Source organism: Punica granatum, chromosome 5 (assembly GCF_007655135.1).
Source record: "Punica granatum isolate Tunisia-2019 chromosome 5, ASM765513v2, whole genome shotgun sequence".
Taxonomy (NCBI): Eukaryota; Viridiplantae; Streptophyta; class Magnoliopsida; order Myrtales; family Lythraceae; genus Punica; species Punica granatum.
This window is the reverse complement of record NC_045131.1, coordinates 29,891,860-29,962,915: the sequence shown is the minus strand read 5'-3', so window position 1 is coordinate 29,962,915 and position 71,056 is coordinate 29,891,860. Positions and strand designations below refer to the sequence as shown.

Below are 71,056 nucleotides of genomic sequence, written 5' to 3'. Positions count from 1 at the left end.
ATATAATTTTCCGTTAGTGAGATTATCTATACCATATATCTCTATATTAGATTTTTTTTCCTATTCAAGAGGATCATTCATTGATATCCAAATAGATACATCGGTCACTGTAAAAGCGAGTAAAAAGAAAAATACCTAAGCACTATAAAGAAATTACACGAGCATGATATAAAGGAAAATTTTGACTTATAAAAGTCACAATAAGTAAGAACATTACAATTGCAGTAAGCCATCCTGAAACCAAGAATTTTGGTCGATTACCTTCCGTAACAATTCACCATGGACCCAAATTAAAATCGGGAAGGGGATCTTCAATCTAATCTATTAATCCATGATAAATTTTTATTTTCGTTGCGGGGAAATTAAGCAAGCGCAAATTCCCATTATAGATCACAATATCTAGATATAGTGTAATTAACCTAATCATAAACGGCCAAATCCCAAGATTGTCAAACCGAACGAACTAACGCAGCCATGCTACAAAGATTTCTTTCGTCGGTTTAAACTAGCGACCCTCACCCGGGACCAAACCTATCCAAATCAACAATAAAAAGGCAACCCAAAAAAGTTGATTTGAACCGGCGATTGCCATAACTGGAGATATTTTGTTTGGACTAATTCGAGATATTTTAATATTTGTGGATTTATTACTCTTTATATCTATGGAAAGAGGATTGGGAAAAAGCATGGTATACCGGGACCACGTAATCCCGAGCATTTAAGACGGGTCCCACCCACCCACATCAAGGACAAGCCTCATGTGGACCCGGCGCTGGGGATGGGACGCGGTTCCTCCGGGGAAGTTAGCCGTTACAAATCCACGTGGCGCATCGTGCCGACATGTCCGGCGGGTGAAGCTACGCGCGCACACGGTTCGTCCGTGTCCGCAGATAAAATACTGCGGGAAACCACTCTAATTAAGGAAGTTAATTGGACTGTGTATCCTCAGCCCGACCATCAATGGAAACGTAAACTTCAAACCTTCCGATATCGGACCCAGCGAAGAAGTGAAGAAGAAAGAACAATCCACACTCTTCTCTTCACTACCCTCTCTCTCTCTCTCTGGCTTGGCTTCCATATTTCTAGGCTCCATCGAAAGGTCTGCTGCTGTGCTGGCAGGGGATCGTGCGTTGCTTTTCCTGGGGAAGAAGGAAGCAGAAGATGGATGGAGGAGGAATATTTTCCATCTGTGGGTTTTGATTGATTGAAGCTCGAAGCTATCCGAACTCCCCCTGTTCCATCTTTCGGATCCGTAAACCCAGCTCTTGCTCTCTGTGGAAGGCATTTCCTCGGACTGCGCCGGCAAAAAGGTGAGAGCTTGGTTTTGTGTCTCGCCGGAATCGGAGGATGCCTAGTGTCTTTGGGCTTTCTATATCTTTGTGGGAAGCTTTTGTTTCAAAATTGACTGTTCATTGATTGATTTTGACTCGAGAAGTCTTGTTTCCGTATCTGGTACGTCCGTTTTTTTTTTTTTCTAAGAAGGGATCTTTTTGTTCCGGCGGATTCGCTTCTGTAGGATCAGCTAAAAATTGAAGCTTTTGACCTTCCAGGGTGAAGTGTGGTGGCCCTTTCTGTGGGATTAGATGGCGACCCTCGGAGATATCGGGCTCTCCGCGGCCTTCAACATTGGCAGTGCGTTCGCCTTTCTCATAGCGTTTGCCATCTTGAGGCTCCAGCCCTTCAACGACAGGGTTTATTTCCCGAAATGGTACCTCAAGGGCTTGCGCCCGACTCATGGAGGAGCCTTTGTGAAAAAGTTTGTCAACTTGGACCTTCGAGCGTATCTCAAGTTCTTGCAGTGGATGCCTGATGCGCTTAAAATGCCCGAGCCCGAGCTTATTGACCACGCAGGATTGGATTCTGCTGTCTATCTCCGCATCTACTTGATGGGGTCCGTAGGATTCTTGGACCTCTCTTACATCTTTTAAGTTACAGTTACTACTATATGCGTCGGTGATGATGAGTAGGGTTATTTTTGAATAGAAGATCTCTCTGAATTGAATTGGTTCATTAATCTAAGAAATAGTGATAATTCTTGATCTCTCTCAATATCTCCGTGCTTGTAATTAGGTGGAAAAATGCTTTTACTTAGTGGTGTCAAGATGGACATCACATGTTGACGAGAGGCAGAATCATATTAATGCTTGCCTCAAGATTGTTTGGTGGAGTCATTTCTTAAACTGGTTCTTGTTAGAGTAGGTTGTCCTTGCTAACTATCCCTTAAATAGATTATTCTTTTTCTTGTAGAACACACGCACACATACACACACACCAAAAGAGGTGGCAAGCTGCTTTCTTTTCTTGGAAATTATTGCAGTGAGGAGTGATTTAGATGCATTTTTTATGTATTAATAGCAAATTGGATACTGTTATTCGTAAATAAGAACTGTTATTTAAGTATTTATCATCACTTCTGTCATATTGTCGATGCAGACTTAAAATCTTTGTTCCGATAGCTTTCCTTGCATGGACGATTCTGGTACCGGTTAATTGGACAAATGGTACTCTTGCTGCAGCTGCCAAGATCGCAAATATAACTGCCAGTGATATTGACAAGCTTTCCATCTCAAACATACCATTGGGGTCGCAGAGGTTCCAAACTCTAATCATTGTTCTCATGAACTTTTTCATGTCCACAATTACGGTTTGCCCATTTCACGGCTTTATATGTTTCATTTGGTTCTGATGTGATCTCATTCTTTAGGTTTTGGGCACATATTGTGATGGCTTATGGGTTTACCTTTTGGACATGCTATGTGTTGCAAAAGGAGTATGAGAAAGTTGCCAATATGAGGTTTCACTTTCTTCAAGCAGAAAGAAGACGTCCTGATCAATTTACGGTAATGCTACCTTTAATTTATAACCATCATTAAACTTGGTCAGTTTTGGATTAAGTTGAGCAGGTTAAGTTGAGTAAGATTCAGTAGGCATCCGTGTTTCGGTTGTTCAATGAGATTAGAATTTTGTGAACAGGTCCTTGTGAGAAATGTCCCACCAGACCCAGATGAATCGGTTGGTGAGCTTGTGGAGCATTTTTTCCTGGTCAATCACCCCGATCACTATCTCACTAATCAGGTTAGATTCTCAGAAGTATCTCTTTGGTATATTAGCACCAGCGGCTTTTGTTTTAAAAGAGGAAAGTATTGCTTCTTGTACGACAACGGATTTGATCACTCTAAAGCTGCCTAGGAAGCTTCATCAGAAATGCACATTCTTCTCTGTGGCTTCAAATGTTAGAGATCATATCTTAGTAAATATTTGCACCAGCAGATCTTGTTTTAAAATAAGAAAGTATCGGCTCTTAAAGAACTGCGGATTTGAGCACTCTATAGCTGCCTAGGAAGCTTCATCGGAAATGCACATTCTTCTCTGTGGCTCACTTTAGAGATCGCATACTCTTACGAATTCGCCCTGCTTACATTTCCGAACAGGTGGTTTATAATGCAAACAAGCTTGCGAGTTTGGTCAAGAAGAAGAAGAAACTGCAGAACTGGCGTGACTATTACCAGCTCAAATTTTCTAGAAAGCGCACGGATAGGCCCTTAATGAAGGTAATTAGAGGCACTCAAATCTCTGCAACTCTTGTCATACGGCCTCCTCTTTTATCATTTCTAGTCACTCTGTTTTTCACTTGTGTGCTCTGTATGCAGACGGGTTTTCTCGGGCTTTGGGGTACGAAAGTGGATGCAATTGATCATTATACTTCTGAAATTGAGAAAGTATCCAGAGAAGTGAGTATTCTCTCCCATGTCTTGTATTTAGACACTTTTATATGTAACCGTAATGCTTAAAGTGATTTTTCAACTCTGTATTTAGATAGTCGAAGAGAGAGAGAAAGTGGCGAACGACCCCAAGTCTATCATGCCTGCATCGTTTGTGTCCTTTAAGACTCGATGGGCAGCAGCAGTTTGTGCACAAACTCAACAGTCCAGAAACCCGACTTTGTGGCTCACTGATTGGGCTCCGGAGCCACGAGATGTTTATTGGCCAAATCTCGCGATTCCTTATGTCTCACTTACTGTTAGGAGGCTGATTATAGGGGTGGCGTTCTTCTTCCTTACTTTCTTCTTCATGATTCCCATTACGCTCGTTCAGTCTCTTGCGAGCATCGAGGGTATCGAGAAAGTGGTTCCATTTCTCAAACCGGTCATTGAAGTGTGAGTTTTGATTCTTTTCCTGATCTCTTGAGTTCCTGATTTATACAGTAGTTATACCACCAAAGTGGACCCCCCATTTTCAGACTTTGGACCTGAAGAGGACTCATAGGGCAGATAAGCTAGTAAACCCATTGAACTGCAGAACTCTTGCTTCCAAATTGCGCCCTTTTCTTGTTATTTTTTTAAAAACTCTTTTTCATTATGTTAATTTAGAAACTGGGAAGAACTCGTCAGAGGTTAAACCATAAACACAAACGTCGTCTGGTTTATTGTTTGTTCGAGTTCTGTGAACCATGTCCTCTACTTCATTCAGTTCTCTCGAAACTGACTGTATCTTTGTGGTATTCATGCAGCAAATTTATTAAGGCATTCATTGCTGGTGTTCTCCCGGGGCTTGCCTTGAAGCTCTTTCTCGTATTCCTACCCACAATATTGATGATAATGTCTAAATTTGAAGGCTTCATATCTCTTTCATCTCTGGAGAGGAGAGGGGCTGCTCGTTATTATCTTTTCAATCTTGTGAACACTTTCCTCTGCAGTGTCATTGTGGGTTCGGCGCTGACACAACTGAAATCCTTCATCCATCAGTCTCCAAACCAGTATGTGAAGTCCTTTCCAGCTTCTTTTATTATTTTTCTTGAAGAATTTAGACTTAACACGACGTTGAGAACTATGAACCTTATGTGAAAGTGCTATAACAAATACTTATTTTTCATACTCGCTTCGACTTCCGAGAATAGACACAAAGAAATTTGGGACAGTGTTTTTTCCATTTATATTTGTTCAATTTGTATGCTGCAGGATTCCGAGGACTATTGGGGTGGCTATCCCACAGAGGGCAACTTTCTTCATAACTTACATCATGGTTGATGGTTGGGCGGGAGTAGCTATGGAGATCTTACGAATAAAGCCTCTGATAATCTTCCACTTGAAGAACTTCTTCCTTGTGAAAACCGAGAAGGACCGCGAGGAGGCTATGGACCCAGGAAGCATCGGCTTCAATACTGGAGAGCCTCAGATCCAGCTCTATTTCCTCTTGGGCCTTGTGTATGCTGCCGTGACCCCTGTTTTGCTCCCTTTCATACTGGTCTTCTTTGCCCTCGCTTATGTGGTGTTCCGTCATCAGGTAATGTGGATATAATCAGTTCACAATATTCGGTGAATTTGCTCCGCACAAAGAAAATGCAGATTTTTATATATGAGGTTGTCTTTTTCTCCCTCAAAATAAACGTCTTCAGAGTATGCTTTTCTTTTTTTGGATGAAAATCCAGGTCATAAATGTCTACAATCAGGAGTATGAAAGTGGTGCGGCATTTTGGCCTGATGTGCACGGACGTATTATTACGGCACTGGTCATATCTCAGTTGCTTCTGATGGGATTGTTGGCAACGAAGGAAGCTGCTCAGTCGACTCCATTCCTCATAGCTCTACCTGTCCTCACACTCTACTTCCACCAATACTGCAAAGGCCGTTATGAACCTGCCTTCATTCGGTACCCCTTAGAGGTATGTCATGTCCCCCCCTTGCAGTCCTTTCTGCTGAGCCGGTCCTTGTCTTCTTATTTATATATATCGTGGGAACCACAAAGATTTCTGACCACATCACCCATGCTAAGAGCGCCCTCCCTTGTCATGCTTGTACGAAACATATCAGGCCCAATGTTTGGTCTGGTATGAATTTATCGGCCGTGCTCTTAGCAGGGTTCAATGAGCCCATGATGGCCCTGCCCAGTTGTAATAATTGTCTGAGACCGCCGCATCAACCTCATGTGGGTTTCTGTTTATAATCCTTCAGGAGGCTATGATGAAGGATACCCTGGAGCGGGCGAGGGAGCCAAACCTGAACCTGAAGAGTTATCTTCAGAGCGCATACCTCCACCCAGTCTTCAAAGCCGAAGATGATGACGAGAGCATGGAGATGGACGAGACTGAGAAGTGGGAGAACGAAAGCGTCCTTGTTCCCACGAAACGGTCCTCCCGGCTGAACACTCCTCTGGCCAGCAAGATGGGGTCCTCACCGCCCTCACAGTATGAGAATGATAGAGCCTCGAACTTGTAGTTTCAAGTAGCTGTACGCTAGGCCCGCGAAGGGGGAAGAATTCGTCCCCGCGAAGGACAATCTGGGTGTAAATTAAGCATGAAAGTTGTGGAAGCATGAACATAAACATATAGTCATTGTAAAGCGAGTGTGTAAGAGGGAAAATTAGACACTTCTGGGGTTTATTGTTATTTTTACCTGCATAGGGATATCTGGTTTTGGTTAGTTCTGATAAATCTTTTGATGTTATTTTTTCTTTCGATTATAAAAGAATTTATGGATCCAATACAAAGAAATAAAGAGTATTAATAAAGGTACGAATGACTTTGTCATGAAAATTAAATATAAAATATTTAGGTGTGTCACTATATTATATTCCTTTTTCGATGTTATTTTTTTTTATCGGATTACGGCCGTGCTTCGGTGCTTGAAATGGCCAGGAGATGGACGTGGCTATGGGGCGCACATCTTTTGGGAATTCGAAATGCGGTAGGTGGCCAAATGGGTTTTCAAAAAATAATCATCATTTTTCTTTGTCCAACCAGTTGGTTGCCAAAAGTTGTGTACTTAATTAAAGAACTCTTTCTTTGTTAGGAATTAATAGCTACTTTATCGGCGGATATGGTAATTGCCTTTAGGGTTAGGAATTATAGCTACGTACTTTTGCAGGTCATCTAAACCATTTAAGCGATGCCATCCGCTCGCGAGTTCGAGGAGAATTCCACTCGATTTTTCTGTGCATCATTATTTACGGCGTTTATGAGAATTGATATAAGAGACTGTGATCCCATCGAAACCTAGCGGGCCATCGGGAGCTAAAAGTTTATCTTTCAAACTAGAGTGATAATAAAAAATCACATCGAAACCTGGATCGGAGTTCTCTTGTAGAATTTAGTTAGAAAATGGTCAATTTTCTTTGGCTAAATTTCAAGTTTTCCATCCAGAGATTACAAATTTGATATTTAATGTAGGTCTTATCTTTATCGGTAATTGGAGCAGTTTTGAGGACGGCTGGCTAGTTGTGTGCGCAAGGAGATTTTGGGTCAATTTTTCACATCAGTAGAGGTCTAGTGTTCGCTAAATCGAATTTAAACCCTTTTAGAACTCGTTAGTTTTTATCGGAGGGTGGGTAAGGAAAGAATTAGGAAGGTAATGGTGGAGATATGGCAAGGTGCTGAGATATTTTTAAATTTTTCAATTACTTTTATGAAAATAAAAACTTTTCTTTTTCAATGAGATGGCGAAATTTATTTAATATTTTGGTGAGACTGATTCCTGTTTGGACATTGGTTTGCCAGTTGTAAGGTTCTTCTAGTGGTTATTGAACCATAGTATGTATTGCGGGTAAAGTTAGCCATTAAAAACTCAATTTATTGTTGAAGAACATTTTGATAATTAAAATAAAATATTTTGAAATAGTTTCTGTAGTTAGCAATAATAAAATTTTAGTAGAAGTAATGGTGCTTACCGATGAAGGGTTCTCTTCTATTAAAGACAGACTAGTTGACACCTGCACGTTGCGTGTTGAATTTTCATATTGAATATTTAACATATATGATGTACAAATGGATATAGATATTAAAAATATATAATAAAACTTATATTTTATCGAGTAGACATAATAAATACTACAAATTATGGAAGAAATAAATTCATGATGACAAACAAATATGTAATCAAGCTGTATGATTATTTTTTTGTTGAGTCACTGTATGCGAAGATCATATGTATAGAGAGTCAATAATCACATAGTATTAACCCAATGATTGCCATGCATGACTGGAGGACTTGTCCCATGGGTTTACTGGAAATTTATTGTGTGGTTGCAAAAGATTAGTTAGGCGAAATCCGAATACTTCTTGTTATAGAAAAAATATACTATAAAATTATAATTTCCATTTGATGCAACAAAAAATGGGGGATTTAGAGTATAAGAAAATTATCGTGTATAAAAAGATGATGCAAGAAGAAGAATTTTCATTTGGTATTTATAGGGCATTTGGTACATTGAACTTGAAAAAATGTCACTTGTATCTATAAGGGCATGTTTGGTTGATCGGAAATGCCAATCCCTTATGAACCTAACTCCGCAAGGAATAACATTTCCCGCGTTTGTTTGCATCCAGAATAGGAATAACAATTCCGAATAGGACCTCTCATCCATCATAGAGAGAGAATAGTTATGCCCTACTCACCCCTATTCCATGGCAATTTCCATTGGGAATAGATCATAATCACTATCTTTCCCCTCAGCCATTCCGCTACCACCAGCACCACCACCGCCACCGCCACTGCCGCTCCGCCCCTCTATCACTACTGTCGCTATTGCTTCCCTACCAGGAGGTCAGATCTCCATTGCTATTGCCCCTCCCATCGCCATCGAACTCCTCCATTCGAATCGATCCAAGAGGTCGGATCTAGGGCGGCTTGTGACCTCTTGAGCCACACAAGAGGTCGACCTTGACCCCGCAACCCCCTTGCTAGGTTCGTGAACCCATGCTGAGGGTGCGAGCCTAGTTCTCGACGAATCTAGGCTCAGGGGGTCTGGGTTCATAGAGAGAAACAATTCTTCTTTCTACAAACCCTGGCCCCCTGAGCATGGGTTCGTCGAGACCTTGGCTTGAGACCCTTGGCCTGGGTTTGCTAGTCCAGTGCGAAACCAACCGTGGGGGTCGTAGGGTCAAGGTTGAGTCGCTGGGTCAAGTTGGGGCTGGGTTTGTAAGAAGTCATTACTATTCATCTTCTTCAAGTTGAAGAAGATGAACATTGAATTTTTTTTTAAATTCCATTTAGTATAACATCTTAATATTTTAAAGGTGGGTATTTATGTCTTTTTATCTTGTTTTCAGTTTATTCTTGGTTTTTGCCATTTTTCTATTCTGTCAAACTAAACAAAATAAAATTTTATCAAAATGTCTATTATATTTTCTGTCTGTTCTAATCCATGTCCATTTTATTCCATATCAATTTCAATCCAGTGAACCAAACGTAGCGTAAGTTATTTCAAAATATCGAGAAATCTTTTAATTTTTCCAAGAAAATAATTATATATTATTACATACAAATAATATGGACAAATAATTGAATATGTCGAATATGACTAAAAAAAATATAGTAAATTCAATGAATTGAAATTGAAATGTCAATTCAACGTGGAGTTGATGGTTATTAAATGGATTGATTCGAGAAAGTAACGAAATTTTATCAGGAGTTAAGGGTTTTTAATTGGAGCTCTCACATACCGTGTTTTGACTTTTATATATTATATATAGATATGTGTAGTTTTGGTGATTCTAGAATGGTAAGTAAAAAGATATACATTGCAGTAGTACACAACTATAAAACCTTGGAGCCGACATGGTTTGGTTTCAGTGATTCGTTGCTTGTTTTGTAACACCCTAGGCAAATCCTACATTGGTAAAACATGGAAGAGATGCTGGGTATATGAGTGAAATATTGAATTTTTTGTAAAATTATGTGTTTTTAAGGATGCTAGAAAACTTTCCCGAATTTTTTTTACACCTCGTTTCTTTCGATATAATGCTGCCTTTTCATACAAAATGTACTTGTCCAAGTACAGGTTTCACTACAAATTTTTTTTTTGATGTGAATCATGGTATGTGACACCTAAGGGATCCCGTTTAATCCAGTCGAATAGGATATGCCCACTAAAGGGTAAAACTCTCATAGTGTGAATTTTTTCCACCCACAATACTTGAATTATAGACCTTACTTAAGATGAACAAGCATTGAACTGCTTGAACTAACTTACATTGATAAATTTTTGAAACAATTATATATATATTGGAAATTACTTTCCAAGTGTCAAATGGTTTTATATGTGTAATTTACTCCTCAATCCATGCCTTCATGTGCCACTAATCTCCCTCAAACCCACCGCTTTCCCCTCAACTGCTTCCCTTATCTTAAATACTTATAAAGTTGTCTGATTTTGAGTAACAAGAGAGAGCGTAAGGAAACATTTCATACTCTTGCAATTTTTTAATTCTTCATTATTCTAATAATTTATTTTATTATATTATTTAATTTATTTAATATTTACTGAATAAAATAAGAAAAAGAAAGTGCCTGTCTGTATTCTTATTTTGTTTTATTAGGTAATTTAAAATTTAAAATAAATATATTATTTAATTAATTAAAAAATGAAATAATTAGTCTATTACTTTCTTTGCTCGATCTCCTTCATTACTTTTCTCATCAAAAATGAAAATTTAATAATAATATATGACATATTCGAGATGAGATTAAAAGTTAATATTTTTAAGTAATTTTCCATAATATTTATTTTTTCTGTCCTATTCTATAAAATTGATAAATATTTCTTCCAATTTTGAATATTACAACAAAAACTTCATTTGTGAATTATTGAGATAAAAAATAGAGAATATATGGTCCATATGTGAAGTGAAAAAATAATGTTGTACATATTATTTTGCTTTATATTTAATACTTTAATTTAATATATGATATACTTTATTCTTTTTGAATTAATAGAAAAATAAATTTTGTCATATACTCATATTATTTTGTTGGGCATAAATTAAAAAAATAAAAATAAAAGAACTATTTCATGTAGAGATAAGGAAAATGAATGGGCCTTTATATTTTCGTAAATATTCTTTCATTCCATCTTTGATTAATTCATTGATATCATAATCATTACTTTTTATGTCTATTATTTCCGATCTTTAGAGAAAATTTCTTTTTCTTTTACTTTTAGTTTTATTTTATCATTACTTTGGTTATTGTTAATATTTCATAATATTTTGTTAATATTTTAAAATATTGGGATGTCTCTTAAAATTAACTTTTATAATCAATTAAAGCAACTCGTGGCCATCTGCACCTCTTAAGAGTAAGCTCTTGACATTAAATTTTGCATAACTAATTGCATCAAACGATGTAATGGAAATTAATGTACTAAAATGTGGATATAGGAGTACCATAAATACAATGCTTATCAATGGTAATATCACTCGTTCTCAAATAAGTCGAATGGTGAAGCCTATGAACTCTTGGAGCAAATGACCATGAATACAGAACAATGGCCTTTTGAGCAAGCGAATCTGAGAAGGGCGGACAGTGTATATGAACTTGACACGGTAAAAAATCTACATGCTTAGATTCCAACCCTCCATAAGAAGATTGATGCCATGAGTGTTCATTCTAGTCAAGGTCCCCTTCCTACTTGCGAGAATTGTGGTGGTGCGTACCATTCAAACCAATGTGCTATTGTTGTGGAGTCGACGAATTTCATCGTCAACAAACTGAGAAACCACCCTCTCTCAAACACCTATAATCCCAGTTGAAGAAATCATCCCAACTTCTCCTGGAACAACAATCAAGGTGTAGCATCCTCAAGCAAAGTCACTCATCCACCGATCTTCCCGTTACAAATTCGAGCTCCCGCTCCCGAGAAGAAACTGAATGTGGAGGAATTATTGATGTAATATATAGCACAAAATGAAGCTATCATCAAAGATCATCGGAATTAACTCCAAAGTCAAGCGGCATCGTTGAAGGTCTTAGAGACACAAGTGGGCCCAATCGCAAGTGTGATAAATAATTGGCCTCAAGGAGCTCTCCCAAGTGATACGGAGGTTAATCCAAAGAGAGGTAATCAACAACAATGCAATGCGATCACTTTGAGGAGTGGTCGAGATATCAAGGGAGCATTCCAAAAGATGCGAGACGAAAAACAAAAACGCAAGGAGCCAGGAAGGCAAGTGAAGGAGAAAGCAGTAGGCTCATAGTTGCAACGTAGTAAAACTGAGATTGCAAATTCGGAGGACCAACCGAGTTCAGTAGGCTTAGAGTTACAACACCCGCATCTGGAGGTTGTAACGCCCAACGTTGCTAATAAGGGAAAACAATATCGACCTTCTTCGAATGTTGTGACACAAACGATTTTGTCTTCTTTATCCTTTCCTCAACGTTTTCGTAAAAAAGATGATGCTCATCAATTCTAATAGTTGCTTGACGTGTTTAAGAAATTATATTAATATCCCATTTTCTAAGCTTTGGAACATATTCCAAGATACATGAAATTCATGAAGGACATCCTTAAGAAGAAACGACAAATCGATGAGTTCGAAACAATAGTTTTAACCGAGGAGTGTAGCGCTATCTTGCAAAAAAAGCTACCTTCGAAGTTAAAGGATTTAGGTAAATTCACTACCCCTTGTGCTATAAGAACTTGATTTACTGGACAAGCATGTGCGATTTAGGAGCAAGTATCAACTTGATGCCTTTGTCTGTATCTGAGAAACTAGGATTAGGGGAAGTGAAACCGGTTTCTGCAACTCTGCAATTTGCTGATAGATCACATGCTTATCCTAGAGGAGCCGTAGAGGATGTTTTGGTCAAGGTAGAAACCGGTTTTTGTGACTCTGCAATTTGCTGATAGATCATATACTTATCCTGGAGGAGTCATGGAGGATGTCTTGGTCAAGGTAAATAAATTTATATTTCTGATTGATTTTGGTGTTCTTGATTTTGAGGAGGATCGAGATATCCCCATCATTCTAAGGAGACCTTTCCTTGTAACCGGTAAAACCCTAATCGATGTTTAGAAATGTGAGGTAACCATGAGTGTTCAAGACCAAGAAGTAAAATTTGAGGTTTTTATGGTAATTCCACTACCTAATAGCTCTGATGAATGTTTTTTCATTGATGCGATTGATAGGTTGCCTGTAAGTATTGTGCAAATTAGGAGCAAAGTATCAACTTGATGCCTTTGTCTGTATATCAGAAACTATGATTAGGGGAAGTGAAATCGATTTCTGTGACTCTACAATTTGCTGATAGATCATGTGCTTATCCTAGAGGAGTCATAGAGGATGTTTTGGTCAATGTAGATAAATTTATATTTCTGATTGATTTTGTTGTCCTTGATTTTGAGGAGGATCGAGATATCCCCATTATTCTAAGGAGACCTTTCCTTGTAACAGGTAAAACCCTAATCGATGTTTAGAAATGTGAGTTAACCATGAGGATTCAAGACCAGGAGGGAAAATTTAAGGTTTTTAAGGCAATGTCACTATCTAATAGCTCCGATGAATGTTCTTTCGTTGATGTGATTGACAGGTTACTTGTAGAGCATTCTCAAGAAATGCACTGAGTCGATTCACTTGATGCTTCAAAAGGGGCAATATCAAAAAATAAGGATGATGAATTTGAAGAAGTGGCAAAGCGCTCGATGTAGCCCGACAATACATCAAGTCAATTTCTCGTTTTAAACCAGCGGAGAGACTTGTCTCCTCTACGAAACCCTCCAAGCAAATTCTGGAAAGGAATTTTGAGCCAAGACAATCTGTGTTACTCTTAAATTCAAGATTGAAGTCTTCTAGGAAATTACAGTTAAGGTGGTCCCGTCCCTTTCGGGTTTCGGAAGTTCTCCCCATGAAACGGTGGAAATCGAAGATCTCAAATCGATGGACTAGTTCAAAGTGAATGGTCAGAGCCTCAAGCACTATTAGGGAGGTGAAGTCGATTGGCAAAAGTCATCAACTCTCTGTAAGATTAATATTTAATCTAATAGCATAAATTATGTAGCGGAATAAACTGACCTCCAGCCATTACTTTGATGACGTTGATGTTTTTTCACGTGTCACACGATGAACTTGTAAAACAGATAAAACTGAAAGTGTCTTCTAACTCCTAATCTCTCCATATGGGACGTCTAGATGGAGACACAGGCAAAAGGCAGAGCTAGGGACTCCTCAGAATATTATTTCCTTATATATCCTCCCATTAAAAGGATATTAACTGTAATCCACAAGATATGGAATATCTCACTCAAATTACGAAATATATTGTATGACATGAGGGCCACCTAATTGAGATATTATCTTCTTAATTATGTAAATACATAATATCTCTTACATTCTCCCACTTGACCCCATGACATAAATATTTATGAGTGATAAACTTTATTTGGCCAAACTTGATATTCCCTGAACTATGGAAACCGCCCACTTACCTGAGAATGCTACACACGAACCATGGCGGTGATACCTGGTAAGAGAGTACTTCCCATCCATGTGTCTCGACGTACAACACTCCCACAATAAGTACTTTAAGGAAACTTGTAACTTAAAATATGTTATATGGGTCCTACTTTATATCCTAATGAATTCAATACTTTATTTGCGCAATTGATGAGAAATAGAATTCAACTTTATTCTCTAAAATAACAAAAGTAATACATAATTGTTCAAAGTATATCAAGAAAAACTACATTGCGTATAGGCCCATACTTCTAACATGACCAATGAACTGTTTTACTGGTAAACCTTTGGTCATTGGATCCACAATCATAGCATCTATACTGGTGTGTTCAATAATCACCACATCTTTCTTGAAATACTCCCTCACACTGAGGTACTTGATATCGATATGCTTACTTCTGCTGCCACTTTTGCTATTCTTAGAGAAGAACACTGCAGTTATGTTATCACAATAGATCTGGATTGGTCTCTGTATGGTATCGACAACTTGAAGACCACTTATGAAATTCTTCAACCATAGTGCCTGTGTCGTGGCTTCATAGCACGCAATAAACTCTGCCTCCATAATAGATGTAACCACCATAGATTGCTTGATACTCCTTCAGGAAATGGCTCCTCCAGGAAATGGCTCCTCCAGCAAGAAGAAACACATATCCTGAAATAGATTTGTTGGAATCTACACATCCAGCAAAGTCAGAATCCGAATAACCAATCACTCTCAAATGGTCGGTATGCCTGTAGGTCAATCGGTAGTCCTTGGCTCCCTGAAGATACCTCATCACTTTCTTTGCAGCAACCCAATGTTAGATCCCATGATTACTTTGGTAACGTCCCAGCAATCCAACTGCCAGACATATGTCAGGTCTCGTGCAGACCTGAGCATACATTAAACTCCCAACTGCGGATGCATATGGGATGTTCTTCACCTACTCAAGTTCCAACTCATCCTTAGGTAACTGGTCATTATTGAATTTATCCCCTTTGATTACAGGGGCTGGAGAAGGCCGACAGTCTGTCATGCCGAATCTCTGCAATATCTTATCAATGTAGGCTTTCTGAGACAGTCCTAAAGTTCTTTATTTCCTGTCTCTGTGAATCTCTATGCCAATGACATAAGAGACTTCACCCATATCCTTCATTTCAAAATTAACATAGAGAAATTGCTTAATCTCTTCCAGCAGACCTAAGTCACTACTTGCAAGGAGTATGTCATCTACATATAGGACTAAGAAAATAAACTTACTCCCATTGACCTTAAGGTATATACATTGATCAACAAGGTTCTCAGAAAATCCGAACGAAGTGATGACATTGTGAAACTTTAGATACCATTGGCGGGATGCTTGTTTTAGTCCATATATAGATTTCTTTAACATGCACACTTTATGACTATCATCATTAAATCCTTTAGGTTGCTTCATGTACACCTCCTCATCAAGATCCCCATTAAGAAAAGCCGTTTTCACATCCATCTGGTGTAACTCTAAGTCCATATGAGCCACCAATGCCATAATTATCCTGAGCGAGTCCTTCTTAGAAACCGGAGAGAAGGTCTCGTGGTAATCTATACCTTCCTTTTGAGTAAAACCCTCGGCGACAAGTCTAGCCTTATATCGTTCGACATTACTAGAAGCATCTCTTTTGGTTTTATATACCCATTTGCAACCAATTGCTACTGCCCCTTCTGGTAATTTGACGAGATCCCAGACTCCATTCTTAGTCATGAAATCTAACTCATCCTTCATGGCATCTAACCAAAATGAGGAGTTATCTTCACTCATGGCCTGTGAAAACGTTGTGGGGTCTTCCTTAGGCCCAACATCGAAGTCGGACTCCACAAGGTATACAAGATAGTCATCAGAAATAGCAGGTCTCCTAGTTCTTAAGGATCTCCTTAAATCAACTTGTTAAGTGCCCTGAGTAGTACAAGTTGGCTCTTATGGTTGAACCATAACTTTAGCAGGAGCAGTTTATTCCTGATTTGGTTGCTCTCTATGATCGACCGATCGATCATGCCTTAATGCAACTAAAGGTATTGTAGGTACCGAAACACCTTCTCGAGTTTCTTCAAATTCAATAGTTCGAGTACCATTACTCCCACTAGGTTCAACATCCTCAAGAAACCTTGCATTATTCGATTCGACAATTCGGGGACTGTGTGAAGGGTAATAGAACCTGAAACCCTTGGAATTTACGGAGTAGCCAATGAAAAAAATCGTTAATGGTCCTTGTATCCAATTTCTTTATGTAAGGATTATACACCCTTACTTCAGTAAGACAACCCCATACGTGTAAATGATTCAGACTAGGTTTCCAACTGCACCAGATCTCAAACAGTGTTTTAGGCACTGCCTTGGTAGGAACCCTATTTAATATATACACAGCGGTCTTTAAAGCTTCACTCCATAATGACAGTGGCAACTCAGAATGGGCAATCATGCTTCTTACCATATCCATAAGCGTTCTATTACTCCTTCAGCAACACCATTTTGTTGTGGTCTGCCAGGCATTGTGTATTGAGAAACTATACCTTCACTTTCGAGGAATTTCACAAATGGACCATTCATTTGTCCATTCTCTATGTACCGTCCGTAGTACTCCCCACTTCTATCAGATCTAACGATCTTGATTTTCTTGTCTTTCTGTTTCTCTACTTCTGCTTTAAATGATTTGAAAGCATCAAGAGCTTCCGCCTTTTCATTTAGAAGATAGAGATACATATATCTGGAATAATCATCAATGAAGGAGATAAAATATCTCTGACCATTAAAACAAGGAGTAGGAAATGGACCACATATATTAGTATGTATGATTTCGAGAAGCTCAAAACTCCTTCGAGAACCCTTGGATGTCTTGTTGGTCTGCTTTCCCTTTATACAGTCCACACAAGTCTTAAAATCGGTGTCGTCCAGAGTTTTTAGGACTCCTTCTTTTACCAATCTCTTAATCCTCTCTAAAGAGATATGTCCCAAATCCAATTACTTGAGAGTGTCTCTTATTCTCTGAATAGACGAACCTCTCACTTTCCGTTGGTTTACTTAGGTTGAGAAAGCCTTGCATGGTATTCATAATATGGATTGAAGAATTGGAGTCAATCCACCATGTATTCTTAGGAGCTTCAAAAAAAAAAAAGATTCATGACATACTAAAGAAATTGAGATACCTCTCTTTTCCAGCCACTTCTTATATTTGGGGCAATCTTTCTTTACATGCCCATCATTCCTGTAGAAGAAGCACTTCACCTTACTGCCATCTATCTTGGGTGGCACCTTATACTGCCTCTTCCCATGATCTTTCTTGCCCTTACCCTTTGGACGGGTAGTAAGATGGGCAACTTCAGGCTTGTCATGCTTCATCATCTCCTCCTCTTGAACACACATGGTCAAGAGTTCTGAAATGGACCACTCCTCTTTATGTGTGTTGTAGGAGATCTTGAAAGGTCCATACTCAACTGGCAAATATTCAACTGGCAAGGAGTTGAGAATGAAGTGAACCAAGAATGACTCCGAGATATCAATCTTCAGTGTCTTGAGTTGAGCTGCCAAGTCTCTCATTTCCGTAATGTGTGCACGCACACTTTTTGAACTGTCGAAGGTCTTGCTAGTCAGTCTCTTCATCAGGGTACTTGCCAAGGCCTTATCTGATTTGCCAAATTGTTCCTTAATTGCCTTCAGAAAATCCTTAGTTCTAGTCACCTCACTAACAGCTCCCTGTATGCTTTTACTTACACGGGACTTCATGAGCATGAGGCTTAAGCGGTTGGATTTCTCTCATCACTCATACTTCTCCTTGACCTCAGGCGCATCTGTATCCGTAGGAGCAAGTGGCTCATCCTCATGGAGCGCATAGTCCAGGTCCATGTACCCCAAAGTGAAAAGAACTGACTCCTCCCAGTCAGAAAAATTTTGTCCATCAAGTATAGGAACATAAACAATATTTTCAAGAACAAATTGAGGAAGTGCTGTTAAAATCAAGGACATCAACTATGTGCTATGAAAAATAAGAAATAACCATATATAGTAAATTCCTCCTCCCTTTGGGGATAGGCCGCAAAAATGCATGAATTTACTACTGAGACAAGCAAATTTGATAATTACGATGAAACTATTCCTTAATTCTTTGGGCATAGAACAATCCCACCATAATACCAAAATTTACCTTCTCAGACTAATCTAAGTCCCAAGACTAATAACTATCCTTTGGGGCAAAGCGATTAATCTCACGACTCGATTACAATTTGATGCTAATAACTATATTGTAGTTTAACTATACGTGATTTGCCTTATATCGGGTGCTTTAGCTACTCCTATATCCTTAAAAACACACTACATAGCATCAGAACCGGACAGAAAATAGCTGAACCAGTCAGAACCGTTCAGAGTTACCCGAACCGGTCAAACCAGGATCTGAACCAGTCAAACTGGTCACAAGGCCGGTCAAACTGAGTCAACTGGGCTGAGTTTAACTTAATGGGCTTGAGCCCAAGCCCAGCCCAGAAGGACTGAAGTGGGTCGGACGCTCAGTTGGGCCGAAACCCTAACACTAACTCGGGCTGGACTAAAATTGGAGCGGGCCGAGATTGGATCGGGCGAAACCGAAATCGACCCGGGCCGGGTCAACTTCACCTTCTCCGCCCGACTCCTCACGCCAAGCCAGCAAACCCTAGCGCCGCCACCTCCCATAGAACCTGAGAGCCACCATGCCCGCCAATCACGGCTAGCTTGACAACGACGACGCATGCCCGCCGCTGGCCACAATTTTCATAGGCTAGGCTTGGGCTCGGGAGAGAGATAGTGATCGAAAAGAAGGACGGGATCGAGGAGCACCCGGATGGCTCGGGATTGAGCTGGAGCCGAGAACGGTAACCACGAACTGGGGAAGCCGTATCCCAGAATCGTGATCTCGACTCGGACGGACTGGAACCGAAAGCTAGAGGCCACGGTTTCGACGACCCATGACCGCTTATACAGCCCCACGACCCTCGGCTATCCACAATCGCGCCGCCATGGCTGGGACTCGATGGCAGACCAAATAATCGAGGTTCCAGGACCACGATCGGTCTGATCTGAGTTGCTGGCGGCCGGTATTGGGCTTACGACCGCAGGCCAGCGTTCGTGGTCCCACAGGAGCGACCCTCTCTTGCTATAGGCGAGGCGGAAGTGCTCTGCGGCAGCTTCCTTCGGCCACCCAAGGGCTGATCGCGACCACAGACGCCCATTGAAACCCTAATCCGACCCAATTAACTTTAATTAACCCTAATCTGGCCCGATTAAGGCTAATTCACATTAACCACATAACACAAACAATAATTGCAATGATCGAAACCCTAATTGCAAGAATAAAATTCAATCAACCTTAATTGACAGGTAAATCGCAAACCATAATCGCATGATACTATAAAACCATCAAACACAATTATAGCATCAAAGCATAGCATGAAGGTTGGCTCTGATACCAACTGTTAGATTAATATTTAATCTAATAGCATAAATTATGTAGCGGAATAAACTGATCTCTAGCCATTACTTTAATGACATTGATGATTTTCCACGATGAACTTGTAAAACAGATAAAACTGAAAGTGTCTTCTAACTCCTAACCTCTCCGTATGAGACGTCTACATGGAGACACATGCCCTTTTAATAAGGCGGAGCTAGGGATCTCTAAGAATATTATTTCGTTATATATCTTCCCATCAAAATGATATTAACTGTAATCCACAAGATATGGAATATCTCACTCAAATTACGGAATATATTGTATGACATGAGGGCCACCTAATTGAGATATTATCTCCTTAATTATGTAAATACATAATATCTCTTACACTCTCATGAAGGACCCATGATCGAAAAGCGGTAAGGTCGAACGACGACTTTAAATCCAGCGCTTCTTGGAAGCCAACTCAAGCTTTTTTTTGTTTTTTTTTTGTTTTTCTGGTCTCGATGTCTCCTGCTATCTCAAGCTCCCACCCAACGAGGAGGAAAAGAAAGAAGAAGAGGAAGAACTACTCAAGGAGGATTGAGCTTTACTAACGTTCACCCAAAACTTTGGGAGTCGCTCATCCTTTCTTTTTGTCTTTTATTTTCCAGTCTTGAATTTTTACTTTCCTTGCAGTAATGACAATGTTTTGTCCTAATTTTTGGGAGTTCAGTAGTAGATATTTTGTCTGACTTGTGGTTAAATCATTGATCCTTTGGAAGCACTTGCTGATTTTGTGAAGGTGATTTGATTGAATCATGTATGGTGAAATTGTCTAGTTGGAGTTTGACTTGTCGTGTTGCTTAGTTATAGTTTTATGATCTCTCATTGAGCTAATATAACTATGCTTGCCTAGGATAAGAGTAGATCAAATTGGAAGGGAGTATGAGTTGATTAGATACATGAAACCACCACTTATGCTATCGGATCATAGATATTTGATTTGAGAATTAGAGTATGCTAATACGATAAATCAATTTCCCTTATGAGATTTGGGGCTTTAATTGCTATGATTGGTGCATCTTTTATCAATCCCATTCTTTCTTGAGGGTCACCATTTCATGTTATATCACCCTAGAACTTGCTCTAAATAATCATCAGGAACACGCAAAAAAATGAGCATAAATACGATGAAGGTAATTAGGCAATTACACTGGTTTTGAAGGTAGTAGGTTGGTCTTGTATTTCCATTTATAAATTTATTTTCTTGTACTTATTTCGAAAAGAGGAAGTGACCCATACCATTGTTTCCCCTTAGCGAGCCAAGTCGAACCTTATTGTCTATACCTCATCTTTATTCTCTAAATTGTGGGTAGGGGATTGAGTACTTGGCATTGGTCTTCTCTTTTCTTGGGATTGAAGTGGTGAATACTAACGTGTGAAAGGGGATCGGGGGAATTTGGGATCAATATTTAGCATTGGGATTCAGGAAGTATGTTTATATTAAGAATGTCCTCAATGGAAAAAAGGAGAGGGTGCACTCATCATTCATATTCTATTAGGCTCTCTTCCTTTTGGAGTCCCAAATCAATTTGTCCATTTCTTCTTTCGGTTTTTGGTGCTAAGTCTTCCTAGAAGTTTCTAGCTTAAAAGTTTCATACTTACTTGACCTTGCCCATTACCTTTTGATTTGTGGTTGTTTTTCTCTTGAGTGGTGGAGATAAGATGGCTAAGCAAGCTTATGGTGATGCATATACAGAGAATGTGTTTTGAGTGAAAACACTGAGTCTAAGACACTTGAGAGTGAGTGCAAAACACATGACTTGGCAACGGTGCCACAACCTTGATGCGGATATTCTCGATATCCCAAACCGGCAAGTATGTCAAGTTATATAGAAAGTGAGTAAAATATCATTCCCACAGAGAATTGTTCTAAAATTATCACTAAGTACTAAAATTACACACCCAATAAAAGTCAAGCCAATCGGTAATTGTTGGAAATGTATCTAAAGAAACAACACTGACTAGCAAGATTACTAAAGAAATTACTTCTAAAATATCTATGATTAGACGAACTAGGGTCTCGATTCCCTTGATGTTCATTAAGTCCTTTTATACTCTCCTTCTCTTTTCCTTAAATGATCTGTGTATATTACCCCGAAATTCGATTTTCTTTCCTAAGTATCTTTCGAGTTGTCTAGGCAAGATATCTCCTTCAACCAACCTCTGATATTTCCATGGAACTTGCCATTCAATGAGACTCATTAAGCAACAATCTCGACTTAGGGTACCCGAGGCATGCAAGTATATTTCTATCTATACATGTGAAATAACTCGACTTATTCGAATAGCCGAGGTCAAACAAAGGCTATTCCATTCCTTGTCTAAATCTCTACTTACTCCATCGAGTTGGTATAGATTACAACATCTATGTAGTTGGTGATCAAGCAACCACAAGCATTAAATACATATATAAAATAAATACCACGATTCATTGATTAAAAAGATCAAGAGAGTATCAAAGATTAACTACACATCAACTTCCTCGAAATTCTAGAAATAAGTTTAGTTCATAGCCAATATACACATCATTTCAAGCATTCATCATGTTCAACAGAATGTAAAGAAAGTAGAGAAGTTAAAAAAAAAGAGGCTGGTTGTTATTGATTCCTCGACTTGTTGCTCGATTCCTCTTCTTCTCCACGGAGAGCCGCTGCACTTTTCTCCCGTTCAGCTCTGTTGTTGCAGCCCTCTTCCTCCCCTTTGCTTCTCATGAACAAGAAGAGAGGAAGAGATGTGAGGACGTGAGTGATCCATCCCCTTCCTTCCGCTCTAAGCTTCGGTTATGTAGATCATCCATAGGTGGCTTCTTTGTCTTCACTCTCATTAATAAGGCCTTATTAAGTGTGCAACTTGTCCATTTGATCACCAAAACGAGGCCTACAATAGTTGAATTTCAAAAAGTAAGTTGGAATTCGGAACAAAAGGGCAAAACCTCCAGTGTTGCAACTTCAAAAGTGGGCGTTGCAACTCTGAGTCTATTGTTCATCCTGCTTCTTCTGTAGCGGCTCCGGTGTTGCAACTCTGAGCAATCTGTCCCTTGCTCCTTTCCACACCTATCACGAGCAAAACAAACTTAAATGGGTGTCAAGATTATTGAAAATACAAACTTAAGGCTTAGACATCACAAGACATCATTCTTGACCTAAAAACCATCTAAAAACACAAACTTCATGTATGAATTATCCGGAACTCATGCACAATGGGAATAACAAACTTATATTATCAATATTCGTGCACGAACAGGCGCAATGCTAGTATATTATATGTTCCGTTCATCCTTTCGATCAAAACAATTAAACGAAACATAAAGATAGGTTGATTTGAGAGGAAAATTCGAGGAGAAATAGAGAATGATCGATTTTTGATATTTTGGGGTTCAGTACCTTATTAAGGTGAGTAATCAATTTCTAAACTCGTATTTTTATCATAATAATGTTAGTATTTTCAAAACTGTACTGTCATGACCATATTGATGTTACAGATCATACATGTATTTTATATGATCGATTATGGTATTATCGAACCTGTATGAGATTTGATTAGTTTAAGTTGTGGTTATTCACTATGCGTCAAGCTCACTAACAAACATACTATTGCAGATATTTTTACAGGACAAAGTGGTGGTGAAAAGCATGGAATTTTGTTGCAATTTTCAGTTATTCGGTCGTATTTATATTTATCAAATATTCCGAATTTGTATCGAAAATAATATTATCGAAAATAGTATCTTATGGATTTTTAGGGTATTTACTACATTTCATTGAAGAAATTCACGACATTATATATCCAACTTGAGCGAGATCTTGAGTTCGAATTTTATGAATGAAGAATATTCATATTGGGAGAGTTTTACCCCTTAGTGGATGGACCTAGCTCGAACCGATTAGGCTAGGTATGTTGGGTTTTTGGATACCATAATACACATTGAAAAAAATATAAAACCTTAGATTGAGAGAGAGAGAATGTAGTATAGCGAGACACGCCCTCACTTGACAATTTAAATGTTCCAAATTTGCTTCTTGTGTTGGGACTATTTATGTGCTTTTATTATATTTTTTATTTTATTGTATTAGGCCTATGACCTTATCTGAAAAAAAAACCCTTGGATTTATAACCTTAAATAGTATTTGTCCATTATTATTGGTATTTTAAATTTTTATGTGGGTCTTTTTTCTATTTTCAAATTTTGACACTTGATTGTGCGATAAAAAATTTAGATTATTCATTTACACGTATCACTGATGTGGCACAGTTTTTTTTTTCTTTTCAAAATTTCGACAATTGAAGAGGAGAGGGAGACGGGCGGCAGAGCCACCTAAGGTCACTACTATGGAATTCTGTGAAATATGACCGTACGTGCTATTATTGGCATATGATGTGAATCCAAGGTTGCGTTGCCTACGCAGCCTGAGGCTATCCTTTCTGTCTCCCCAATACTTGACCAGAGAAATACAATTTTAGTTTTTTTTTTTGAAGAATCTCATTATGAGATCTTGTATTTAAGATATTATTGTTGTTATTATGTAATATAGATTTCGATGACGCAACAATATTAATTCTAAATTAGAGTACCATTTATTATAGAGTTTATTATATCATATAACTTAACGTTGATAGATATTTTTAGATCTATTCCAATGTCTTTTTTTACCCGAGGCATCCTAACGTTGCTATTTTTATTTCACCAACTATCCCCTGAGATTTGATGGTGACATCAAATTAGCAACGTTGGAATGCCTCAGATAAAAAATCGACGTTAAGATATATATAAAAATATCTGTCAACATTATGCTACATGATTCAATATAACCTTTATTATATACTGATACAGTGTAATAGCGAATAGTATTAAATTATTAAGTCCTTATTGTCTATTCAGAAAAAAAGCCTATTATCTTTAACAATAATTATATTTCCTTCTGAACTTTTTGGCACATGCCAATGTGAAACAGATAAAAAGTGCTCTCCATTTTCTTTTTGGTTGCAGCTTTGTCCTTAAATCTCATCCGCATTGGAGGATATCGATAGAACAAAAGCTGATTTCTCAACAATATTCATCTAGTTCGTGTCCCAATGTCGATATCCAAAGTGTGGGCATTTATGAATGAGGGGCAATTGTTCTTTTGCATCATCCAACAACATGTATTTGATATTTCCTCGACAATGCACGTTTAAACCTTTTTTTGTCACGAAGCCACAATAATAGTAGAAAATTTTCGTACCCGCGATGATCATCATTTGATAATAGTGCTATGCAGCAGTTATAAAAGGCTTACATGTCCTGGATGTTGTGGACTTAGTTTGAGTCCTTCTTTCTTTGGTCTTTATGGAAGATTAAGTCAGCGTCAACCAGCATGCATGCAAATAGGTTTCCAACTTGAAGGAAGTCATGCAGAAATTGTCCAATTGTCAGAGCACGTTGTGATCCTTTGATAGCTTTCGGAGAAACTTTGAACTGTCGGTAAAAGAAATAGGCTATGAAAATATTGAATCATAATATTTGAAGTATATAAGAAAATTTATAACTAATATAATATAACGGAGATGATGTTGTTCTATTTCAAATATTTAACTTGTGAAATAACTAATATAATATATACCTTGTGTTATACCTTTCCAGTTATATGTCTAGATATGTTAGGAATGATGATTTTTGGTATATTAAGTTAGGTACCTTATTGAACAGAAAACACATCAAAGTGGTTTTTGAGTCGGTCTTAAATATTTGGAACTGCCATTTTCAAAAAAGGAATTGATATTTTAGAGAATCTGCACCAGGATTTCCTAGTAGAAGTATGTGAGTTGTATTTTCAAATTGATCGGATCAGTACTTTTGTGTAGCATTGTTTTCTTTTTCTTTTTTTGAATGTGCATGTTTATGATAGAATCTTTATATCTTTCATGGCACAGGTTACGAGAAGTGAGGTTTGCTATCACGCTTCACTATTTGTCAAATTCTTATTGGTGATCATAACGAGTCGTGCGAGGAGAACCCTAATCCGTCCTACATAGCGTCGATAGGTCAGTCAGCTCGGCTTTTAATATTTTATATATATGTATTTGGTTTGTTAGGCCATGCAAAATTTATAAATATAATCTTTTTCGATGATTATCAAATTAACCACTTTCTTTAATATTGCTATTGTTCTCATTTATTTTAGTTGGTAAATTGCTTAGATATTTATAAATATAATTATTTTCGAGGTTGCCGGAGATCTCAGGGCCTCTGGCCACCTCGCATGCCTTGGGGGAAGAGCGCCGAAGTTGAGCCCCGCTGATCCGTCCCCTCTTTCTCTCTCTTTTCGGGTTCTAGATTTTCGAAGAGAGAGAAGGAGGGAAGCGCCATCCTCGATCTAGAGGAGGAGGGAGCCCTCCATCCTCCACCACCCTTTTTAAAATTAAGTTTATTTCATTTTGAAAATAAATTTTACCTTACACATGTCATTTCACTATTGATTTAATGACTTCGTCGGCTATATCAGGCGTCAGCTTCCATGTCGCCTTTCCGTCACAATTCCATTAATAAGGTTGAAGGCCATACCATTATGTATAATGGAATGGGGAAAAATAGGTCCATTTGATGGCAAAAGAAAATTAGAGACTAAAGTGATAACTGGAAACAAATTAACAGTTTACTCTTCATAGAATACGGTATTTCTATGGTCACGTGGCATTATAGTTCAATAGTTCACAAAATTTAAATAGCTATTGTACTAAAAGTTTTCGCACTTTAGTTTAATAGTTTCGTGCAGAAGGAATTTCTATTGTGCGAAACCGATCAATTAAAGTACCAAAACCCTAAAAACCGTTGAGTAATTCAACAAATTCACACAACTAAAAAAGACAAAAAGCGACCGAATCCCCAGCTATGCGGCCATAAAAATTCAATTCAATTCAATTCAATTAAGAATAATACTATTACCTAATATAGATTTCGAAAAAGATGCAACAATATATATTCTGAATTTAATTTAACCATTTTATATCTACAATGCATTACGGATGATACTCATTAATGTGTTCGGATTGTTAAACCACGCGAAAGTCATGGATATAATCTCTTTCCGTAAATTATCAAATTAACCACTTTCTTAAATATTGTTATCGCTCTCATTGATTTTTCGTTGGTAATGCATTAAATTGCTCAGACATTTATATACGTCACATATTGGTTTTTTTTTTTTCCTTTTAATTTTCTTCAGGCAATGCATTAATTATTTCTGTAAGCTGGACGCGATCATATCATGGTAACGAGTATTATTTATTTCCACTTTAAGCAATTTGTGATTCTTTATCGTAATTAATCAGAATAGTATTCGATTTTGCTCACGAAAAATTGGCAAGTGAAAATTGCTACCCAACCACCGAAAAAAAATCGCTACACAATCTATCTAATTCTTTTGGCTCGTATCCAAAATATTGGAGTGGCGAGGACCTTTGTTAAACCACAACTCGGATCTACGGATAATCCCCAAAAGTACTGATTATCAAAAAAGATATGATCTATTCGGATGATCGACCATGGAGTGCCTACGCTGGTATATATAGCTCCAGCGGCATATGATTTCTCCGTATTCTAGAGCAGAAGCCAAACACAATGCGCGAGCGAAGTACATGTCGCAAAGGTCGAATGAAGGGAGCGCAAATTAATAGCAACAACGGTTAATGTTTAATGGATCTTACTAATTAATTCTAGTATCTTTTTGGGCACGTGAGAATTGATATACATTCACTAATGACCAATTAAAATTATCGTAATTTAATTAATTAATATTAGGGGAAAAGAAAAAGAGGAAACTCATTGAAACGTGGGGCGCGTGTGGGTAGGGGTAGGGCTTCCCTAGCAGCGGGTCCTCGTACAAGTGGGCCCCACCGCGTCCCCAGTGCCAAACAGGACCTGTCGCATGTGCTATATCTAATCTCAGTTCCCTCTCCTCCTTATTTCTTCTTCTTCGTCATCCTCTGCTCTCTCTCTCTCTCTCTCTCTCTCTCCAGAATTCATCTGATTCTCTCTCTCTCTCTCTCTCTCTATATATATATATAGATATATATATAGATATTCTCTATCTCCTCGCTCTGCCGTTTCACTCTCTCCAGTTTCCGCCTTCGACTTTCAACACACCCTGCATTAACTCAAAACTCCGATTCAGTTCAATCCAATCCAATCCATTTCATTCATTCTCCAGTTCCAATCGCGCGAAGACAGAATCCAGTCACGCAAATCGCCGTCGATAAGGTGATTTGATTTGATTTGATTCATCCCCTCTATCCCGTTCCGACACGATCGACTGCTCGTCTCTCTCTTTTTTTTTTCGCCTTGAATTGAATCCGGCAGAATTCGCGGTTGATTGAATCTGACGCCGTCGTCGTGACTCGTGATCGATACGCGATTACATGCTTAGCCTGTTTTCCATGCTCCGATCGGCTGCAACTCAAATTTTTTTTTTTTTTTTATAGTTATTATTATTTTTTCTCGGTACTAGACTGTCGTGTTCCCCTGGGTCGATCAACGCCGTTGTTCCCTATGATAGGTGCTCTGCATGGTTGTCGTCGCCGGAGTTTCTTGTCGGGTTCTTCGTCCTCGCAAATTTTGTGTTACTAGTCATTTTCCATCCTACAGAATTGCTGTGGCCTGTCGGCGACAATCGCTTCGTCATCTCCCAACAAAAAGAGAATTTTCTGGATAGCTCATGCAATATGTAACAACTAACAAGCCAGTTCAGAGATTCTGTTCATGCAAATTCAACAATGTTGTTCTGTAGCTTCTATGTTTGATTCCCTCATGACAATATATTGGACCTTGACATAACAAAGCTTGCGTGACTGGTTTTATGTCTTTTAGTGTTGGTTGGTTGCTGGAAGAGAATATTTGAATTATTGCTCAGTGCTGTCTGTGTTGATTGTTTCTCTGCTCTGTGTATTGCATTGCAGTTTAAATGGCGGCAATCTTGTTGCCGAAGCAGCAGCAGTTTGGCCATTACACTGAGAAAGGCGTCCGGAGAATCATTCGGTCCCCAAACGTCTCACGGCTCTTGAAGAAACCCAAGCTGCAGGATTTCAAGCGGCCTTCCAGGATTGATATATCCTCTGACGAGGATGAGGATGATAGAGAAGAGAAGAAGATGGGACCGGTGACTCCAGCTAAGAGAAGGGTCGGTTTGTCTCGGAAGAGGAAGTTGGATGAGGACCCCGAATTTTTCGATTGCGTGAAGATCACGAAGCGGCATAAAAGTGATTTGATGAGGAGGAGTAGTGCTACACCTGCGAGTTCATGGACTAGCTCTGGAGATGAAGCAAGGACGAACGATCAGGGCAGATCGATAAATACTGTGGTTTCATCTAGAGCGAAATCTTTCACCAGAACAGGAAGAGTTCCCATCGGAAAGCCTTTGAATGGCATGAAGAAGAGGAGGAGACTAGTCCTGATTTCGGACAGTGAATCGAGTGACTTTGAGGAAGAGATGATTACAGTTAAGATTAAAGAACACAGGAAGGCTCAAAATTCTGAGAATACTCTAGTTGTGGAGAAACCTGTGAAGTGTTCGGGAGAAAAGAAGTCCCTCTCGATGAATCATTCATATGTCTCAAAGCACGTAGCAGCTGTTTCACGGAGGTCACCCCCTATAACTCAGAAAGTCGACTTTCACTGTGACAGCAGATGCAAACCTGGGAATTCAAAGGTTAATACTTTTGACCTTCCCTGTCTAATTGCCTGAGAAGAAGATTGTTGATTGGTTTTGTTTATTGATAGATACAAAATTTTCTAATCGCAGCCAAGAGGTCGTGTAAGCTGTCACCAATGCAGGAATAACGAGAGGAGAATTGTGGTTCCTTGCAAGAACTGTAAACAAAACTTTTACTGTATCCAATGCATCAAGCAATGGTAAGATTTCAAGTGTTTTTCCATATATTCAGCTGTTTATCTCATGCATATGTGGATTGAAAAGAACAAGATCACATGTATGATTCTTTTTTTCCCCAATTGCATTTCAAAAGGTATCCTGATAAGTTGGAGGAAGAGATTGCCGAGCTTTGTCCATTCTGTCGAAGAAATTGCAACTGCAACAATTGCTTGCACTGTAATGGGGTGATAGAGGTCCGGAATCTCTATTTCTATAAGTTATAGGTCTGGTCAAGTTCATTTCCCTGACAAAAAATAATTTTATTATTGCAGATACCAGAAATCACCATGGACGATTCTGAGAAGGTTAAGCATCTCCATTACTTGATGGGATTGCTGCTCCCTTTTATAAGACGGATATCCGAACAACAGTTTGTAGAAACAGAGATTGAAGCCTCTATTCTTGGTATAGTATTTTCAGAACCCTGCTCACAAGTTCTCTTTTTCTCTTTAAAGTTCATTCATTGACTACTATGAGGTCCTTGTTTGTATATACAGGAAAGCAACCCTCAGAGGTTGAAGTCCCAGTGTCATTCTCTTATTCGGATGAGCGTGTTTACTGGTAAGGATCTCAACACAAAAAATGCCGCCATCCATGTGTATGTTGAGGCTCATGTTTTTTGTTCTTGGGAACAGTGATCATTGTGCCACCTCCATTCTAGATCTCCACCGAAGCTGTCCCAACTGTTCGCTCGAGATCTGCCTCAGTTGCTGTAAAGAAATTCGTGAAGGGACCCTCTTGCCCCGCTCAGAGATGAAGATACTCTATCAGAACAAAGGTCAAGAATACATTCACGGTGGAGATCCCCGGCCCGAGATACACCCCTCACAAGCTTGTCAGAACTTCACTCAAGTTGATGGACTGTTGGTGTGGAAATCCAACAGTGATGGCAGCATAACCTGTGCCCCGAAGCAAATGGGTGGCTGCGGTCAATGTACATTGGAGCTCAAGCGTATACGTCCTAAAGAGTGGATCACTGGTTTGGTCAAGAGTGCAGAGAAGTTGTTAGAAATCTGCAGAGTCAAACAGAAAACTCTTAATAAAGGGGACGATTTGAACAATTTCCTACTTTCGAGGAAAGCAGCATCTAGAGATGGGTCAGATGACAATTACCTGTACTGCCCTTCCTTGAGGGACACATTGGAGCTCACGAACTTCCAAACTCATTGGGCGAAAGGCGAGCCTGTCATAGTCCGAGATGTGCTTGAACAGACTCCAGGCCTCAGCTGGGATCCCATGGTCATGTGGCGCGCATTGTCCGAACATGTGAACTCAGAGGTCAGCTCAAAGACATCAGAAGTTCGAGCCATTGATTGTCTTGCCTGCTGTGAGGTTGGTTATTGGCCATTGACTGCCTCCAAAATTAAATTTGCTCTTAAGCGTTGCTCTCATAACATGAATATGGAATTGCAGGTGGAGATTACTACTAAGCAATTCTTTAAAGGCTACTCAGAGGGCAGGACCTATGGAAACCATTGGCCTGAGATGCTGAAGCTGAAAGATTGGCCCCCTTCTGACAAGTTCGAAGATGTTTTGCCCCGACACTGTGACGAGTTTATAAGTGCACTACCCTTCCAAATGTACACGAACCCTAAATCAGGGTTCCTCAACCTTGCTGTGAAGCTGCCAGCAAATGTTCTGAAGCCCGACTTAGGTCCGAAATCGTACATTGCATATGGTGTTAAAGAAGAACTCGGAAGAGGAGACTCTGTGACTAAACTACATTGTGATGTTTCTGATGCGGTATGTACGGCTAAAAGAATATACCATTCTTTCCACACAAAATACTTGCTCCATGGAATATACCAATAATGTAATTCTGTTCAAGTCCATCACGTTTTCCTTGATATTCATTGTTTCAATGTCTTGCGCAGGTGAATATTTTGACACATGCGGCGGAGGTAGATTTAACTGAAGAGCAGCAGTCGGGTATTGATAGATTGAAAAGACGACATAGGATGCAGGACATAAAAGAAGGACTAATTCAGGAAGAGGAAGAGAGGATACCCGATGGATTTTGTGAGGGCTCCAGCAACCGTGAAGAGAGAACTGAGCAAAAAGGTGGGGCCCTATGGGACATTTTCCGGAGGGAGGATGTTCCTAAGTTGGAAGCCTACCTTACGAAGCATTACAGGGAGTTTAGGCACACGTTTTGCTCTCCCATGACAGAGGTAACTAAACTACTGGAACTCGAGATTGTGGATTCTCTTGCCTTGAAACCTTAGAATCTTCATACGATTAATGGCGTATTGTTAATGTTTAGGTCATTCACCCAATCCACGACCAATCATTCTATCTTACTGCCAAGCACAAGCAGAAGCTGAAGGAAGAATACGGTTAGTGAAAGTTGTTTACAAACTTCTTTTGTTGACTTGGACAAAGAACAGAACACAAATTTACGGTGAGGTCTTTGCCAATTCATTTGCAGGAGTTGAAGCATGGACATTTGAGCAGGATGTCGGAGAGGCTGTATTTATACCTGCAGGATGCCCCCATCAAGTTAGAAATCTCAAGGTAAAAGGTTCTCTGGTTATGAAAAGCTGTCAATTTTCCGTCTCCTTGTCTTGGATGCGCCTCTCAATGAAAGCATCAAACTCGTGATATATAATCCTCTTTTTGTTGCAGAGATATTAATCCTCTTTTTTGATGCAGTCATGCACGAAAGTCGCTCTCGATTTTGTCTCTCCTGAAAACCTTGATGAGTGCTTTCGCCTGACCGAGGAGTTCAGGCAGCTTCCTAGGAACCACAAAATCCGAGAAGACAAACTGGAGGTAATATTTTCAGCAACCCAACCCGATCCTAACAAGATCTTTCCATTTACGTCATACGATTTCCTTCCTCTAACTCGGTTTTTCTCATGTCTGCCTGGAACAGATAAAGAAGATGGTAGTTTATGCAGTAGAACAAGCCGTTCGAGATCTAGAAGACTTGTTTGGGATTCGGCATCTCATTATAAACGGCCCTTGACTTCTGCAGGAGATCTTTCCAAGAAGATGTATGTTGCGGAAAAGCTAATTTTGCGAAGCGCCTTCCATCCTGGTCTTCGGTTTTTGCTATGAAGATTAGTTTTGAGCAAGGAGTTGAATATTGAGTTAGAGGAAAATGCGGAGTACAGACAAGATAAATGAGTATTGAGTTAGAGAAAAATGCTAACCTGTTAATAATTTGGCATTTATGTTAAGCTTCCGAGTCTGATGGAGACATGTGCAGAACAACGATCATCCATCTGGTCATTAGAATCGCGGAAGTTCGTCAATCTTTGTATTCAATCTCTTTCTAGTTGTGCTGACCATTCATCGTTTCTTCACGTCCGCCGCGCGGACCATTCATCATTTCTTCTTCTCATCCACATTTTGCGGCCTGCAGGTATAAATGTGAAAGAGAAACATGAAAGCATGGGGTAAGCGGTTGGTTAGAGAAATATAAATGGACAAATTAACTTCAAAACTCTTTTAATTTCCAACTTGTTCTACGACATTGGCAAAAAAGGAATTTTTGTACTAATCAATTATCAATTATATATAAAAGTTGAAGCATGGGATGTGAGACTTCCATTTGGCAACTCTCAATCATAGTTGTATGGCATACGGTGCGTTTGGTTTCAGAGTTAAAAGTAACTTTGATTTTGATCGTGGAAAAAGATAAATGTTGTGTAGTGTGCTGAGTTAAAGTTAAAAGTTAAAATTTTTTACTTGAGAAATGTGTATTTTTGTTGTGTAATGGGTTGAGTTACAGTTAAAGTTAAAGTTTTTGTATTTTTAACCCTGAAAACAAACGAGCCAATATATATAAATTCTTATGATTGACATATAAATTCAGAAAGATTCTTGTACGTCTGTTCCATTTGGAAACAGAATTAAATTTAAATTTTATTTTATTTTATTTTACTTTTTTGTCAATTCAACAATACAATTATTACTTTTTCTTCAATTTAATAATAATTTCTCTCACATATTTTTTTCTTTTCTATTATTACAATTAATTTTTTAATACTAAATTTTCTCAACTATTCATTACTTTTTCCTCAAATATAATAAAATTTCCCAATTACTTTTGTCTTTATCCCGTGAAATCAAATAAAATCACAATCATACTCCGGTACCAAATACAAATGGTAGTTAAATGAAAGAAGAAATAATGGACCAGTAAAAAACTGAGAATGAAAAAAAGAGCTCCTCTAATTATATAATTTGGAATAGTGAAATGAATTTTTTTTGGAAAATTACATTTTAATAAGAGTAAACATTTTTTTATAGTTCTCCATATTTTAGATTTTTTTTAGAAAAGTAAAAAATTCTCTTGAAGCAAAAAAAATTTCTGGGCATGTTTACTTTTAGTGAATTAATTATTACTTTTCTTCTCTACTTTGCTTCTTTGCTAAATTTATTTCTCCATTGAAAAATACAAAAATATGTTTACTAATGTTAAAGTTAGAAAATCGTGATCGTAGTAAATCAATCACTAATTTAGTATTAGAGCTTAGATCTTGTGAAAATAAATGACGTTTAATGAATAAAAAAGGAAAGTCATAAATTAAAAATTAGAAAAAAGAAAGAATTGGTTCATGGAGAATTAGAGAACTAAAAAAAAAAAGCTTTTCTAATCTCTTTACATTTTTGAATGGCGGAAAGGAAAATTTTCTTCAAAAACAACCATTTCAATTTTATGCAAATAAACATATTTTTTGTAGTTCTCTACTTTTTGAAGAATTTTAGAAAATTTTCCAAGAAAATTGAAAATTCTTCAAAAAGTAAACATATCCTTATAGATTCTCCAAAAGCGGATGCTTGAAAAGACATCACATCACTCGCATTTAATATAAAGATATGTACCCATGCTATTCATAGATTGCCGTAATTTTTATCTTTAACTTTTGAAATGTCTAAATAATGTGTGCAAGTTATTTGTAATGTTAATGAAATTAATCAAAAATTGAAATGAAGAAATTGAGGAGTTTAATTAAAAATTAATTGAGTAGGGATAGAGAAAGGTCGAAAAAACAAGGAGATAATTGTGGGAATAGTAATTCCTTGGTAGTTAAAGGGCTACACAAAATTACTAAAGGCCTGTTTGATTTGGAAATATAATTTTAAAATCACAACTTTAACCTAATTTTATTTATAACAAAACAAAATAACTCATACAAAATAAAAGAGTGAGCCCCATTTATATCACTTTTTTTCTACAACAAAATAAAATAACTCATACAAAGTCAAAGGATGGAGACCATTTATGCCACTCTTTTTTATTTTAAAATCATATTTTGAAACCAAACATAGCATAATTTGCTCATAATTTAGTGGCCATAAATTAATTACGTTATTTTGTTATGGGCAAAATTAGCAAGAGAATGTGACACAAACTTCAAATCTTTCCCAATTTGTAATATTGATTACTCTTGGATGTTGGAGAAAATTTCTACTCATTATTATGAGTTCTTAGAGAAGTTTTAGTAAAACTCTCATTTTATTATCAAATTTTGTGAATATAATATTATTTTTTGAAGATTTAGCTTACACTTCGTTTGTAATCCTCTAAAAGCAAAGATTCAATTTATCAAGACCCAAATTGGAGTTATCGTAAGATCATGCAGGGAAATACTCCATGTTCACATGGACAGTGGAGACTATTCGGATGAAGCCCGCACAATCCTCGTTATAAACAAAAATTATATTCATTGAGTGGAATGTCACCGAAATATGTTGTTCAAATTTCAAAAGATACAAGAATTAGATAAAAGATTGCAAGATTTATGTTGAATTTAAAATTGAGAAAAAAGAAGAAGAAGATAATCTCAGAATTCAATTCTATCAGAAGTTACAATCTTATTCTTAAATTTTATAATTCTCTTCTAAATTAATTATTCTAGAATGCATTCTAAATAATATTATTCAATTCATCTAAAAAAATTCTCTTCCACAATGAACTTAACTAACTGGGTTCAAAAGGGTCCGGTTGGTTTTGAAGTGAAAATAAATATTTTTCACTCTATTCCATTTTTTCATTCAATTCAACAACACAATTATTACTTTTTTTACTTTTTCTTAAAATTTTTATCTTACTTTTTCACTTTTTCTTCAATTTTTTTTATCTTAACTACTGTTAAATTCAATTTTTTAATATTAAATTCTCTCAACTATTCATTACTTTTTTCATATTTCAACAACAAAATCATTATTTTTTTATCTTCTTCCTCAACCTCATTATTACAATCCCATTTAAATATATATATATATATATATATATAAATATCTTTTCACCAACATACTTATTTGTCTTTTATTTATTTCAATGGGAATTGAGTTAAATTTCGAAATTTAACTCTATTGCCAATGGACCCAATTTTTGCACGATATGATGTCAAACAGGTGTTACTCTATTATCAAGATTTGGGGACATACAACCACAAACCTGAAAGTTATTCTTGGAACCAGCATTATTTCTTGCAACCAGGCATCATGAACTATCTAGAAAACATTAAAGAAAGAACACAAAAGTAGAAGCATATTAGATGTAGGTTTTAGATCCTTCAATGAGGAAAGCTTGATTTTAAGCAAGGGAGGCACTGAAACTCTTCTATAGAGATTTCAATAGAATTTTTTTGCGAAGGCGATCAATTTCTATCAGTTTTTTCATCTTGTCTCGGTCGGGTTTTATTGTACCATAAAACCTAATAGCTTACTTGGATCGTGGGTTAATGAGGGTTACAGAGGGGTGGGTTACGAAGGATTATAATACAATTGTATTATACCCTTTATAATCCGCAATGCAAACAAGCAGTAAAAATTTTTCACTACACCCAAATTACACCAAGGATAAAATCCAATTTGGATTCATTAGTTTGACATCCAAAGATTGCATCACATGCTTATATCAACCCCCTATCACTAGGAATTGTTTTGAGGCAAAGATATAAACTAATTCTATTGGTTTATTGGTTATATTCAAAAAACAAAGAACCTCCATGATCATACCTGGATTTCATGAGTCCTCCATGTGCTGCTCCTCCACATCATAGTAACCTCCCATGAAGATCTTTTGAAAATTCCCTCATGTAACTTGCAAATTCAGGAGACATACATATACATATATACAAATAAATCACCCCATGAAAGAGATCCCAATTAGAGATAGGGGAGGGAGAGATGTAGAGATCTTGGATCCCATAGGATTTTTCTTCTTGAGCAAGGTGAGAATTGGCTTTTTATAGCCCTCTTCCTAGGGCAACTTCCCTCATATGTCAGATTACGATTCTGCCCTTCAATATTAGATTTGCATTTTGATCGGATCTGGGATAATATCCCGTGGTATCCGCTAGAAATCTACTTTTCTTTGAAAACATGATTCCAAAATCGACAGCCTGAATCTCGCAATTATATATATCTCGATTATGCTGCTCTGATTTCATCTAGGAATTGCCAATAATGGCCGATATCTACAATTGATTGATACCACTCTCGCAATTTTTTTGGAAAAAAAATCCTGAATGACTTTGTTATTATATATTGATGGTAAGGAACTACTATGATTCTCACAAATAGGTGAAATTATGGTATATCGGGAAAAAGATGCTTTGCTCCCTAACGTTTCGTCGTAGAATTACTTTGCCCACTAAATTATGAGATGCGGAGAGATATAAGGATTTGAAAATTAGTGTTGGTGCATGTAGAGACAATATGGAGAGGGCGAACATGGTCTTGGAGCTGTCACTGGCGAGCGAGGCTGACTGATTTCGAAGGAGGGGCTTCACTGGCAGCCACCATCCCTGTCCAAGGTCGTGGGGACCGTCGATAACCTCGATAACCTCGATTGGGATGACGGTTTAAGGCTCTGATCCACCATTGCCCAAACCTACACAAAGAGAAAGGGAAGAGCAGAGGAGAGGGTCTTAAGGCGGACTAAGATTCGATCACAGGTTTGGCGTCCACCACAACTCCCTTTATGCTAATCCAACATCTGAAATCTTGTCTTCAGCACTAGGTTGCGTCCACCTCATCTATCTGTATATATCTATATACAATTATAAAAGTCGAAGCAAATAGGTACCTGTGTTGAGTGACTTTTGAAATTTTTTACAAATCATAACGCAATAAATGTCACTTTATTATTGTGTTACCCTACTTATAGAATTCCAAAAGTCATTCAGTTACGAAAGTCAAAGGTCATCTATAAAAAATCTCCAAAAGTTAAAAATTCTCACCATTTGTGCTCCATCATCATTTTCACAAGACCAAAACAAAAGTTCTTTTTTTAAAAGTCGTGGGAGACTCCAATTTTTATAGAAAATAGAAAAGTATAAATTTTACAAGACATTATCAACAAGTATGAAAATAACTAAAAAAATTCAATCAAAATATGATTAAGAAGAGAAAGGCGCAATGGCGACGCCCTTGTCTATCAACCAAGAGGTTGCGGGTTTGATTCTCGTGATGGGATCACTTGTGTCCCTATATTAATTATTATTATTTATATTTCTTTGTATTAGACTGAGCCTCCCTTATAATTGAAAAAATAATTAATAACAAGCAATATTGTCACAAAATTAAAAAAAACTAAAATGATTCATTTCCTAAAAGAGAAATAAGATATATGCGGAAGAACCTCTATTAAAATTGTCGCAGATATTTTATACACATATAATCTATTATAAAAATGATGACCATTCTTTTTGGCATGTCCAACCTGTGCATATGTGCGGGTCTTGCATCTAATCTATATATAATACTAAAAGTTGGGACAATACATCAAGAAGCGCCACATAGGACGAAGCAAGCTTCTTCTTGTGTGACCTTTCTTGTAACCCCTATAGCAACGTGACAAGCGACACCATATTATGATGCCACCTCACTTGTCGAAACCGAAATGACATGCACTTATGAAAGACGAAAAAACTTCAAGGCCCGTTTGGTTCGGGATCCAGAAACGGAAAATGAAAAGGAATGAGTCGGAATGGGAAGGAATTGAAAATGAAATGACAAAATTTCATTTTTATTTGGTCAACTAAGGAATTGGAATTCAATTCCATTGTTTCTATTCGGCTCATTGCTCGCGGAATCGGTATCAATTTTCATTTTTTCATAATTATTAGTAATATGTAAAGTGAACAATGAACAAGTCTCAATGCGGCTTAATAATTATAAATGTAACATGTATAAATTTCAATAACTTATATATTTTAAGTAATATCTTCAATTTGTTGGATTTGTTGAATGGACGATATTTACTCTGCTCATAATTGACTTCGTTCTATTATTTGATTATTAACTGAATTTTCATAGTAAAATTACAAAAAAAAAAGACAAAATAAAATTAAGGGGCATTTGGTTTCAGAGTTAAAGTAACTTTGATTTTGATTTTGATTTTGATTTTAATTGTGGAAAAAGATAAATGAGATGGTATTATAAATTTGACTTGGAAAACGTGTGTTTTTGTTGTGTAGTGGGTAGAGTTAAAATCAAAATCATGATTCTAAAATATGATCATGAAACCAAATAGGCCCTAGTTTAATTCCCTGCATCACTCCCTACAAGGAATGGATGATTCCCTCGTACAGGAGAATTAATATCAACAATCGGAATGATTCATTTTGATTTCGATTCCCCTCTCAATTTTCATGAACCAAGCGGGCCTTAATAATAAATCTATTAAATCAACATAATGCTGCGTTTGGTTTCAAAATAGAATTTTAAAATTAGATTTTGATTTTGAAAAAGGGTGATATAAATAGTTATGTATGAGGCCCACTATTTGACTTTGTATGAGTTATTTTGTTTTGTTGTGAAAAAAAAGGTGGTATAAATGGGGTCCATCCTTTAATTTTGTATGAGTTATTTTGTTTTGTTGTGGGTAGAATTAAGTTAAAGTGTGATTTTAAAATCACACTTTGAAACCAAACAAGCCTCATCCAAAATGCAAAATCGTACAAATTGCTTGAGAAGACTCTCGATGCCCTACAGTTTTGCTGATGACGTCGTCTCTGGTTCGCCCTTCATTTCTTTCATTAATTTGAAACTGATCATTTGCCTCTCTATTTATTATGCTTTAGGTGGTCAATATAGTTTTGTTAGACTTTTTTGAGCTACAAAATCCCAAATTAAAAAGGAAAAAAAATTGAAAATCACAACTCCCCCGGTTTCAATTAATAAAAGCTTACAAGATACTTAAGATTAAATTACATGGTAGTAAAAATCTACAAAGAAAAGTTAGGATTTTTATTTTTCACAAGTCAATGAAAAGAAAAGCAGCACTTAAATTATCACAACTAGGTGAAAAGTTGTTGGGCATATTAAGAAATTCGATGATTACTACTAGGGCAAGTTTAATTGATAAAATTTTGTCCGTGAGTAAGATCTCTTTATAAAGAAGTTCTTTCTATTTTTTTTTTCATTGTCAACAGCGATGGATCATGATGGATCATCACAATTCACAATTAACAACAATATGGAGATCAAGGGTATTGACAATTGCTGTTGCATAATGACTTCAACAATAAGGCATTTTGATATCTTAGCTCACTAGCACTTTATAAGAAACTCATTATTTTAATTGTATTTCATTTTATACTCTATAGAGAATTCTCTACCTTTATATAAGATTTTCTAAAAAAATGTAATTTTATTGTGGCAATTTGTAAATATAAATATGTTTACTAATGGATCTCTCGATGTTGTGTTGTTAGTGTTGATACTTAACCTTTATTTTTTTTTCCTTCCCCATTAATTTCTGTTCAATTGGGGAACCGACCCTAATAACCTGAACCACTAGCGGTTTGGTTTTCTAGTTGATTTTAGTCCTTTTGGGTGCATAATTCCCCAACCCAAATCAACCCAAAAAGTCGGTGCACTGACCCAAAATTGAAAAGCTAGAACCATTCCTACCCCTACTAAACACTTGGCCCTACAGGCTGTCTTTGTTCCTACTTGAGAATTCACAATCATTTATATCTATCTATATATATATATATATATAAAGTTGCATCCACCCTATTAAATAGGGATATATTAGTAAATATCTCTACTTAATAGGGGTAGAATCGTCAATATATCAATAAATTAGTATGTTATATAGGAAATTAAATTATTGTAATTAAAGAAAATATATACAAAAGAAACATTAAAAGAGAATTCTAATCACTTAATGTTATTTTATGAGTGATTTTAAGTTTTTATTAAATAAATATACATAATTTTAAAGAAATAAAGTATTATTAAACTTTGGTTAATTAATTTAATAATCATTATTAGCATCATAAAAGTTAAATTAAACAAATCTCTCATCAAAGTGATTGATAATTTTATCTAAAATTATTCAAATTTATAAAACTTAATATACTAATATGAGTGACAAAAAGATACTTGCAAATACAAAATGTTAAAATTTTATAAATTCTATGATTATTAATCTTTCTTTCATTAACTAAAGTTAGGAATTTTGTCTTTTTCTGGATTTTATAATTATTTTCTTGTAAATTAGATTGATACTTGAGATGATGTTTATAAAATATTTTACATGAATTATTTGCTTATGAGCTGTAAAATTAATATTATCAAACGTGGGTATAAAATTTGTCATATTAAAGTTTACAAAGTATAAAATCATATAAATCAACATTAATAATTGTCTCATAGAGATCGAGGCATCGAACTAATGTATCTAGGAAGCTAATTGATATCAATTAGTTTCTTTTCTAATTTTATTATTTTTAAATTAAATTTAATCTAAATTAGACATAAAAGTAAATATTATATAGAGATCGAAGGCATCAAACTAATGTACCTAGGAACCTAATTGATATGGTGAGAGACCTAATGATGTGACAAAGGACCTAATTGGTACAAAGTTTTTGTCCGTGTCAATTAGCATCCAAGTGATGGAAAAAAAGAGTGAGGACCCTAGTGATGTAAATTCAATATCTCATAGGCCTAATTTCCAGTTTACTCTAGAAATTAATTTTGAGGTATGCACGCTCATGTGCTATGACAACATATAACTACAAACCAACTTCGTTAGATTCGACATGGTTTATAACCAACTGTCACGGGTGCAAAGTAAGCTATTTCAGATCAAAGCACGTAAAATTGGTGCATTACATATTTCATATAAAAATTGTAATTAAAAGAATGATAAAAACAAAAAGATTTATGTAAGATTGTTCGTTGAACTGATATAAATCTAGTTATTCTGTAAGTATTGATTGCTTTCATCGGAGTCATCCCTCCATCCTCTTTGACGTGCCCTAAGCTCCCACATGGCTGTCAATGACCGCTGAGCCTCGAGCGCGGACTCAGATTTCTCCCTCGCCTCCTCGCATGTCTCCATGCCAGAGCTGCATTTATCAGCTTCCTTCTGGAACTGCGATGTCATCTTTTTGGCCTCCAACAGCATCATGTCAGCCTTCTGCTGGTTCTCCAAGGCTTGAGCCTCTTGTAGCTTCACTTCCTCCTTCAGCATATCGATGAAGTTCTTCTCCATCTCTTCGCTAACCTCCGGGTCATGCTTCATGCAATCTGCAGATAAAATGATGGTCATGAATGTGATCGTTTCTACTACTTGGAAGCAAACATTTGCTTTTTTTGTCCATCAATTTCGCTATTCAAAATTAATGTCCGTAATCAATTCCTTCAAAAGATTAACATAGAATATGATTCATAGGAATAATATTGATGCAACTATGGAATGTATAGGGATATAGATTTAGGCTTGGTATGGTTTGAGAGTATTGTTCCCATCAACAGTGCTCAAATAAAATTTTAAAAAATAATTATTAATTTCATAATAAGTTGAAGTGTTTGGACGATATTAATGAGAAACTACTAATACTAAGATATATATTGATTAATGCTGAAATATAAAAAGTTTTCATAAACATTTTGTTAAAGAAAATTAAGTTTTCAATAGTTAAAAACAACCCAAATCATGATTTATAAATTCCTCATTAAACACTGTTTTTACTTTAAAAACAATAAAAAAAAGTGCTTATAAAACCTCATATCGTACTGACAAACTAACTCTTAATCATAACAATTTGGATTGTCCATTACAGTCGGTGGCAGTGATACTCCAAGTTCGTAAAGATACTTCAAAAAGTATAAAAAGCCACATGTTTAGTCTTATATTCTTCAATCTTATCAAGGGAAGGGAGGAAAATTTGTGCGAAATTTTCGAAAAGCTTCCATGTAAAATCTCCCTTCTTTTCTTTCGATTCCCTCTCTATCCAAACGGGAGGTAAATAATAAATCTTACAATAATTTTGAATAACAAAACCAAAATGACTAATTACCTGTGAAGCTATGGTTATTCAAGCCTGCAAAAGAGCAAAAGAACAACAGCTGGTTATAACAACTGAAAAATAAATCAAGACTGTTCACAAAACAAGGGGAATTATGTTCAACATTTCGATAAATCTAATGCGGGTCGCGGTCAAGAGTGAGAAACATGGCTTATCTTTTGGTGAAAGATAAGGCAGAAACCCGAAATAACATTAGCAATAGAATTACGAAGGATGGAAGCAAGGCATGTAGGTCAATACAACATCACCAAATAACTACTAATTCTACAAGGATTCCCGAGTCATAATGGAAAAGAAAATGTCTTGTTTGCTAGCCCGTTCACAAACCTTTCCTTTTCGATAGATTTTACAATACGTTACTGTCCAGCCATGACTGATAATGCTATCAATTAAAATACTCTTTCTTTACCATCCTTGATCCAATTTTTTAAAATACATGGAGCTAAAGCCTATACGCCGAGGCATGGCTGGTTATTCAGGGGAAAAAAAAAAAAAGGAGGCATGGGCCGATGGCTTGGTCTTTGACTATTCTACATTCCCATCTAAAACACTAGAGTCTACGCATGTTATATCCGAAACTTCAAACGCACATTGGTGTGGAACAAGTCTACACACCGAGAAGGCCTAGAACTCAAACTTAAAGCAATGACGAATTCAGGGATGGATCAAGGGGGGCTAAAGGAGGTAGTCGCTTGTTTATATATTTCTTTTCTTAAGAAATGCTGCTATGGTCTTGATCCAAATTCTGTGTTTTTATTGGCCTCCAAATTCTACGTTCGTCATCCCTGTTCAGATCCGTCAATCACAAGCACTCGACCCGAAATGGAAAACGAGGAAAAGAAAGGATGGACAACAAAGATGGCAATCTAAACAGCTGAGAACGCTTGAGATATATAGACCATGCATTAACTATATATACATCAATTACCATCCATGAGGGAGAGAAGGGGCTGCGAGGAGCAATCGCAGTCACAGAGAGGGCAGGAGAGGGACTTGCGGTGGCGGATGGACACGGAGGAGAAGCCCTCGGTGAGGTGCCAGTAGAGCGGGCGGCCGATGATGAAGCCCACCAAGCACAGCCCCATCATCCACAGCCCTGCCTTCACCGCCCTCTGCTGCCCCCTCTTCATCACTCTTTGTCTCTCGATGGCTGATCCGTGATCTATACAGATATATGTGGCAGTGTATGTATTGGTAGAGGCAACAAAAGCTGTTAGTAAAAGTGGGAAGAGATTGAGATCTCGACTGATGTGTTAGCATGATAAAGGCATTGAGAGAGAGACCGCGGCGTATTATAAGGACGGTTTTAGGAGGGAGTCAGCTGCCAACAAAGATTTGGGGAATAAAGGATGGCATTTTTTTTTTCCGGTATGTATCGTGATGTTCAAAAACTCGATTGGACTCAACTAATGTAATTCGAGTTGAGTCAACTCATTAGAGATAAAACTATTATAATCATGGATTTTCTTTGTTTATAAGATTTGAATCCAATACCAAATCGTTTGAATCGACTCGGGATTGTAATTTCATTGAGCCTAGCAGATGCAGATCAGTTTCTAATCTTTTGGGAAACAAATTTTTGTTGGAGAAACGATCATCATAACCAGGTAGATCTAAACAAAAGTTTAAATGATAAAATATAGATTAATTAGTAATTTATAAAAATTATTCTCAAAGTTCTCTCTGTGGAGATATAATTGTAGAAGAACTTTTTCAGACTGCCTGCAAACCACATGAGAAAACACCAATTAATTGATAGTACTAAGAATGTTATAGTTAAAATGTATTAATTTGATTTATCTTTGTAATTTTATTTTCCTTAGTTTTATAATTCATTTTTTTTGGTATGTACCCTAATATTCGGGAGTCTAATGAACTTTAACTAATCCAATTCGAGCTAGATGAACCCACTAATTGTAGAGCTCTTTTAATCAAGAATTTTCTCTATTTACAAAACTCAAATCCGAAACCTTATTTAAAGGGAACAAGTGCCGAGCCCTTATCCAATCCTTGTTGGTTAATTTTATAATTTTATTGTGTGTATATATAGAGTAAATTAGCAATCTGATCCTTGATGTTTTGTGCGGCCATCAACATATATAGAATAAACTATCAATTTGATCCTTGACGTTTAGTGCAGCCATCAACTTCATCCCAATCTTTTCGAGCCATCAATAACGTTCCCAAAATTACACTTCCGTCTATCACTTTGGTCCTTAACGTCAATCTCCAGTTAATTGAATACTAATGGTGTTAATTAAAAAACTAAAAATTTTAAAAAAAGGGGCAGAAGAGACGGCTAAGAGGGGCAATCGTGGCCCCCTACCACCTTCCCCCATCGGGGAGGTGGCCAGCTGACTAAATGCCTTTGGCGACCTCCCCTTGGGGGCCACGATCTGCCCCCTTCTCTTTTTTTTTTTTTTCTTGAATTAAAGGTCGAGAGGGGAAGATCAGCATAGCAATCTCCCTCTGGAAACTAGAGCGACTCTACAGCTGCCATGAAATGTTCCATTAGCCCGAATGGATAAAAGGACTCGGCGAGACATAACCCACCTAAGTCATCATGACCCCACTAAAGCGCACAGTGGAGCAGAACAGCTCCTATAAGGTAGAGGAAAATGATCTATTAAATCAAGTGCTTTCATGTTTAAATCGAGATTCGACCCCTTGACCTCCCCTTTGGAAGACGAAATCCGTTATCAACTGGACTACTACCTTGGTGGTTTTGCCCCCATTCTCTCTCTCTTACACTTTCTCGTATATTCGATTTGCTCTTCGAGCTTTTGGATTTAGTCTATCTCTGATACTTGTAATTATAGAACTAACCTTTTTTTTTAACAAAAATCTTCAGTCTGCATTAAATATCTTCTACAATAATTTTATTACATCAATTATATGAATAGTAATATTCAACTGGATTTTAATATCTTATGAGTATAAACATTATTCAGACATACTCTTATGATTCCATTGGAATGGGTAGTTATCTTGCATCAGGACCCCCCCTCGCTAGTCCTTGAATTACAAGCAATAAGATAACAGACAATCTGGTCGATGGATCTAACTCAATCCCCAGAACGCTGTACTAAATTACAGTCACAGGAAATTCAAAACTAATTGGACGCTTTCTTTGGATATTCTCTGGCTCCGAAAATTGTAGACCCGACTCTTATGTTTGTACTTCCCATTTCGATCTGCAAAACAACTCAAATTTAATGCTCAAAGACCAGCTTGGAAGGGTAAAGTAAATTATTATGATATTAACTGAAATTTTAGTGAAAGCATAGTATCTCCAAGTTGTTGGGAGCAGAGCAAATCTTACAGCTTGTTCAAAATCACCGGACATGCCCATCGATAGCTCGCACTTCTCCTCAGGTATCCCGAGAGCCTTGCAGATCTCGGTTCTGCAATTGGCCAAGGTCTGAAAGCACCAAATTGGTTTATCATCAGAGCTAGAGGCATTGCTTGAAATGGAGAGCAAGAGAGGTAATTATAAGGTGAGGAATCACCATGAAGTTCTCGGGAGTTGATGAATAGTCCAGCATCCCTATTGTCATTAGACCGCAAAACTCGAGGTTTGGGCAGTTCAAACTAACGTGCTTTGCTAGTTCCACACAGGCCGAGGGTTCCACTCCAAATTTTGCTGGAATGATCACGACAGAAGATCAACATTATGAGAATTTTAACCATAAACGGCAATAAGATCGTCCATTGCAGGGCCAAGCTATGGCTTACATTCTTCACCACTAGTGTTCACTTGGACAAACACCTTCAGAGGCTTTCTTCCGATGCTTGCTACAACAGTGTTAAGACGATTGGCAATCTGAAAGTTCAAAACAATGAAGCAAACGAAGATAATAAGAGAGAGTAAATACCAAAGATAATACCTACAGGTACTGATTTACCTTCTCATCATCTATACCCTCAACATATGCCAGGTTCGGTACTCCGGCTGGACATATAAGACAGAGAATATTAGGTCATGCCACCATAATTCATAAGTACTGATATAGAGTGTTCCAGTCCAAGAAAGAGGTAACAGCCTAATATTTGCTCGGGAGTAAAATAGATGAATGCCTTCTAATTGATGTGACAGTCTTTTAAATGGCACAGCTTTCGACAAGATAGACAGCAGAACTCTAGACTAGCACCCGAACGCTCTTTATCATCTATTGCTCTTCGACACGACAAACGTCATTGGTACAGAACAAAGAGCTCATACATTCCAGTAGAGAAATATTAACCCTCTATTCCCTTCGTAATTCGACCGTCTGACATGTGATATTCTCCTACCCAACGTCTTAATGATCACGAGAGTTGCAAGATGCACTACTCATTAGGACCGTCCAACCCTCCTGTACTTCACCGTTACTTTAATGCATGAATGCAGTAGATATAGGGACAAATTCAAATCTCCGATTCAATATGGACACTGAGCAAGCTCGATAATCATAACTTCTCATTCCTAAAGAAGATATTTTGAAGGTGTCACTACATAAACTGGATTAATAAGTTAAGCAGACTTACTCAGAAGAGGCTTCACTTTGTTGCTCTGCAAATTCCCAATGAAATGCCACTCAATGTCCTCTGGAAGCTGCAGTTTCCGAAAAAGCCGGTGAATTGAGTACTCTGCGATAGGATAGGATTTGGGGCATCGATTCGACAAATTGAGTCAAAAAACAAAGTTCCCGATTGATGGTATCTGCCATTAATTTCCTGAAAACATATTCGATTCGCCCAATTTCCATAATTATTCAATGATCAGACACTCAAGAAAATAATCGGCTCTCAAATTAACAGTCCACAAGCTATGAATCACGGAATCATCCGTTTCATTCAGCACCGATCGAGAAACAAAAATCAAAGAGTCTACTGATTTTTTGGAAGCGACTAAAGATTGAAAGACCACTGGGAATAGAAATGGTGATACCTGAGGAGCTTTCTCAACGAGCTCCTGGACGTAGTTCTCGCCGAAACAGCGGTGGCCGGCGTCGTAGACTTGGCGGATGAGGGAGACAGGCTTGGTCTTGCTGACCGCTACTACCCGGATCTGGTGGGGCGCGCGGCCGCACCTCCCCGAGACCTGGTGGACGCGGTGGAGCACCGAGCGCAGGGCCTCCGCCGCGGCGGAGGAGGAGACGGCCATTGTATCGGTCGGAGTTGAGAGATTCTCCGCCACTAGTGGTGGCTCCATGTGCCGTCAGCTCAGCTACTAACACCGCTAGAAAATACTTTCGCTTTCATGTTTTGGGAAAATTTTGTTTTGCGCCCTGAGATTTGGAATTTAACTATTTTGCACCCAAATTTTACGTTTTACCATTATGTACCACAATTAAGAATACCCATGGCATGCAATACCAATGCGGATCGGTTCAAACGGTTCGATGCTACTTCTCTTTAAGTAAGGTCTAGGATTTGAATATTGTGAATGGAAAAAATTCACGTTGGATTAACGGATCAATCTTGCTCGAATTAGATTAGTTTGGCTTATTGGGTTTTCGAATATCAAAGTGCAAATAGAAAAATTATTATATGCAATTACTCGAGCTATTAATACTCATTTCCCCGTTTCTCTAATAATATACAGTGAAAACTCGTAAACTTCTCTTAATTGTTGAGAAAAATTTAAATGGTCTTATTAAAATTTTCTCAACTATCAAGGAAGTTTCTGACCTTTCCCTATATGATTTGTCTACAACGGAACTCCAACTTGTGTTTCATGATGGAATATTAATTTGGGAAAAAGTCAAATTTGGTCCTCAACCTTTAACTCCTTTTTCTATCTTAGTCCTAAACATTTTATTTGGCTGGATTTCGTCCTCAATCTTTTTCGTGCGGTATGAGTTCAATCATTCCGTCCAAAATTCCGTCCATTTTCCCTAACATATATATTCGTCAAATGAGAGTGCGCCACGTGCGCGACAGATCACTGCTATTCGAAACCGGTTGTTATAAAGCAAATTCGATTATTTTTTTAATCAGATCCGTAAACTGGACTAATATATTTTCGGTTATTTTAGGATTTCAGCCATCACTTCTCTTTCATCATCTCACGCACCGACAGATGGCTGGAATCCTAAAAGAACCGGAAATATCTTAGTCCGGTTTACGGGTCTGATTAAAAAAATAAATCGGATTTGTTATATAACAACCAATTTAGAGTAGCAGTGATATGTCGCGCACATGGTGCACTCTCATTTGACGAATAGACATGTCAGGGAAAATGGATTGAATTTTGGACGGAAGGACTTAAATCATACAACGCGAAAAAGATTGAAGATGAAATCCAACCAAAGAAAATGTTTAAGACTAAGAAAAAGAGCTAAAGGTTGAGGACCAAATTTGACTTTTTCCCTATTAATTTCAGCCGTTCGATTCCACTAACTTTTAATATCATTCATCTATTATTTACATATTTTACTCCTAATATTTTTAGTCCTCCACATTTCACAATTTTTGCCCACAATACTATTTCATTGTTCTTGAATCTTTCCACCATATGTACAAATCACCTTCACCCACGTCACCCATCATCGCGCATCATCAATCCCGCTACATCACATCCACATCTCATTTACATCACACGAAAACCGAATGTTTGAAAAGTATATTGAACCATATAAATAGATTTTAAAATAAATTTGGTCTAATATAAGCCGGACACATCATCGACATTTAAGCGGATTTTAATTTATGGACACATTAGCGACATGTCATCGACACATAAGTAGCCCTCTAATTTTATTTTACTTTATATGTGGCCCATAAATTTGTGATGCCATTAAAAGATTTATGATTCAAAATATTATTTTTAATATTAGAAGGACTAAAGAAAATAACGTTTCACTATGTAACATAATTTGTCGTTCCATTATAGAATTTGCTTCCTTATATATTATGCGTAAAATCATACTTCAACCAACTATATTTAAATGCCTTTTCTACTTGAGTCCATTTCCTTTTCTTTTTTTCGTTTTCATCCACTAGTTTTGTTTATTTTTCTGTTCTAATCCTTATCTTTTGTTTGGTTCGTTTTCGTTCTATACATTTGTCTACTTTTTTGCTTTCATCCTTTTATTTAAGTTTCCATCAGAAAGAAGTAGAATTTTGGTCCTCAACTTTAATTGTTTTTCAATTTTGTCTTCATTCTCTTTTCCCTTTGGACTTTGTTCTCGGCGTATACACAATATATTTGTCATAGTTTTGTTTGTTAATTTTTCAAGTCATAAATGCTAAAATGATATTATACGAAATAAAATATTATTTTTAGAAAAATCAAAGTATTAATTAAGAAAAGATAATGGAAGCTAAATAAAAGGAGCGAGCAAGAAGGGGAGTATGGCTCAACCCTTACGACCACCTCCTCTTGCGAGGTTGTCAAGAGCTCACCATCAGCAATGTCGGCCACTAGCACGAGACAGATAGATTTAAGAAACAATCATGATAGCAAGGCCTTGTGACAGCCACCACTTCTCCGAGTGATATTCCCGATGATATCACTTGAAGCTATAGTGGCCGCATGCCCATATAGTCTTTCTTTTTTAAAGAAAATGATATTTTAATTTTTAAAGATTATATTTTAATTGTAAAAAAATGTCATATTACATTTTCTAACTGTAGAATTAAGCACAATAAGACTAAAAAATAAAATATTAACATCAAGGATAAGATTGAAAAATAAAAAAAAGAGAGAATGAGGACACAATTAAATATGTTACAAAAGTTACAAACCAAAAGTCACTTATTCTCTAATAGAAAATCTGATATAAAAGAATGCAAATAGAAAAGTAATCAAAGGTATAGAACGAAAACGATAAAAAATAAAGAACAAGGACTAAAATAGAAAAGTAAATAAAGTTACTCGATAAAAGTGAATGAAAAAAATAGAAAGTGAGGAAATATAGAAACGTCTCCAAACATAATAAGCTAAATGTATAGTTTTCCCTATATTGAAGGTTTTCAGAATCGTGATTCTACCTAAAATCGGTCGAGGGTCGTAGAATCGTGAATCGCGATTCGAATCATGAATCGTAAGGTTCTGCTTGTAATTAAAAAAATAGCATATATATATATATGTAACATACTTTCATGAGAAAAAAAAATTAATGATTGTTCATTCAAATAAAGACCACCAACCAACAAATCAACAATAAGTCATAAGATGATAAAAACACAAAATATCGTTACAAATTATCGAAATTCAAGGTCCAAAATTCTAAATAATAACTCAAACTCCCGAAATAAAAAGTTAAAAACATAAGTCATAACTCATAACATAAAATGAACAAACAGATCAAATCTCATCCAAATCTTCATCATCACCAACATCGTCATCATATAAAATATCAAACTCATTTTCTTCAGGAAGTTCTAAGTTATCAACCGTGCCATGCTCCGGTATTACTAGCCGATGCACTCCTAGATCCACTTGCAGAAGCCATCTCTGTTCAATCCAAACTCAATAACCACCCACTCAATAAATCTAACTCAATAGAAAATTATAGCACAATGCGGGAAAAAAAATTAGCACAATTTCAATACAATTACATCAGCAATTCCATCAACATTATTACATACATGGCAATTTCATCAACACAATTAGCACAATTTTATCAGCACAATTACAGCGCAATTCCAATTTCCAAGCAAAAAACAATTTCAGTATTGGCCACTGGAAGTCTGGAACCATCAAGATTCAAGATTACCCATAAACAAAAATCACATGTTATCAATTGATAGTATCAATCAGAAATCAATTTGATACAAGTTCAAGAAAGTTGTTTTTTGGAGATTAGAAGCAAGAAATTCAGAAATCAATTAGAAGTAAGAAATTCACACACCGTGGAGAATCTCGTTGTTGTGACTTACACTGTGTGAGAAGGCCGTAGACTATCGGGGGGGTCGAGCCATCAAGAAAGGTGATGTCACTGGGCGGTGAGTCGGTGACAGCAGTCAAACTGTCGAAGCTCGTCGATGCAGAGTCGGTCACTGGGCGGAGGCAGAGTAGAGGCATAGAGCAAAGCAGAGCAGCCGCGCGGAACCATGGACCCACGGTCACGGAGCTTCAAGCTTGTCGAAAGTTTAAAATCCAACTTCAAGCTCGTCGGACCCACGGAGCTTCAAGTTTCAATTTCTTAATTGCTGCAGAAATGTAGGAGACGGGGAGGCTAGGGCACAAAACAGAGGGGAGAAAGGGAGTGTTGGAGAAGAAAGGGAAAGGGAAGGGGAAGGGGAAAAAAATAATAAAAAAAAAGGCTGTCGAGCTCAGGCTTGGGCTTCGCCTGAATCTGGGCTAAATCCGGAATCGCAGAATCGGCTCAATTCCGCGATTCAACTCCCGATTCACATGCGATTCTATATTTTCCGATTCAACCCCCTGACTCAGAATTGCATGCCCCTCCTTGAATCGTAAAATCGTACAATTCTACGATTCGAATCACGATTCTGAAAACCATGCTTATATTATTATGGTAGATTCTACCCCAAGTTGTGCTTCATGATGTAACATTAATTTCAGACATTAAATTTAATCAACTTTTGATTTCATCATTCCACTATTGATATATTTTACATAGTCTTTCTAGTCCTTTGAATTTTCATTTCACAATTTTCACATACAATACTATACTACTGTTCATGAATCTTCCCACCACATGTACTAATCACATTCCGCCACGTCGCCCATTATCGCCACGTCACCTTATCGGATCATAAATTGATTTTTAAAGAAAATCGATCTAATATAAGCTGAACATATTAGGGATACGTCATCGACATGTAAGTGTGGTTTAATTTATATAAACATCAACGACACGTTAATGACATGCCATCGATACGTAAGCGACCCTTCAATTTTATTGTACTTTACATGTTGCCCGATGAATTTGTGATGCCATTGAAAGACCTATGGGTCAAAACGTTGTCATTAATATTAAACGGACTAGAAAAAAAAATTAGCGTTTCACCATGAAACATAATTTGATGTTCCATTGTATAATTTGGCTATTATTATAGAATTAATCATATGCATCTCTTATTTTTCTTTTCTATTATTAGGGAAGCCTAATAGCTAATAAATGAACAAGTGTAGTCTCACCAAATATCGAACAAAGAACCTTTTGGTTACCAGGCGATAGCGCACTACTGTGCTACATCTTCTTATTCATATTCATTTTTAGAAGCATGTTAAATTTGTGCCATTATCAAAACTATTTTTCTTACCAATGTAGGTCAGTTCAAGTGGTTCGGTGCTATTTTCCTTAAATAAGGTCTCGAGTTCTGGTTTTGTGAATGGAGAAAATTCATACAAAGAGAACATTACTATTGGAATTTAGTTAATCGACTCAGCTCAAACTGAATTAGTCAAAATTCACTGTGCTTCTGAATAACATGATGCATACCAAAAACAAACTACTCCTTTTCCCTTGAAGCATTCTCTCATCTGTTTTTTTTTTGGATAAACGTCGACTTATTATTAATATCGAATAGTAGCGTAGGTATATGGATATCCCTTAAACATATGGGTGTGCACAGGTATCGGGTAGACTCGAAACTGGTAGGAACCTACCCATTAAGGTGGCTAGGTTCTGGTTAGTTCCAATTGAAAATATGATACGGTGCGGATAATGATGTAAGGAACTTGTGAAAACTGGTTTCAATTTCGGTTATGCTACACATGGTACTCAAAATTGGAACTGGTAACCGAACCCTTTTTTTTAATTTTTATATTACATATATTACATAAATTAGGAAAGTAAAATTACTAAAATTAATTAAGGACAAATAGAAACCCTAAGGTATTGTTTGGATGGTAGAGTTTGGTGGGTTGGGGTGGGATTTATTATCCCTTGTTTGGATGGCTGGGTTTTAAAAAAAGGGTTTGGTGGGATTTCAAACCTTACCAATTTCCACTTTTTTACGCCATCAAATTGGTGGGATGTAGAATCCCTTGTTTGGATGTCTGGGTTTTAAAAAAATGAAGGGGCTCGTTGGGATTTCAAACCTCACCAATTTTCACTTTTTTACACCATCAAACTGGGGATTTTATGGTGTTTAAATTTTTATTATTTGATGTATCTTTCCATCACCCCATCGTTTGTTAGTGATATCCAAACAGGGGGTGGTGTAGGATGGTGTGTCCTTTCCCACTCCACCCCTTCAAAACGCATAGGTGCCCCATCATTATTGGTGATATCCAAAAAATGAGTGGCATATCCGCTCCTTCATCCCGTCCTCCTCCCGCATCCTCATGGTCGGCAGCGGCAATGCCCGTACAGCCCCCTCCTCCTTCACCTACTTCTTCTGATTGAATGATTCATTGACTGTTTCATCTTTTAGTCTGAAACTTGCGATCTCTGTAATGGTGGAGTGCTTGTCATTTGGGTGTCGATTAAGTTGGCTGGGTGTTCGCTGCGTCAATTGGGCTGCTGAATTATTGCCAAGACTGGATTTTCAACTGAGATTTTTTAGGGATCCATCATCAAATGGTGCTTGTAAGCTGACATTACCCCTTATCTTTTTTCTTTTTTTTTTTGATATCTTTAGTTTCGCAGCAGATGACATGAAATTTCAGTTTCAATTGATGAAATGCGATTTATTTGTGCGGTCATTTCAGCATTATTTGATAATAATTTTATAAACATGGGATGAGTTTTGTAATAATAAGAAGAATGCAACTCATATGTAACCTACATGACATGGACTAATCTCAACTCAGATCAATTGAAGTTTAAGAGTAAAGGACAATTGATATGCAGACGAAAGTTGTTTTCTTTTCATCATGTTGATGTATAAATACGTGTCAAGGACTATACTTACAGGGAAAGAACTAACAAATAAAGGCAATACAAGATGAATTCCTAGTTTATACATATCAGCAAGATCCCTACAAAATCCCAAGATATCGGTCTATGATACGGCACTGGACTCGGCACAATTTTTTTCTTGGCAAAACACGATTTGTTGCGTAAAGACCAGCCACGACACAGCCAATCAGAAGCAGCACATGCCTTACATATATAAAAATGTGGAGCTCACTTTTGTGTTTCTCCAAGCATGCACCTATATCCCTCATTGCTTGACTCAATTGTATTCCACTAAAGTATAAATGCACATGCCTTTTCATACATAAATTAAGCCCATTTAACCAATTATCTCATTCTTAAACACACCTCATCAATAAATCCTCTCAAATATAAAAGATAAAGTAAAAAAAATATACTCCGTGATTCTGCTTTCAAAAGCACGTGTCTATGGCCCTTACTGTTTAACTTGATTGTATTCCTCAGAAATATAACCACACACATCTTTTCGTGCCTAAATTAGACCTATTTGCACCCATTATCTCATTCTAAAACACACCCTCTCATCAATAAATCCTCTTCAAATATAACAATAAATTTTAAAATATAATTATTCTATAATTCTAAACGATATTTTATTATAATTATCCTGATCCTTCTGCATTTTAGCCCCAAATCCTACGCTTACAAACTGTTTGATATAGTGACTCACGTAATACGCCTCATGCCAATTAGCTTTAGGTGGACATCTATTGCTTTTAGGCTACAGGACCTGTTTATAGATTCCATTCCCAGATTTTTTGTTTTTTTTTCACTTTCGACCACACAAATCTGTTTGAACTTAGAAAGAGAAAAAGGAAGGGCATAATTTTCTATGAACTTCTTGCATATGCACGATTTTGTGAAAAGCCAAAACATGTAGTAGTTTTATTTCTGTCTATCATTTCCCATACCAAAAGTGTTGGTAGCACACCAAACTTGGAGCTCTCCTGTATGCCATTCTTTTGGACGACCATTCTTTCATGGCGCTAGGCCAATCTTTTAAGCCCCCCAAATTACTAGCATTGTGATATGTGATAAAAATTTGATGCTGCATTTTGCTTTTATAATTATTTTTTTTGGTAGGATGCTTTTAGAAAGTTTTAAAGTTTGACATATTCATTCTTTATAACCAATATATGATTCTGGAAAGATGCTCAAAATCAATTTTAGAAGCTCTCCTAACTTCCTTGCTGCTCTCTTTGTTCTTTGTTAGGGACAAGATTTCGGGCTCCAACTCGATAAGGACCGTAAGGCCTAGTGACCTGAGCGATGCCCAACGAGGCCCAATCTAGTCATTCACGAGACAAGTTCAGTCCTCTCAGAGAGGCCCACAAGCGAAGGCCTTCAACAAGGGTTATTATAAGGAACTTCCCATATGGAAATATACTGAATATCTCGTGATTGTGGTAACGCAATCTATCTTTAAACATTCTATAAATACATGCACTTTACATGTTTTTAGGGTTGATTAACAACTCATTATTTTTCCCAATATTCACAGCTCACACTGACTTGATCGTCGGAGATGGAGATCGGGCACCACCCCGATCTCCCGTTGTGCATGTGTTTGAGGCTGAATGTGGACTGTTGATCCAGTTTCTTCGTCAACGAGTCGTACATGAATCACCCGTGGTTCGGGCCTGAATTTTGTGGTCCTAACATTCTTAACAATGACTTCATACTTAGAATTCGCATGTCCTTTGACTTGTTTCCATCTCTTGTTGTATTAAATTTAAACATCATTGATAGAGATTATAGATTACAGGTTTTGTGCCGATATAGTACTGCAAAATATTAATGTAAACAAGATCACAAGAGCCAGTTTTCAATTCTGACAAAATTAAGGGAAAGTTGTTCTATTAATCAACCTTGATGCAATTACCAAAATTATCAAATGAAGCATCTTTCTTTGCTAATGATCACCCTTTTACCTTTCTACTGATGTCATTTGTTCAGGGGTTGAAAATATCATGCGGACGCATAATCGCAGTTGGTATGCTAACTGAGACTTGAATAAGACAGGAGGAAAATCAATGCTACCTATAAGCCCTTTCTCTTCTAGGCTCATTCATCAGGTGGCATGACTACTACCAATTTGTTTCCGTTATCTAAGTTATTTTACTTGTGTTTTTAGCTCCGGCTTTTTCTTATTGCTCTATTTTAAGTGGTGTTAGGAACTAGAGCCATCATGAGATTTGTGTTTTCATAAATTGTAGTTTCATCATGGCTTTGTCGTGATTAATTGATCAGGAATGAAATTACTCATCCATATCTGCAGAAAATAATTCATGTTTTGATGGTTTGACATTTTGAGATCGCACCTATTTCTTGAACTTTTCATTCTTGAACAGGGTTAGCTTGCTTTGACATTTAGCCAATCATCAAATCACTTCTCCATTTTAAATACATTTAGTTCATTTTAATTTTAGCTGGCATGAAATTAATTAGACTTGCTAATGCATTCATATTTTCCACAGGATATGTGCCTTTTAGAGTGCATGCCTGCATGGTATTAGAACTGAGATTCATTGAATTCAAAGACCAGTGCTTTTCACGCTCGCAGAATTGGATGAATTTATTTAATGATTGCTATTGGCTTGCGTGCATTAAGGTACTCGATCGCATATTCTCCTTTAATTTATAATTGAAGCCCGATCTCATTCCTATATGTTTATTGTTAATGTAATATGAATGTTCTATTCTCTGAACCTGCGTTTATATCGTATGGTTTATGGGACCAAGTTTAAAGTAGATTCTACCAAAAAGAATATCAAATTTTACAAAGTAGTGAAATACTTTTTTCCAATTAATACTTATCCTGAAATTCATGTTTTATGAATAGGAGGACTCCCTAATTTTTCAACTGTTAAAATATGAATTTCTTGGGTTCTTTAATATAAGTAATGCATAAAGAATTTCTCAGTTTTTATTTCCAAAAAAAGGCATTCTTCTCATAAATTATGTGAATTTACCGTTAGTACTGTACTCATATATTCATTATAATGGTTTCTAGGATGGTTAACTATAATTAATCAAAACTACTGTGCCATTGGCAAAAAAAAATTATTGATTCGTGATTATATGAAAATTGTTTATTATCTATTCCTTGATATGATGCTTCCACTTGATGTAGCTTAGATAATTGTGCCAGTTTTGAAGAGTAATTGCAATATGTGACGAACACCCTGTCTCATATCATCTCCACTCCCTGTCACAACGGTAAGAACTTGGTAAAAAGATAATCTCCACATTCTCTTCATAAATTGAACCTAAATGCTCTTATCTTGCAACCAAATCATGATATCCAAGTCTCCTTGATATGCCTTAACGCAAAAGCTTGACGTTCCAACTCAGTCCCAAAGAATTAATATGCTTCGTACTTTCTCCCTTGTCACTTTATGTACCTTCCTTTTCGAAATGAGTACCTATGCCCACCCGGGTTAGTTGTCATTCTTATTTTTCGTTCTCGGTTTCCTTAACTGCAAGAAAAGAAAGAAAGAAAAATTGATACTTTGCTTAAAGTTATGTGGTGAAAGTTTTCATTTTGGGGATCTCTCAAAGTCTGAGCAGTTTATAAACTAAGCCATGATAGGCTCCATATCTTTTCCCTCTGCTCTTGGCAACAAGTCTGTAGGTGCCGAAGACCACGAGGCTGAAATGGAAGAGGATAGTGCAAAGCATGCAAGTGTATCATAAATAGAGGCTAGAGATCCTACTTTGGCCGATCAGCAAGTAAAAGGAAGAGAATCCTGAGGAACGGGAAATGGGGCGGGGGGATGGTTTATCTCCCATTTGTTTGATGTGTTTTGGTGTTATGCCAATTTAGGAAGATTTTATGATTTGATTATTTTGAATTGGCGGTATCATACCTATATCAAAGATCAGTCTAGCTAGATGGTACATATCAACCCATATGAAAGAAAACCATAAGTAATATGTATATTCTATCTGGAAAGCTAGGAATGATTATCCATGGTTACACTCACAGAAGAAGGAATTTGGAATGCTATTCGAGGGATGGTGCAGGGAACGCTGTTGGGTGCTAGGCAAGTGTTTCTGCAGGCAAACACAGAACACCGGAAGAAGCTTGGGGAGTTACAGTAACAGTATTGCTTATCACTTAGAAAAAGAATATGCTAAACTTGTCCCTCTTTGAACCGAGGGAGCTAGTTCTTAGTAATTATGATGATCATACAAGTAAGACCCTAGTGTTGAATTTGATTGGAGATTGTAATTAATTTATCAAAGTCGTACTTCTCCTAATTAAAAGAAAGGCGGAAACCGGAGAAGTCAATTCCTCTCAATTATATTATTATATATCTGGAGAAATATTCTCAGAGTCAGAGAGGGCCTCAAGATTCATAGAATAGACATTCTCATACATTATATCTATATATATATATATATATATATATAAATACATATAATGATTCTAAAATTATATATTGAATGGACGACCTTGTATACCAAACCCTAAAATCATGGTAAGAGTAAATCAAAAGGAAAACATCTAATTAAGCACAAAATAGTGCGAATAACAAGTTCATTCAGCAGAAACTTTGGCCAAGAAAAAATTTAGCAGAAACAGAAAAACAAAATTTCAATTTAATTCCAAATTTTAAGCTTCAATTGCAATATTCTTTCTAGGTACCAACGTGAAAGAAACCTCGCATGTGCGGGTAGTACATCTTAAATTTTTTTTTTTACTGGAAGTAGTTTCAGCAGTTTTCAGAAAATATTTGATCAATTTAAATTAGCTTTTCCATGAAATATTCTCATGTCTCATTATATTAGCTAGAGAAATATTCTCATAGTCAGGAAAGGCCTGATTCATGGAATGGGCATTCTGATATATTATATATGTGATTCTAAACTTGTAACAATGGAATGCAATGGAAGACCTTACAATGCACCAAAACTTAAGGTCATGTGAGATTTCAGAGGAAAAATCAAATTAAGCATAAAATTGTGCAAATTCTTACAATTATGTCTGCATAAACTGGAAATTTTCTCGATTTCGAGCTTTATGCTACAACTGCAATTTTCTTTCTAGCTATAAGAAAATTTTGGTGATCATACCTCCTCACGTGGCACGAGTTAACACCAATTAAATTGTAACGATTGAATGTGTGAATATTAATCACTCGAATATAATTACCTTAATTGTTTCTAACTATAGTAATATAACTGGTTGTAGTACCACTTATAGTTACTGGGAAAAAATATTCAAGGTTTCGCTATTTATTATATTAAAGAATTAGGGAGAATGTATTAATTGGCCAATATTTATTCTCAGATGTAGTTATATAATTAATTATTGCTCACCACATTATCATGAGATAGAGCTATTTAAAATTTTTCTAAGCTATTTGGAACATTTTTGAGCTTTCACTCTATATTATTAGAGAATTAATCATATGCATCTTTAGAAACATGTTTGTTGGAATTTTCAGCCGTCATGAGAAACTATTCGACCAAATTAAGTTTCATTAAGTATTCTCTCATCATGTCTCATAGAATAATGTCCAAATAACAAGCCTCACGCCGTCTTTTAATTATTCATGAGTATAATTCGGTTGAAATCGAACTAAATAATAATAATTATTTGTATGTAATGTTGGAGAATGTCAAACATCCATTCTTTGTGCTCGTGCAGCCACGTCTAATCAGGGAGAAAACCTCCAAATCCAAAATCTTATAGTTTCTTTAAATTATGCCCTAATTTGATCCAAAATCCCTTATCTTGATCGTGGGTTCCACCTTGCTCATCTCCCCTATATAATCCACACTTCACTTTGCCCTAAACAACCACCATCAAAGCTTCTATCCATATGGCTTCCCTAGCCCTTCCCGTGGTGATATTCTCGTACCTTCTGATTGCGCAATGCCTCCCAACTACGCATGCCTACTACTACTACCCGAGCTCAACGTCCAACATGAATACGATTGACTCGTGCTGGCGCTCCAACCCGAACTGGGCTAAGAACCGCCGGGCCTTAGCTGATTGCGCGGTGGGCTTTGGCAATGATGCGATAGGAGGGAAGTATGGCCCCATTTATGTGGTCAATAACCCGTTGGACGATCCTGTGAACCCAAAGCCTGGAACGTTGAGGTACGGTGTTATACAGACGAAGCCGCTTTGGATCGTTTTCGCCAGGGATATGGTGATTAGGCTCAAGAACGAGCTTATGGTGAATAGTTTCAAGACCATAGATGGGAGAGGGGCTAAGGTTGAGATAGCATATGGACCTTGCCTAACGATTCAAAAGGTGAGCCATGTTATCATACATGGGATCAGTATACATGATTGCAAGCCCAGCAAACCGGGCCTCGTGAGAGACAGCCCGATACACGTTGGGCGCCGCGGGGGATGCGATGGTGACGCGATCAGTATCTTTGCTTCTTCACACATCTGGGTCGATCACTGCTACCTGGCTCGGGCCGCCGATGGCCTCATCGATGTTGTCCACGCTTCAACTGCCGTCACCATCTCGAACAACTATTTCTCACAACATGACAAAGTATGTATAATTAATTTTTAACATTATTTTACTCCTTTAATTATGGCTCCGGTTTTTCAACATGTTAGAGAGAACGACATTGTGTCCGATGTCTAATGAGAGATGTATTACGCATTGCAGGTGATGTTGCTGGGGCACAATGACAAATTTACAGCCGATAAAGTCATGAAAGTTACAATAGCTTTTAATGTATTCGGTTCAGGACTCATTGAGAGGATGCCGAGGTGAGTGAACGATTGATCGCTTTTGATTTTGGTTTCTGGAATGGAATAAAAGCTTATATCGATGAGAACTATGATTATATGCTAGGGTGAGATTAGGCTATGCCCATGTTGCCAACAACAGATACGATGAGTGGCGAATGTATGCCATCGGCGGAAGTGCAAATCCTACCATTTTCAGTGAAGGGAACTACTTCATAGCTTCTAGCAACAGAGCTTCAAAACAGGTATTTGCTCGTATAAATAATCTCATATGATCCGGCTGATCCGTATTTTTCTCAGATCTTTTCGAATGATCAACATCTATGACATACGGATCCATTTTACATTATTATCTAATCAATAAGGTAGCACTTAAGTCCAAGGCAGGAGTTATGGATTGTATCTTGATCCATGGCAGGTCACAAAAAGAGAAGCTAAAAAGAACTGGAAGAATTGGAAGTGGAGATCGTCGAAAGATGTGTTCTTGCACGGGGCTTACTTTGTTCAATCGGGATGGGGAACTTGTGCCCCGTACTACACTCGGGCACAAGCGTTTACAGTGGCTCATGGTTCAAAGGTTCCCTCCTTAACCAAGGATGCTGGTCCCCTAAGGTGTAACGTGGGGAGAGCCTGCTAATTAGACCCAACTTGAGCTTACCAAACTAAAGATCTTACGATCGGCGGATTTTACACATATCATGATCGCGTACATGTTCTTTGTTTTTGTTTTTTTTGCCACTTTACCTAAACTGTCGCTTTCACAACTTGATGATTAAGCACTACGCCCTACTTAAAAGGAAGGACAACTTGTACCGAGTAAAATGCTTGTTCCCGATATCCTTGTACATTAGAAGTCTATATTGGGAGAGCTATCATACTGCGGTGTGAATTGAAGTTACTCCGACCAATATATAGTAAACCAAGAGAAATCATTCACTATTGAGAATAAGTTGGAGCCTATTTTCACTTGAAATTCTACACACTTGCCATTAGCAAATCGAGCCAATTTTAGGTTCCATTGCAAGCTTTTGAAATGACATTACTAGTAAATTTTATGGGCCTCGTTGATAGACATTCAAATTTTATGGACCTGGTTCATATACACATTTCGCAAGGACCTGTTAGTGCTATTATACATTTCATGAAAAATTCTCTACAATTGGTATAGTTATGAGCATGTTATGCATAATAAAGTTAACATTGAGAGAAGTTATTGAAAAAGTTATTTAACATTATTGAGAGAAGGATGATTAGAATCATGTAAATTCTTTGAATAATAATTTTTCAAATTTAGAAGCAAATGATTTTTTTAATAACTCATCGAAAGTTTCCATCGATAAAAAGTTGTAGAGTACAACATAGAGATAAGAGATCTCGGAAATTACACACCACAATAGAACAACAAAAAAGCATATGCAATGAAAAGATAAAGAGTAGCGCTATATCAAAGCAATAAAATTTGATATTCTATTAACCCTTGATTTAGCTAAACGTCCACAAGGGTGTTCGGTTTTCTGGAAGAGTACTGGTAGCGAACCTGAGCAAATGCAAGGGAGAAGAGTTGGATGCATGTGAAAAAGCTTCCATATGTCCACGGGAAACCACCTAACTTGTTAATTTAAGAGATCACATTTTTGGAGTTTGACTCGACGATGAGGGAAGCGCCAAAGATGGGAGTATTCGAGGAAGAAATTTGAACAGCTTTCCTTACAATTAGCTTGTGTTTGATTGGACTTAAAATTTAAGTGCTGAAAATTTAATCACCTAAAATTTAAGTGCTTAATTGGTTAAGTCAAAATTGTTTGGTAAAATAAGTAGCTAAAAATTAAGCTTGCATTTGGTTTTTGAGTTGGATGATGATCCAATTCAACTTGATTTTCTGTAATGATTAGAAATATTGAGAAATATATTGATGTGCGAGAATATATATGTATGTATATATAAATGTGAAAGTAGATGAAAATTTTATTATTAAAAATTAATTATAAAAATGATTATGAAAAAGTATGAGTGAAAAATTATTATCAAATGGAAAAAAAAGACAAAATAGTAATGATTTTATTATTGAATTTGGGAAAGAATATAGTTGAGTTGAATAAAGTTAGATTATTATTTGAAAACTAAATTGCTATTTGATAATATATATAATTAGGAGCCCTATATTTTGCTTAGTTGTACTTTGACCCATTTTTTATTTTTATTTTTTTGTTTCTAAGAAATAAAACTTAATTTTTTTTTAAAAAAAAGGATCAAATCATGATATGATCTAAGGGTAAGGGGCGGTGGTGGCTCATCGACCGACCGCCACTGCCACAGACAAGGTTGCTAGCGAGCTCAGAGCTCGTCGATGACCTCGTCGGTGGCCATCATGGCTGGTCGAGAAGCCACTACCGCCTGTATCTCCTCCCTATCTCTCTCTTCGAAGAGAGGGGTGAAATCTACAACCAGATCTCAGCGGTGGTGGTGGCCCTTTGCTGGCTACCAACGCCACAGATGAGGTCGTTGGTCACCACCACAGAGATCTCGCCTCAACTCTCTCTCTCTTTTAAGTGAGAGAGAGGAGATTCGGGGAGAATCCTGTCGGTGGTGGCCCAATCGCCGACCACCTCCCCTCTGACGAGGTCGCTGGATTCAGGCAACCTTGTCGGAGGGTTGGTGGCCGGCAATTAGGCCACCACCACCCTAAATCAATGCTGCAGGAGGGGAGGGCGGAGTCGCCTCTTACCTCCTAGGGGCGCACAGATTTGCAAAAACAGAAAAATTTAGGGGTACCAGCATAATAAATAGAAAATGGCCCCTTTGTTTAGCGAATTAGCTTAAAATGACTGAATGATTAAGTAGGTGTCCACCTACTTAATGATTAAGCTTTTTTTTTTACTAAATCATTATGTTAAGTTAATTTTCATTTTATTTTATCATACAAGTTTAATTTCGTTAAGTGCTAAATGATTAAGTTCAACACTTATTTTGAGTTATCAAACATATGCTTAGTAACTTTGCTTGATTCGGATCAGTCATGCCCAAACAGGAAAAGAACATTCACATGATGCAGCCATCAGACGGCCTGACCCCCATATCCGATGGACCGGGTTTGCCGAGTGAAGACCAATTGGCATTCCATTTTATCCAGTTTGCAAGAGGAGCTGACCAAGAAATATGGGCGTATCTTCCTGAGCAGATGATTTTGTCTCCAATCTATATTTACATCTAACGATGTGTGCTTTAAGAATCAATACAATCTCAGTTTGTTTGCCTCTGATGTTTTCTTTTAAAATATCCAATTCATAAATTTAGTGGCAAAAATTATCTGCTTGTAAAGGACTGTGTTCAGAAGCACGTAATTGCGATAAATCTTCTGTTAATTCTAGAACTATGTTTCTTAGGATAAAATATTTATTTCATTTGTTGAATTATAGTAGATTTTTAACTTTGGTGAACATTTTTTCTAGACTTTTAATTCCTAAATCCAAGAAATTCTATTTAGCTGGTCGTTGGCAATATTTTTAGGTTATGAAATCTAATTTAATTAAAGAAAATCCCAAAAGTTTGATGGATTCTTTCTAATTATGATGTAAAAAATTGATTTGACAGTAATATAAGAAGTAATGTTTTAGTTATTATCCATTTAAGTAAGAAGATGATTTTTTATATCATTTATTTATATACATCATTTCAGTTCCGCACGATATACAAATATTAAATTTTACATAGTTCATTATACTTTATTAATGTTAATTTTTGGATAACTGGTCGATCTTCTAATTACCCATCTTAAGCAAGAAAGAATGATGTGCACAAAGTTTGATTTATTGTTCTGTATTAGTAATTCCTATATTAATTTTAGATAAAATATATAAATCGTAGTTCAAAGTCCAATTTAATTAGATTCAATTCAAAGAGATATTGACGGTGAAATAGTAAGCACGCAAGACTCAAAACTCGTGCCAGAGTTTGGATAATTATTTCGGTTTTTATATGAAAATAAATAAAGTATGCAATTATAATTGTCTTGATTTATCAATTTAGAAGTAAACGTTTTTTTGTTATATATCTCATTACCGGATGCAAGTTAAATTGACATAAATAAATAGTAGTAATTAGTGGCTTATAATTTTTTTGGAGAGACCAATCAAGAGTATTCTCAATCTGGTTGAGACTAATTTCGTTAGGTCTCGGCTTGACTCTGATCATGAGATGATTGTATTGAAATTAAAACTTCTATTTTGTACGTAAAATTAATCTATTTGAAGTCTAATTTAGCGTTGAATCACGTTTTTTTATTAGTAATTAGTGACTTATAGTTAATTAATTGCTATTATCTGAAGTAATAGAGTTATATTAATTTAGAAACAAATTCCGTTGCCTCTAGCAGGGATAGCTTTTTTTAGTGACAATTGCATTTTTTTTTCCGCAAAGGGAGGTCATGGGCCTAATACAATGAAATTTAAATGCTAAATATATTTAATAAATGGACAAGAATAGTCTCACAAGAGTATTGAACCTTGGACCTTCTAGTCACAAGGCGAGAGCGTGCATCATTGCATTGCGCCTTCTTTGATTAGTGATAATTACATGTCCATAGTATCTCCAACACTTTTTATGGATCACAGGCACCAAATCCCCATTAATTACTGACATCCTTTCCTTTAATATTAGCAATAATTTTATCGAACTTGCGAGAATAGCAAGTCAAGTTGATTCTATCAAAGATAATAATGATACATGAAATAACATTTTTCTCTCCGAGGCTTTTTTTATTTTTTGGCCCACAGAAAGTGGGATAACTATAAGGAAATTTGCTGCCCGGTAGTAACTATTTTGGGTGAGTGAGCAAGATCTTTGAAAGTTGAATGGTGTCCTAGCAGCCTCACTTCCTATGCACCGTGATGGGGCAGGGACAAGCTCTAGTGAGTTGGAGCAAGGTTTAATAAGGAAAATCTTTTGAAGACCATTAATAATATAACCACAACTCTCCTAAACTGGATGAATTTTTTTTTCTTTTCTATTATAAAGGAAACCCAATGGGTCAGTATAATGAAATATAAATTTTAATAGTTAATAAAGAGATATTTATAGTTTTACCGAATATTGAATTTAGAACATCTTAGCTATCAAGCGATGGCGTACACCATTGCGCTACATTCTCTTTTGATAAATTGAAGGAATTTTAGTGTTGTAGCATAAGACATCAATTTGGAATCAAGAAGTCCAAAATTGTTTGGATAAGTAAGAGGTTCTAAATTCAATCTTCATATGTGGGACTTATGTGCTTATTTCGTATCATTGTATTCGATCCATAGAGCTCCCAAGTTGATCCGTGGTCTGAGCGGATCCTAGGTGTTGGGTCAAATTACCAAGACAAGTTCTTTTATCATGAAAGAGGATGTAGTATAGTGAAGCATACATTCACCTGATAATCAAGAAATTTCATATTTAATACTTTTTGTGGGGCTACTCGTGCTCTTTTATTAGCTAATACGATTTCTATTTTATCATTGTAGGAAACGTAAAAAATATTTTCAAATTCAGGCAGTGTGGATCGAAATCCTTTTTATTATTTTCTTTTTGGCCAAAAATCTATTTTATTATTGATGCAGCATTAGCAACAGTTTTTTACCAAACACGCCATATAATTTGGAAGAAGTGCATATATATATATATATATATATACACACATACATACATACATACATACATACTTTATGACGGTGCATGTATGCTAAGTTTACGCCGAATTAATTGGTCAAATTATTTTTTTTTAATATTCTCTCGGGAGTAGCACAATATAGTCAATTATTTCGGGTGTCAGAGGTATGTTTTTTCCTCTGGTTAACTTCATCTTTTGACTTGAACAGCTTTTTGATGCGATGACGAAGAAATTGACGAGAAACTCAATGATATCGATCGGCCAGCTATTATTTTGGGAAAGTGGGGAAAAAACAGCCAGCTATTAATGACTCCGGCCATCCAGAAAAGGTCATTTAATTTTCGTAAATATGTGTATCTTATATCTATCTTATAGTGCTTCTGTTATTTCTTGTATATTATTATTCAAGAGAAAACTTGACATACCAGTCGTTTCAATTTTTCAAATGTTTCATCTTATTATTTAACTCATTAATCAATTTATTCTACACTTTAAAAAGGTTAAAATTAAAAAGGAAAAAAAAGAAAGTTCCCTCTTAATCAACAGATGAACAAGAAAACGCTAACCCTGCCTATCGCTACTCTCAAGTTTACTTAGACAAAAAAGAAAAAGAGAAAAAAAAGATAATCAATCTCAGGACTTGACTTTACACATAACGCGAAAGTAATCTCGCATGCACAGAGCGTAGGGATAGATCTTTGGGGATAACGGTCTCTCTCCTTAGAATATCTCACCCTCCTAGGTCCATATCATGGGTAGGGCCGACAGTATTTGATATGATATGATAACACGAAATAAATATGACACGGAGTTAAACTGGTTTGAATTAAGACTGAAAGTGTTTCGTGTCTAAATAAATCAAACACATTTAGACACGATAAATAATCGTGTTTAAATGGATTCAACCATTATAACTCGTTTAGACATTGTTAGACCCGTTTATATTATGTGTTATAGTATTAATAAATTTATTTCACATATTGTATCAATTTATAGAAGAAAGTACACTAAAATCATCTAAATTTGTTTATATAAATCACTCGTTTATAGTATTTTTATCAGCTCAATCGTGTAGTAATATGTAATTAAAGTTAATAGTGTCGTATCGTGTAGGTATAATATGCACCTAGAGGTAATAGTGTCATATCATGTAGGTAAGTATACATACACATTACGCTTAGTTAAACGAGTTAGAGGTGTTGTATCTGTATCAACCCGTAATTAAACGCGTCGTGTTCATATTTGAAAATCTTGACACGTTTATTAAACGTCTTGTGTTCGGATTTAGAATTTTCTGACACGAACTCATTTAGACACGACCCATTTAAATATAACACGACACATATTGCCACCCCTACTCATGGATCCAAGAAATATGAATTAAGGACCCTCACGCAAATTTTCGCCACCCAATTTCCCACGGTACGCTAAAATAGTAACAGATATTAATTAATATTATATCAAAGCATATATAGGGCTTTTGAACTAAGCAAACGAAAAGTTAGCCAAGAAAAGAAAATTACATCATCCTCTTAAACAAAATTCATCAGCAACATGACACGCTCTGTATATCTTTGAATCGGCAAAAAATAATCTGATCAGTGAAAAATCGACAAAAACATGTAAAATCAGCTCCCGTTACCACTTATCAGTATGTTGGGTAATTCATATAGTAGCGTCACGCGCAACGTGATAATTATATTAATAGGAGAGAATTACCAAACTAAAACGGTTCAATATGATGAGAAGAGAGGACACAATCGTCAACTCCACGTTCTGCATGCATGTCTATAAGATTGTCACGCGGGCAAAAACACCTGGTTATTCCTTTGTCCAGTTAATTAATTGCCTTTTGGTCGTCCTTCCTTTTTATTGTCTTTTTCTGCTTAATATTCTTTTGCCTATTCGCGGCTACCTTGTTGGTTTTTTTTTTTATTACAAGGGAGATACATTGGTATAATATATTGAAATAAAAATTCTAAATATCTAATAAAAGGGTATAAGTAGTCACACTGTGTATCGAACATGTGATCTCTTGATCAACAGGCGAGAGATGCACCACTGTACTATATCCTCTCTTGATTTTGAAGATTTCTTTTTTTCTTTTGTCTTTTCTCCAATAATAAGTCCAATCGTCATTGTCTGTTGCAATATAATGAGAACTAGGGGCGTAAATGAGTTGAGACATTCGCGAATGGTTCGAGCTCAACTCGATGAAAACTCAAATTCAGCTCGCTCTTATAAAGATCAAGCTTGTCAGTTAAACAAACCGGGCCGAACTCAAGGGTATTTAGCTCGTAAAACTCGCGAGCCTAAACGAGGTTATATATATATATATTATGAGTTATATATGTATATATTATGAGGTCCATGTCCATCCAACAAAAAAAATGCAAGCCCACCCACACTACATAACAAGGGCCGAGTCCATTATTCTCTTTCCGCTCTAGGTTAGGCCATTGATCTAAACGAGACTAAATGAGCCTAAGTGAGCTGAGCCCGAACGATCGCCTGTGCCAACGAGCCGAGCTCAAGCTTGACTGCTTAGGCTCGCACGAGCCCAAGCCCAAGCCCGAGCTCCAGCCCACGAGTTGACAGGCCAGCCAAGCTTGAGCTTTCTATATTCGGGCTCGGCTTGATTCGTTTACACCCCTAATGGCACCCGAGTACTTGTATTCCATTTCCATTCACATTCACCGAAAAAGATACTTTTTTCAATTATTCTCCCTTTAAATGAAATTCAAAATGGGTGTTGCACAGTAGCGTATACTCTTGCCTGATAATTAAGAGACTCTATGTTTGATACTCAGTGGGATTACGTATGCCCCTTTATTCGCTATTAGAATTTCTATTTCATTGTTTGTAACTGAAAAAAATTAAGTCATACAAATTAAAGAAAAAAATTTGTGATTTAAAAGTATTTCATGCCTTAGTGAATCAATCCAACTAAAATATAAATTAGTCGAGATTCATAAAACTTTCGGATAAAAAATGATGCAAACTAAAAGAAAATTAACTATATATATATATATATATATATATATATAGTTCTCAATAAAAAAAATCACATTAGTAGCTGTATAGTTCTGTTTATATCCAATATCTCGTTTTGTATTTATGCGTATACTAGATTATATCCATACGTATCAAGCGATAACTGTGATGATTTTCCCTAATACGTTCAGTAGATGGATGAATTGATCTGAACGAATAAAAAAATCAATAGTGAGAAAATTAAAAATTAACAGTTTAAGATAAAATTTGAAAAAGAAACAAAAATAATATTATAGAATGTGAGATTGAGAAGTTGAGAGAGAAAAGAGTAAAGTTAGAAGAGATTGAGGCATGAGAAAAGAGAAAGAACAATGTCTAGTGGATAATATTGCCATTGAACTTCTCTGATTTATTTTTAATAGTCCATCCTTATGAGTGCGAGTTGGGAAGTTTTTCATAATCGCAATCTCTCTTTTTATTTTTTTTTTAATTTCCCCCTCTTTATAGATTAAAGTTAGTCCATTCTCATTGGCGAGTTGGGAAATTTTTCCTAATCACAACCTCTTTTTTTTTTCAGTGTGCACTATGATATTTGAAAGCTCAATAGATCTCTAACCAATTCAGTTGAGCTGGGTCAGCCCATAAAGGGTAATTAAAACTCTTATAACGTAGATTTTCTAATAAATCCAAGTTGGTAATTGCAGTCTCTTTTTTCTCTTTTTTTTTCATTTTTTCCCATTTGTGGAACGAAGATAGGGGTAATATTTGATATGCATATGATCATAGATTCATGAGATGATGAATTTTATATATCTTTTTTAGGGAAAACTATGCATTTGGTTCTTTAGATTTGAATACTTTTCTATTTTCCTCATTTTTTCTAATTTTTTTATAGTTTAGATCATATACCTTTAATTATTTTTCTGCTTCAACCCTTTTTCTTTTTCAT

General features: G+C 36.7%; 5 protein-coding genes and 2 long non-coding RNA genes across 14 annotated transcripts; 4 read left to right on the top strand and 3 right to left on the bottom strand.

Annotated features, from left to right (window-relative positions):
• Positions 1–925: 925 nt before the first annotated feature.
• On the top strand, positions 926–6,515 carry LOC116207991 (calcium permeable stress-gated cation channel 1). Of its 2 annotated transcripts, none has more exons than XM_031541154.1 (12): positions 926–1,310; positions 1,551–1,891; positions 2,434–2,592; positions 2,705–2,840; positions 2,974–3,075; positions 3,432–3,551; positions 3,651–3,731; positions 3,817–4,157; positions 4,511–4,756; positions 4,959–5,283; positions 5,429–5,662; positions 5,952–6,515. In XM_031541154.1, exons 2-12 carry the CDS (start codon positions 1,584–1,586, stop codon positions 6,213–6,215), a joined length of 2,316 nt encoding a protein of 771 aa, XP_031397014.1. In that variant the 5' UTR covers positions 926–1,310; positions 1,551–1,583; the 3' UTR covers positions 6,216–6,515. The 2 variants fall into 2 exon arrangements, with proteins under 2 accessions (XP_031397014.1, XP_031397015.1); XM_031541155.1 differs by having other exon boundaries at positions 931–1,310; positions 1,517–1,891.
• A 21,159-nt stretch (positions 6,516–27,674) lies between these two features.
• Positions 27,675–32,880, top strand: LOC116207762 (lysine-specific demethylase JMJ25). Of its 2 annotated transcripts, XM_031540853.1 has the most exons (13): positions 27,675–27,944; positions 28,640–29,388; positions 29,482–29,591; positions 29,705–29,804; positions 29,883–30,015; positions 30,108–30,171; positions 30,246–30,942; positions 31,024–31,353; positions 31,485–31,781; positions 31,874–31,946; positions 32,039–32,124; positions 32,263–32,382; positions 32,486–32,880. In XM_031540853.1, exons 2-13 carry the CDS (start codon positions 28,645–28,647, stop codon positions 32,576–32,578), a joined length of 2,847 nt encoding a protein of 948 aa, XP_031396713.1. In that variant the 5' UTR covers positions 27,675–27,944; positions 28,640–28,644; the 3' UTR covers positions 32,579–32,880. The 2 variants fall into 2 exon arrangements, with proteins under 2 accessions (XP_031396713.1, XP_031396712.1); XM_031540852.1 differs by having other exon boundaries at positions 32,263–32,880.
• Positions 31,844–36,799, bottom strand: LOC116207763. Of its 2 annotated transcripts, XR_004156974.1 has the most exons (4): positions 36,586–36,799; positions 36,023–36,078; positions 32,766–32,971; positions 31,844–32,664 (listed from the first exon to the last, which is right to left on the bottom strand). It is a non-coding gene; the product is annotated as an uncharacterized LOC116207763 (long non-coding RNA). The 2 variants fall into 2 exon arrangements; XR_004156973.1 differs by lacking the exon at positions 36,023–36,078 and having other exon boundaries at positions 36,586–36,795.
• A 4,889-nt stretch (positions 36,800–41,688) lies between these two features.
• Positions 41,689–44,287, bottom strand: LOC116207408. Its single transcript, XM_031540330.1, has 3 exons — positions 43,828–44,287; positions 42,891–42,914; positions 41,689–42,117 (listed from the first exon to the last, which is right to left on the bottom strand). The coding sequence occupies exons 1-3, from the start codon at positions 44,027–44,029 to the stop codon at positions 41,783–41,785; spliced, it is 561 nt and encodes a 186-aa protein (XP_031396190.1). The 5' UTR covers positions 44,030–44,287; the 3' UTR covers positions 41,689–41,782.
• A 1,476-nt stretch (positions 44,288–45,763) lies between these two features.
• On the bottom strand, positions 45,764–48,124 carry LOC116206690 (pyridoxal phosphate homeostasis protein-like). The gene is made up of 7 exons (XM_031539487.1): positions 47,830–48,124; positions 47,427–47,493; positions 46,805–46,851; positions 46,635–46,722; positions 46,409–46,542; positions 46,222–46,320; positions 45,764–46,093 (listed from the first exon to the last, which is right to left on the bottom strand). Exons 1-7 carry the CDS (start codon positions 48,091–48,093, stop codon positions 46,013–46,015), a joined length of 780 nt encoding a protein of 259 aa, XP_031395347.1. The 5' UTR covers positions 48,094–48,124; the 3' UTR covers positions 45,764–46,012.
• Positions 48,125–54,011: 5,887 nt separating this feature from the next.
• LOC116209646 lies at positions 54,012–59,081 on the top strand. Of its 5 annotated transcripts, none has more exons than XR_004157293.1 (5): positions 54,012–54,391; positions 55,956–56,148; positions 56,244–56,817; positions 57,220–57,353; positions 57,881–59,081. It is a non-coding gene; the product is annotated as an uncharacterized LOC116209646 (long non-coding RNA). The 5 variants fall into 5 exon arrangements; XR_004157291.1 differs by having other exon boundaries at positions 54,014–54,391; positions 57,876–59,081; XR_004157292.1 differs by having other exon boundaries at positions 54,027–54,391; positions 56,244–56,394; positions 56,699–56,817; positions 57,220–59,081.
• A 1,487-nt stretch (positions 59,082–60,568) lies between these two features.
• Positions 60,569–62,450, top strand: LOC116208818 (putative pectate lyase 2). Its single transcript, XM_031542380.1, has 4 exons — positions 60,569–61,263; positions 61,384–61,487; positions 61,573–61,711; positions 61,885–62,450. Exons 1-4 carry the CDS (start codon positions 60,574–60,576, stop codon positions 62,101–62,103), a joined length of 1,152 nt encoding a protein of 383 aa, XP_031398240.1. The 5' UTR covers positions 60,569–60,573; the 3' UTR covers positions 62,104–62,450.
• Positions 62,451–71,056: the final 8,606 nt, after the last annotated feature.

What these genes read in the sequence shown, in the direction of transcription:
- LOC116207991 (XM_031541154.1), top strand. Translation starts at nt 1,584, where the DNA reads ATGGCGACCCTCGGAGATATCGGGCTCTCCGCGGCCTTCAACATTGGC. An exon ending in CTCAAACCGGTCATTGAAGT is followed by an intron (nt 4,158 to 4,510) that starts GTGAGTTTTGAT and finishes GTATTCATGCAG; the next exon opens with CAAATTTATTAAGGCATTCA. An exon ending in ATGTGGTGTTCCGTCATCAG is followed by an intron (nt 5,284 to 5,428) that starts GTAATGTGGATA and finishes ATGAAAATCCAG; the next exon opens with GTCATAAATGTCTACAATCA.
- LOC116207762 (XM_031540852.1), top strand. Translation starts at nt 28,645, where the DNA reads ATGGCGGCAATCTTGTTGCCGAAGCAGCAGCAGTTTGGCCATTACACT. An exon ending in GCAAACCTGGGAATTCAAAG is followed by an intron (nt 29,389 to 29,481) that starts GTTAATACTTTT and finishes TTCTAATCGCAG; the next exon opens with CCAAGAGGTCGTGTAAGCTG. An exon ending in TTTGCTCTCCCATGACAGAG is followed by an intron (nt 31,782 to 31,873) that starts GTAACTAAACTA and finishes GTTAATGTTTAG; the next exon opens with GTCATTCACCCAATCCACGA.
- LOC116207408 (XM_031540330.1), bottom strand. Translation starts at nt 44,029, where the DNA reads ATGAAGAGGGGGCAGCAGAGGGCGGTGAAGGCAGGGCTGTGGATGATG. An exon ending in CCTTCTCTCCCTCATGGATG is followed by an intron (nt 42,915 to 43,827) that starts GTAATTGATGTA and finishes GCTCTTTTGCAG; the next exon opens with GCTTGAATAACCATAGCTTC. An exon ending in GAATAACCATAGCTTCACAG is followed by an intron (nt 42,118 to 42,890) that starts GTAATTAGTCAT and finishes TTTTATCTGCAG; the next exon opens with ATTGCATGAAGCATGACCCG.
- LOC116206690 (XM_031539487.1), bottom strand. Translation starts at nt 48,093, where the DNA reads ATGGAGCCACCACTAGTGGCGGAGAATCTCTCAACTCCGACCGATACA. An exon ending in GAACACTAGTGGTGAAGAAT is followed by an intron (nt 46,543 to 46,634) that starts GTAAGCCATAGC and finishes TGATCATTCCAG; the next exon opens with CAAAATTTGGAGTGGAACCC. An exon ending in CCGGTGATTTTGAACAAGCT is followed by an intron (nt 46,094 to 46,221) that starts GTAAGATTTGCT and finishes GTTGTTTTGCAG; the next exon opens with ATCGAAATGGGAAGTACAAA.
- LOC116208818 (XM_031542380.1), top strand. Translation starts at nt 60,574, where the DNA reads ATGGCTTCCCTAGCCCTTCCCGTGGTGATATTCTCGTACCTTCTGATT. An exon ending in CTCATTGAGAGGATGCCGAG is followed by an intron (nt 61,488 to 61,572) that starts GTGAGTGAACGA and finishes ATTATATGCTAG; the next exon opens with GGTGAGATTAGGCTATGCCC. An exon ending in GCAACAGAGCTTCAAAACAG is followed by an intron (nt 61,712 to 61,884) that starts GTATTTGCTCGT and finishes GATCCATGGCAG; the next exon opens with GTCACAAAAAGAGAAGCTAA.